This window comes from Pinus tabuliformis, chromosome J (assembly GCF_031772625.1).
Source record: "Pinus tabuliformis cultivar Carrire ecotype Pingquan chromosome J, CPIR1, whole genome shotgun sequence".
In the NCBI taxonomy this organism is placed as follows: Eukaryota; Viridiplantae; Streptophyta; class Pinopsida; order Pinales; family Pinaceae; genus Pinus; species Pinus tabuliformis.
This window is the reverse complement of record NC_142295.1, coordinates 886,243,765-886,315,853: the sequence shown is the minus strand read 5'-3', so window position 1 is coordinate 886,315,853 and position 72,089 is coordinate 886,243,765. Positions and strand designations below refer to the sequence as shown.

General features: G+C 37.0%; 3 pseudogenes; all 3 read left to right on the top strand.

The window, feature by feature from the left end:
- Positions 1-49,568: 49,568 nt before the first annotated feature.
- On the top strand, positions 49,569-50,281 carry LOC149229520 (soluble inorganic pyrophosphatase 6, chloroplastic pseudogene; annotated as a pseudogene).
- Positions 50,282-50,941: 660 nt separating this feature from the next.
- On the top strand, positions 50,942-55,623 carry LOC149229519 (soluble inorganic pyrophosphatase 6, chloroplastic pseudogene; annotated as a pseudogene).
- A 3,003-nt stretch (positions 55,624-58,626) lies between these two features.
- Positions 58,627-59,697, top strand: LOC149229518 (soluble inorganic pyrophosphatase 6, chloroplastic pseudogene; annotated as a pseudogene).
- The last annotated feature ends 12,392 nt before the right edge of the window (positions 59,698-72,089 follow it).

The window sequence follows — 72,089 nt, the reverse complement described above, 5'->3', positions numbered from 1 at the left end:
TGGTGGAGAAAATTAAAAGGTATGGCTGAATGGTTATGTATTCTTTTAGTGGAAACTTATTTGATTATATTTGAAGGAATTTTAGCATGGAAAGAAGACCAATGGGGAACGGAAACAGGAAAGGAAACAAATGCAATGCAGATTTATGAAGTGAAGAGAAGGAAAGCTGACACCGAGAACTTAGCTGAAGAAGGTAAGCCAAGGAAATCTTTGAAAGATCAAAGTCTTATCAGAGAAGAGGAAGAGGCATTATTGTCTTATTTGGACAAACTGAGTATTGGAAGAAGTTGTGTAGAACAGGAAGGTATTCTACAAACTTATGATGAAGTTGCCAAGTATAGTCAAGAAATTGCAGTCCCAGAAGTTTTCTTTGATGAAGAAGAAATCATAAATGTTGAGGAAGAATTTCTCAATAATTTAGTGAACTATCAGAATAGTTCAGAGGAGCATGAGGAGCTGATCATTGAGGCCTCGAATGAAGAGCCTTGCATTTTTGAAACTGACATGTTGTGTATGTTTTCAGGTTTGACAGGTGAGGAACAACGATTGGACAATGTGCTTATGCATGTTGATGAAGAACTGAGATTACTGGAAGAAATGGCTGAAACAGAAAGATATTTTGAACATGTATTTAATAATTTTGAGAATGATGGTATTGACAAGGGAATTGTCATGATTAAAGGAGCTGAAGATAAACAAATGAAGGAGGAGTTATATGCAAATGACATGTTTATTGAATATGAAGAAATTGACATTTTGCTGAAAAAGTTATTAGACAAATCTGAAGACATAGAGGGAAGAATTATCTTTGATGATAATGAAAAAGAGGCTGTAGAGTACAAACAACAGATTGTAAATGGCAAAGGCAAGGAAGATTTGGACAAAAATTTTATAATTTGTATGGAAAAGGAGAATGTACAACAGACAGATGTCAGTGGAGTTCAGTTAAAGACAAATGGTAAGAAGGAATTTGAGAAATTGTGGAAGATGAAATTAGATGAGAACAGGGACAGCAAGAAGGAGAAATTGACCACAGGAATTTGTATCAGCAAGAACAGGGGACAACAGCAAATGAAGATTTGGAAATCTGGAGGAACAGAAGTGACAGTGGTAGAAAAATTAAATCAACAGCATAATGAAAGTGATGACCAGTTACAAAATAAAGTTTGGGATACTGGATGGACAACAGAAGAAACACATGACCAGGAGGTCATGGAAACTTTCAACTTCGGGAGTCTGATGCAGGAGCATCGGAATTAGCCAGCAATGTGGAGGATTGTCCACATGTTGTGGCTAATCACAGTAAAATTCATTGACGGGTTTGCCAAATTCGGGATTACTAGGAAGAATAAACTTCTCAATTAGTTTGTTATTGTAATAAGTGTGAGATTGCCTTATTTTAGAACAGAGATAAGGTTGTTAAACAAATGTGATCGAGAGTGATAAGATAAGAACTTTGTTGTTATGATCTTTCAGCAACGCAGGAGATCCCGTGCGCTATTATTAGAAAATGAGCTCATCATAAAAATGTGGTGAGGCGAGAGCCTAGGGTTTTTTTAAAAAAAAGAGAGAAGGGGAGATAGTTAGGGGGATTTTGTGTGGAGCGGAAGCTCAAATTAGTAGCGAGGTGTGTGTGTAAAACAAAAAAATAGTGATCAGTCTCTGTGTAATTGGGCAAAAGCCGATACTCTGTTCCATTCATTTAATGCAATTGTGGTTTGTATGCTGACAGAGGTCAATTCTTGTGAACAGACCTGAGACGGAGACCCTGTATTGTTATTTTCTATGAATAGAATTTGTGTTGTGTGTGTATCATTTTCTGATGAACGTGAACTTGAGTATCAGTCTTTTTATTGTAAAAAAAAATGAAATGATAGCAGCCTGTGTGTGTTCTTATTTTAAATTGTAAAGAATCTCATTATTAAGTCAAACTTAGCATAGTGGGAATTGCTGAGTTGCAAAAGTCATTTAATATATGATTTGGTGTAGTCATATGTTGGAACCTTTAAACGAAATTAAATTTTATGTCAATCGATTTATCGGGTCTGTGAAATTGGATCCAGAGTAATATCAGAGCATATACAGGAAGAGGGGTTGTTTACCATTAAGATTTGGCAATTTCCGATTAATAGCGTATCGGTGGATCGCCGATTAGATCGGATGAGGAGCGATGTAAATGCCAAATTCCTGTGTCATATTAAGATTGCAAGTTGAGTCAGATCAGCCAAACAGATCTAGGTGGAAATCGACAATGTGTAGTTGCAAATAGCGATTTGCACTTATTGATCAATATTCACACCTCCGCAGACACAACCAATGACTTACCCGTCTCAAACCTGTGGATCTCCAAGCTATGAAAATGAAGCAGTGAGGCATTCCTGGCATCTGATCTTCCTGGTCTTAGCTTGACGGATACTCAGAATGCTCGTGATATTATTGATGTGTTAGTGTAGATGCTAAATGCTTTGGATCCTCACAGTAAGGAGGGCGTAAAGCAGGAAGTGATAATAGATCTTGTAGAACAATGTTGTTCTTACAAGCAGCGGAATTCTGTTTCTGTGCAGAGTCCAGGGTATGACATTGAATGAAGACCATTCCCATTCAAAATGGGGTTTTGCGTGGGCACAAAAGACCTCCTTACAATTTGATAAAGCCTTTGGGTTAAAAGACAAGCGCATCGAGGTTGCTTTGCGAGTTCCAGAACGTTTGGTTCATTTTTCCTTAGTGTCTGGTTCACGATCAAGCCCTGCCATCAGATGCTGTTCACCAGGAAGTATTGATGAAGAATTAAGGCTAGTTGGAAGGATATTTTTTGATGATGGTGATTTTTGATCGATGGGGAGAACAAGCTTGCTTCAGTTAGCAAGATTTTGAATTGGTACAGTGTGGACTTTGGAAAAAAACGAAACAAAGGTCTTGAAATTTGTGGCAAACTATCTGGAGCCCTCCAAGTGAGAACAACTATTGGAATTATTGAATAGTAATCAGCTGAAGATCACATACCAGAATTATGATTGGGCTTTGAATTGCTAAGTCTAATGTTATCTGTCATGCTCTCAATCAATTCAGTTCATAGTCATCTATCAAATGGGAGCTGTATCCTAAGTTTAATGGGTTAGAAACTAAATTAGTATGAAAATTTTAATTTTGCTGATGGTAAGTTTTAGAATCTGGGTTTGGCGGGGTTACCCTGCATCACTCAACATTAGTTTCATGGGTAGCAATGGTTGCTTGGTTGCCCCCCTTCTTATTTTTCTTATTTTTCTTCATCCTGTTATTCTTCTTCTTAGCTTCCTCGTTACTAGAATCAATACTTTCACTAGGTGAGGACGAAGAAATGGATGAAGAAACAATAGGTGAAGAAGGAGAAAGGTAAAATTTAGGATCAACTTAAGGTTTATGTTGCTTAGGTGGAGGAGAAGATGGTTGAGAAGTTGTTTGGACATTCAAAACTATAGGGGTCAAAAACAACTGGACGAGGAAGCTAATGGTAAATTCGGGTAGATACAATGTTGCCATATAAGGACCACCAATATATCCAAAAGAAGGTAAATGACTAGGATTCCTTTTAAAGGGGTTTCCTTGACTGCTGGAATCAGGAACTGTTTCCAGTAGTCTCAGCCTAGAATTTACTAAGGATTTGTCCCACGTCGAGGATGTTTTTTGATGGTCAATTAATTGATTTTATAAGTTAACAAAAATTAAATAAAAAAAGGGATAACTAGGTAGATAAGGATTACCAAGTCACTGTGAACTGCAATATACCACCTTCGTGAACCAAGTATTTACGAACAAGAAGAGAACCTCCTTGAATTTTATTTTCATTCTATCATAGTGTGCAAGGTGATTGACTCGGTTATGTATGGCGGGATAGCCACTTAGTGTGGACTTCTAAAATATAACGAGAGGTACTATTGTGACCACAACCCTCCTATATTTTTTCTCATAAAATCATGGGGAACCTCCCCTTTTCATGTTGGAAAACTCTTTTCTTTCCTGACATTTTGATTACTAATAACATTTCCTTATCTTTACTGTTGGACTTTTTTATTATTCAGGTCTTCATCAAGTTTTGGCCTATCCTCCTTTATGGTTACTGTGATGGTGATTTTTTCTTTTTGGGTTGTTGGAATCTATTTGCGCCCTTTTGCATTCATGATGACATTCACGTAATGGTCATAACAAGACACCTTCATTTCACATCCCCTTACTTTTCACATTGGATCGCATTAGTTATTGGCTAGTCACACCTTCACTGATAAAAGGGTGCATTATTAATTTATTTTTAACTCTATTGTAAATACATTTTTATTCATAAAATGTAGATATAAATATATCTTGTAAATAAAATATTAATGTATATGAATATTGTATACAAATTATATATTATATTTCGATTTACATTTATATAATGTATATTAAAGTGAATAAAAGGTAAAAATAAAACAAAATTTAATGAAATAAAATATATATATCATAGTGTATATATATTATAGCGTAATTACAAACGTGTTATAAACATATTCCAAAAAAATACGTTCCAAAACATTAAATGAGGAGAGCAACTCTTTATCAAAACGAGCATTTTTTTTTGGGTATTCCATGAGGACACGTTGTGTAACTACGGCTTTGGAAAACAAGCGCATTTTATTTTCTGAAAGGAAAACATTATATGTTCTTATGAAATCCAAGGTTATCATTCACAGAAACTTTAGAAACTTTGGATGCTACGAACAACAGGACGATGTCTAAGCTATTTTGGATATTATCTTGTCACATTTTAAGTAGGCGAAGGGGGGAAATCGAAATGCAATCAAAGGTTTTAAAACATGTGATACTTTGCAGCAATGGGGCATGATAAAAAAAGGAAGGCCACAATTTAATTCACATTAAATGCACACATAAGTGATTTCGGCATGAGTTGGTAACAGATTATAGTTATAAAACTGAGTTTGTCACCTAATATGATAAATGCAAGATTTTTCTATCAGCTTAGCTCGATTTGGGATTATGGCCATCCCCTTTCTCAATCGCCAACCAAAGTATTAGGATGAATTCACGCCCTGCTCAATAAATGTCACAATTGATTTTTATTTTCATAGATTCTCCATAACTTAAATTCTCTGGGTGATTGCAGGTATCATACTCGACAAATGTACATCATAGTTCCACTTTCGACTAGTTGAAAGAGCATATGAAGTTACATCATCGTCGTCATGTTGACAGCTGCTCATCACCAGGATTTTAATTAAACACATTCATACCTCATGTTGACAGCTGCTCATCACCAGGATTTTAATTAAGCACATTCATACCTCATGTTGGTATGATCACGGGTGCGATTCCATTATGATGCGAGATTCATCTAAAGCAAAATTCTCAACCAAGGGCATTCCTATTCTACCGCAGATTGACCGAAGATGCACTTCCAATTGGGCCTTAGGATTGTTAACCACGGATCCAAAGATTGGAACTTTTCTGGTAATGTGAATGTGATTTTGGTGTAAGATATGGGATTTTATCTATTGCAAAGAACGCCAGGCTCAAATTTTCAAATTAAAAATTTTCTTGTTGCTAGACTTCCATAAAAAAACTGTTAGGATAAATTTCGATGTTCTTGCGATAAATTTCAAGAGATCCCTAGGAGCGAATCTTGATTAGATAAAAAATCAGATTTGAATTAAAAAGGAGTTACAGCTCACAGGTGAGTACTGCACCTAGAGACTGCACTCAAACAAAGAGAACTCTCTCCGTACACTCTACTTGCATCAAATGAGCAATTACATCATTAAGTACATTACTAGAACTCAGGAAGTTGCAACCAAACTCCTAAACTCTAGGAACAAATCTTAAACTAAGGAGATACGTTACAACTTGTGTAACCATTTCTCAATTAATACAGAATAATATTAATTATTTTCAACTCCCCCCTTTAATGGAGAAAGGATTATCCTGAACTCCTAGCATCCCTCTAAACAATTCAAACTTTACACGCCCAAGAGCCTTAGTAAAAATATCAACCATGTTATCACAAGTTTTACAATATTCAACACATATCTCCTTTGACTGTTGTTTCTCTCGAACAAAATGAACTTGAGTATCGATACGATTGGTATTTTTATAAAAGACTGGATTGTATGCAAGCTTGATGGTACTCTCTGGTTGTCGGTTTTGATAATATTTGATTCTTTCTGCTCTTCTCCTGCATCATTGAGAGTCTTCTCAACCAGATAGCTTCACATGTGGCTGCACACAATGCTTGGTACTCAGCTTCACATGAAGATAGAGCTACAGTGTGCTGCTTTTTGCTGCTCCATGCTATGATCCTGGATCCAATGCTGAATGCGTAACCTGTGATAGATCTTTGATCATCCAAGTTACCTGCCCAATCGGAATCTGAAAAACCTGCCAGAATAACATCAAAAGTGTCAGTGTACAAAATGCCATAATTACTAGTACCACTAAGATACCTCAACACACTTTTTGCTGCAACCCAGTGACTTTCGAGTGGTTTTGACATGAACTGGCTCAACACTCTAACAGAGTATGCCAAATCTGGTCTAGTTGTAGTCAGATATATCAAACTGCCAACTAGCTGTCTGTACATAGTAGCATCCACCTGTTTATCTGCACTGCTCCATTCTGAACCTTTCTAGCAAGCTTCTGACATACTTCCTTTGAGTAAGAAAAGTTTGTCCAGAATCTTTCCATACCTCCAATCCCAAGCAATAATGAAGGTTTCCGAGATCTTTCATCTCAAACACTTGTGACATCTGCTGCTTGATTTCTTTGATCAGATTGTTAGCATTCCCTATTATGATCATATCATCTACATACAAAGAAATCAGAATAATTTGCCTCTGTTTATTAAACTTGGTATACAGATTTGGATCATTCAAGCTCCTATGAAAGCCATGTTGTACAAAGAATGAGTCAATTTTCTCATACCACGACCTAGGTGCCTATTTTAAACCATAAAGTGCCTTTTTCAATTTACACACAAGATGTTCCTGCCCCTTTTTCACAAAACCTTCAGGTTGTACTAAATAAATTTCTTCCTTCAAGTCACCATTCAGAAATGCAGACTTAACATCTAGCTGGTGTAGTTACCATTTGTGTTTTGTTGCTAAGGAAATTAGCATTCTAATGGTGTTTAATTTGGCTACAGGAGCAAAGGTGTCATCGAAATCTATTCCCCCTTTCTGTGAGTAACCCTTTCTACCAGTCTAGCTTTAAGTTTCTCTATACTCCCATCTGCATTTATTTTTGGTTTATACAGCCATTTACATGCTATGGGGGTTTTACCTTCAGGCAGTTCAACCAAATCCCAAGTATGGTTTCTGTTTATTGATTCAATTTCCTCATACATCGCAACCCTCCATGCATCAAATTTACTTGCTTCCTCATAATTTGCAAGTTCTACAAGGTTTAAAATATTTGAAATTAATGCATAGTCTTTCAATTTAGATGATAAGCGAGTCTTCCTACCTGATCTCCTTGGTAGGGGACTTACCTCAATTCTGTCTATTTCAGCGTTTTCTAGGCTTGCATCATCATTGATTACATTATCTGTTACTTCTTCTTCTTGTTTCTGCTCCTGCTCTTCATCTTCCTCACTGTTTTCTTCTATTAGCAATGGAATGTGGCAATCACTATTAGAATCCTCCTTTCTTTCTTCAACCTGTTCATGAAATATGACATCTCTGCTTGCAAAAACCTTGTGAGTCACAGGATTAAATAACTTATATGCCTTGAACTCAGTGCCATATCCAACAAATATACATTTCAGGGCTTTGGGGTCTAACTTCTTCCTATCTGCCTTAGGTATATGAGCATAAGCTTTTGACCCAAATATTCTTAAGTGACTAACTACTGGTTTGAATCAAAACAATGCTTCAAAAGGGGTTTTGAAGCCTAAACATTTAGTAGGAATCCTATTCTTGAAATATATAGCAGTGTTAATAGCTTCTGCCCAAAGACCATTTGATAGACCCTTACCTTGAAGTGTGCTCCTTGCGCACTCCACAAGAGTTCTGTTCTTCCGTTCTACCACTCCATTCTGTTGTGGAGTGTGGGGCACTGTAAACTGTTGCACAATACAATGATGCTTGCAGAAATCCATGAACTCTCCTAACCTGTATTCTCCCCCTTGATCTCAGCGGAGAATTTTTATCCTTTTTCCTGTCTGGTTTTCTACCATGGATTTAAATTCTTTAAAATACTAAAAGGCTTGACTCTTTTTACTCAGAAAATATATCCATGAAAATCTAGTGCAATCATCTGTAAATAAGAGAAAGGAATATGCTCCTCCTAATGACCTGGTTTGCATAGGTCCACAGATGTCTGTATGCACCAGTTCTAAAATATCTCCTTCCTTTCTTTTAATATGCAAAGGGAACTCTTCTCTATGCATTTTCCCTAATGCACATCCATCACAATCTAGCTTAACATTACGGAAAACAGGGAGTCCATCGACCATACCTTTTCTCTGAAGTAGGAGGAGGTCTTGCAGATTAAGATGGCCAAATCTATGGTGCCAGAGATTTTCGGCTGTCGATCCAGCTGCACCCATTGCCTGCTGTGGCATACTCTTCACATCTAGTCTGTACAGGTTCCCCATGTGCACTCCTGTTGCAACTGTTTCCATCTGGCTATCCTTAATGACACAATTAGTCTTAAACAATTTAACTTGCATGTCCTGATCAGTAATCATTGAGACAGAGACCAAATTTTTCTTAATTCCTGGAACATACAATACATTTTTAAGGTGTCTGATGTCACCGGTAGGTAATTTTACATGAATGTCACCATGTCCTTTGATCTCATGTCCACTATCATCTCCTAAATAGATTTTCGACCCACATGAAGTTTCTTCAAGAAATTCAAACCAATCCTTCTTACCAGTCATATGTGAGGATGCGCCCGAGTCAACATACCATATGTCGTCCTCATCTCCTTTTGAAGCTGAAAGGGCACGATCGACTACAAATAGTCAAAGTTCGTGGCTATGATCCTCCTCTTCATTAACGAAGTAACTCTTATGTTTTCTCTGTTTGTTTCTTCCTTCGTATACCTGCTTCTTATAACAATCTCTAATCTCATGTCTAGGTTTCCCACAGTAAAAACATTTCTTGATGGGAAAATTATTAGCAGACATACCTTTAAACGGTCTCTTCTAAAATGTGTTGGCTCCTTTCTACTGCTGCTTCTGTGGTTGCTGATGCTGCTTCCCTTTAAACTATCTCCTTTTTGACATCAGAGCAAAGTCATTGCTCTGTGATTTCAAATTTTGTCGTCGCTCTTCTTCCTATATCAGAATCCCTGTCAGCTCTTCAAATGAAGGGGCTTTCTCCCTTATTGACAGCCCTGTGATGAATGTCTGATAATCATCAGTCATTCCGTTCAACGTGATCGTGACCAGATCTGAATCAGAAATTTTCTCTCCGATATCTCCCAATCTGTGCTTCAGGTCTTTGACTCTAGCAATGAATCAAGCAGCGGATTCATTCTCCTCCATCTTCAATGCAAACAGCTTGCCTTTGAGTGACAAGACACGATTTGTATTCTGCGACTGGTATAGGTTTTTGATCTTCGTCCAAATGTCAGTGGCCAATTTACAGTCTCTAATATGTGGGATAACATTTTCCTTGACGGACATCTTCAATATGACCTTTTCTTTTGTCTTCCTTTTATCCCAATCTTGTTCTTGTGTGGCTGATCCTAATCTCAGCTCACTTCTTGTAACGATCGACCACGCATTTGCACTTTCAAGTAAAGTCTGCATCTTGAATTTCCAGTAGTTGAAATTCGATCCATCGATTTTGCCAGGATCGTGGAGATACGATTCTAAACTGTTATTCATATTAGATTGATAAAATTTTTGATCCTCTGATGAATAAGTCTATTGAACTGAGCACTTTCAGGATACTAAAAAAAAAATCACCACATACCAGATCCGAACTTCTGTTTTGCTGGAATTTTTTTTGTTTTATCTTCAATGAGCCACCACCGAGCAAGTCTGATCTGCTGCCACTGAACAGGTCCGGAACTCCAATGCGCCACCACCAGGCAAATCTGACCTGCTGCCACCAAACAGATCCGGAACTCCAATGCGCCACCACTGGGCAAGTCCGGTATGCTGCCACCGAACAGATTTGGAACTCCAATGCGGCACCACTAGGCAAGTCTGATCTGCTACCACCGAGTAGATCAGGAACTCCAATACACCACCACCGGGCTACTCCACTCTGCTACCATCGAACAGAGCTGGAAATTTAAAGTGCCACCACCGGGCAACTCCGATCTGCAAAATTGTAGATTTTTCAAAGAGAAAGAGGTTGGCACTCCTTTGATAGCAAAATGCCCATGCTAGAAACAAAATTGACGCGTCTTACAAAATTGGCGTGATTAATCCTTGAATTTCCATGCCAATTGTACTTTCTGGCGCGCTGGCATGCTTATCACCCTCAAAACCGCACCAACTGGTGCGTCTGTTCCTAAAAAAATCGCGCCAGCTCTTCCTTCCACACAAAAATGGCATGACTGTTCGCGACAAAACCGTGCCAACACTTTCTTGCTCTCAGAGATGATCAGTCATCTGAGACCTGTCTTCAGGTGTTACTGCAGTCCACCTGATTCTACAAATGCCACCACTATAGTTTTGTAATCAATGATGCATCGTAAAAAAAATAAGGCTATCCCTACTATGTGCTCTAATACCTAGATAAAAAATCATATTTGAATTAAAAAGAAGGCGTTACAGCTCACAGGTGAGTATTGCACCTGGAGACCGCACTCAAACAAAGAGAACTCTCTTCGTACACTCTACTTGTATCAAATGAGCAATTACATCACTAAGTAAATTACTAGAACTCAGGAAGTTGCAACCAAACTCCTAAACTATAGGAACAAATCCTAAACTAAGGAGATACATTACAACTTGTGTAACCATTTCTCCATTAATACAAAATAATATTAATTATTTTCAACTTGATTCACTATGACAACCAGGAATTCAGTCAATCAACATCATGGTTGCAAGATTTAAAAAAAGAAAATGGGATTTATTTAGGATACATTGATTCCCTGTCATTCACATTCCTGACTAGATGAAGTAGTCCAATCATATGCAATAAAGAAGGATACGATGGGAGTGAAGATCGCACGAGATCCCTAATCTCATTCCATTTGGAAATTAATGGAAAATAAAACAGTGTTGGAGCGAAACGTCATTGGACCGAATAAATTAACTGTGACGTGGCAATTAAAGATTCGACCACTACACCTTGGCATAATCGATTTCCCAAACCTGGAAACAATAGTAGCCCTATGATCAAATTGGAAGTTTTGGAAAGAAAAAAAAGGGTATAGGAGGCGACAGAGGATGAGAAGCTATAAAAAAAATACGATATGCCTGAACATGGGGATTTGAATCCATAAGAGAGGAACTATGTAAGTTTTTATTTCTACACTATTGTAAGGGATAATAACTTTGTAGAAAAGGATTGCACATTATGGAAAAGATTTTAGGATAATTTGTATTTATTTTGCACTAATATATTAAGTCCAAATTTCTTTTGATCTTTGTTATGTAATTTTGAATTTTATTTTGCTCTGTTGACAATTGGTATGATAATGGATCTTAGCACTATTGTAATTTTCAATGGTTTATAATAATTCATTTTTATGTAGCTATCTGTGTGAGAAATTGAGAGTTGAGATGAAATTCACTAATAAATCTATTGAAACTTTTCAACAATTTGCTTATAACTATTTATCAGAAATTGTGATTTGGTTTTGTTTCTATTTGTTATTATATTTTGTGAGCTATTTCTTTAGCATAATAGCAAATCTTATGTTGGATTGATTTATGTTGCTGGTATTTCATTAAACTATTTTGGTGGCATATAAGAACATAATGAATTCTATACATTTGTAGTCCTTCCCATTCTTTTAGAAAAATTTCGCTCTTGGGTAGGAGTAAAGCTACCTTTCTTCTATTCAAGATAGGTTTTGTTTTCTTTCTTGCATCTTAGAATAGTTTTGCATTTGAATTTTAGTTTTGTATCAAGCCCTCACTTAAAGAGGAAAACTTATTAAAGTGTGGTTTGATCTGATCTGGAATTGATCCAAGACAATTAATAAGGTATTACAAACTCATGTGCATGGATGTGCCTATGTTATTTTATGCAACACATCGATAAGATTGTGAAATACACAAGCAATGAAGCAGTTAAAGAAAACATAACAGAAAACACATATAAACGCAACAAATTTAATAAGGAGTTCACCCAATACTCCTGGGCTACGTCTCTTGGTCTAGCCTTTAGTGGTGGCCTCTCTATTATGTTTTCAAAGCAGAGTTTTTACAACAGTGAGCTCAATTTGAGTCTCACTCAGCAGATACAAATCAGTAAGACTGTACTTGGATCCCCCAAGTCTCTGGAGTACACAGACTCTCTTTTCTAACTCTCGACCTCTACTGGTCACAGTAGTATGAGCCCAATCTAAGACTCATACATGACAGACATTACAGAGAAGTGCACTTGAACCTCTCAACCCTTCTTTGGAGAAAACAGACTCCCTGACTCTCTCTATCTCTGTCTTGACTCTGCCTCAATGTTGCCTTTGCTTCTGCAGGGCAGCTCGGCTTCTCATCTCTGCTTCTAACTTGCTTCCCATTCTCTCTCTGTCATTTTACGGCTTTAAAGCCAATCTTGTTCATGACTGTTCATTTCCACTTCCCAGCTTTTCGGTTCCCCTGCCTATGTCCATTTGAATCCCTCTATCTTGCGTAATCAGTCACTGTATAATGCCTCACAGGGAGGTGGCCACCTATTTCATAACGGATGAATGTCAGTTCTCTTTGTTATAGACATATTTTGGCACTGCAACCCCAAACTAATATGTACATAAAATAAGGGCTCTTTAACTCCCTCAAAGTGGTGTTTCACACCCTAAAGGATCATGGTCAATAGATTACATCATTTCCTAGAAGTTCCACCCGAAAAACTACTCAGAACTAGCCAAAACTGAACCATACAGACCGCTCCATGGTCAAGGTATGATGCATACTGACTGCCTCACTGTCCAGGTGTGATGCATACTGAAATGCCCTATTGTGGGGTGTGATAAGTGAGAATAGACAAATGGGAGAGACAATTTGCTAAGTCGATGATCATGGAATCTTCCAGAAACTTCTCATATGACACTTGCCTCTCTGAATTCACCCAGGGATGAGTAAGAGATCTAAGAAATATCCAAGTTGAACCAAGAACTATTAGTGGAATGACACTAATCAAAAACCCAGAGCTGACTCACACCCTTGCAAGACATCTATAAATGGATCCCTCATCTGAGAGATCTAGAGGCTGGAATTTTGTATTTTGTTAGGAAGTGTTGGTTTTTTAGTGAGAAGAGACATTGCATTATTAGGTGATTTGCTTGTTCATGAGATGAAGGGTGCTTCTACACTGGGAGGATGATGCTATATTCGACAGTTGGGTTGTAATCCTCTCTTACACTACTATTAATAAAGTTATTTGAGTTTTCCTCCATATAATCATGTGTTTATGAATCTTATTGTTTATGAATGCAATTGTATGGTCAATGTGTTTTTGATTCTGCATTGTTTATGATGTTTTAGATGGATATGCTTTGATGTTTTACTGTTACTTTGACTCTACAGGTACTCTTTGAAGCGGGACATGTAGGATAGGAGTGGCAAATTCTATCAAGGGAAAGGGAAATCAAGCTAGGATCAAAGTGGAAGATCTAGGTTGGTCCTCTTTTCTTCCCTCTAATCTATCACACTTAAAGGAACTCTCGAAAGGATTTCATTGTTTGTTTCTAAGATAGCTACCCATCTTAGTGGGACTATCAGTTCGAATCGACACTACTTTTCCTTGAAACAAAATGGCGACTCCACTGGGGATGAATAGTTTTTTTGTTTGTTTATTGCTTGCTTTATAAACTATAGACGAAGCCTGAAGTTAACCAGCTAGCCTTCGAAACGCCTTTGCTATGCAATTGCGAAGTATATGAATGTTGCTTCAGTCAATCTCTAGGTTGGTTTATGAACTAAACATCTAACTTACAAAGCATTCTAATTTTCCTTGTGGTAGCTCAGAACCTCATAAGATCTTACCCCTATGCTTTTTTTTTTGCTGTCGATCATTACTCAGCTTAAATCATTGAACTTAACCACAAATTTTGAGCAAAAACCAAGCTCAGTTTCACTCCCTGGTCCATCAGACTATTTGTAACTGTGCAACCTAGATGCGTCACACCTCCCGTGTGTTGCAGGTGAGATGCATTGCTGTTTCCCTGTGTTACAAGTGTGATGATTGAGTGATACTGTTTTTCTTCTTTGAAAGTTGGTTTTTCCTCCTTGTTTTCAGCTCTATTCAGTAGTTTTGTTGTTCCTGATCAGTATTTTCTTGTTGAAACCTTCTTCCTTCACATATTTCAGCTTCCATCAGTTAGGAATTGTAAATTTTTTTGTGTATTTGTGAATTGTTTACAATCTTCCTTTGTCGAAAGTAGCTTAATTGAACTGTTGTTTTTGATGCCAGTGTCGTAATTGTCATTTTGAATCGAAAGAAGAGTGCCGTAAAGTCTTCCTCTTCTAGATAGTTGATTGTACTTTTTTCATTATACTTGATTTGAGTTATTAGTATTTGGAGTGTCGAAAACAGTTTTCATTTCGAAATCGAAAAGTGTCGTCTTAGTCTTCCTTTCATTTTGAAAAGAAATTGTTAGAAATGTCGTTTTAATAGAAAATAGTTCAGATCTGTACTTAGCTTTCCTTTTTGCCACTCACACATTAAGGAAGTGGAAAACAAATGCATGCATGTGCATTTGCATTTTGAGTGCATGTGACATTTGATTTAGGAAAGTGCATTTAGTGTGTGCTCTATGCTTTCTGCTGAAAGAAAAATCATAATCTTCTTTCCTTTGTAGCTAGGATTTTCATTGCTAAAAGAAGATAAATGACTGCTTATCATTTTAGATTGAATATTTAGGAATTTTACATCTACATGACGCAGTGAACCTTGAAAGACAAACTTCTAAGCAATATCAACTCTAAAATAAATCTCAATGAACATAAAAACGCTTTGGAACCTAATGCAACACATCTAGAAGTCTAGGCTAGAGACGTGTTCCGGCGTCGTAAAACCTAGTAACTATTGTTTTCATCGAAGGTTGGGTGATTCCTCCTCTTTGATATGATAAGTGCCAATACGGACTTATGCTCCCCATACCACGGAGTATATATTGGGAGACCACAATAGGCTGATATCCTTTATCCTTAGGAAGGCATGTCTACCGCCCTATCGATCGCAATGCACTGAATATAGCATTCAGGAGGATTGACTGTCGTACATAAGTCCTTGGTAATTTCTCTATCATTTATCACCAAGGTGTATTTTGTAGTTTTGCGATCGGTTTGGTAATCCCTCTATCTAGATTTCCAGAGTAGTCACTTTCGCTCCTTTTCAACTCTTTAAAAGAAAAGGTCCAACTGAGAACTTGTCACTTCAGGCTCATTAAAAATCGAAGGCAACTAGAGTCACCTTTAGCTCTTTCTCGACTCTTAAAAATTGAAAAAACAAGTTGCGTCAAAGTGTCTTTAAAATTTATTTAAATCTGAATAACATCCCTATTTCTTCGTTGATCTGAGGTTGAGATAATGGAGTCCACCAATCAAGGAATCTCTCTTGGAGGGAATCCTAGTCCTTTCTCCTCTTGGGGAGATATTGGTTTTCCATATATGGCTACATTGTCCCTTCCATGAATCACAATCGGCCTGCCAGTATGGATTTTCTTGACCTCTGTCATTCAAAACACTTTAATTCCTCAACAATATAATCAGCAACCAGATGATACTAAAGTTACCCCTTCACCTTCTACTTCATTTATTTCTCCTTCCCCCTCTTCATCTTCACTTGGTGAAACTACTGACACTAAAAACCAAGTAGCTGAGAAGAAAAAGAAAGGGAAGGAGAAGAAGAAGAAGCCATCTAAACAAGGGAACAACCATTCATCATCTGGCGAAAACCCACACATTAAACTTTCCAAACCAAAAACTCCATTCACAATTTTCAAGGGAGACCACTACCATCGAGATTGCCCTTGCATTCCACGGATCTTGAGAGAATGGTCTCCTCGTTTGCACCATTCGGTGTCATCAACCTTTAACAATCAGGATGACAGCACACCATCAACTAGTGAAAACAAAGTCAATAGGCACCAAGGAAAAGTGAGATTTCCATGTAGGTTATGTGAAGGTGATCATACTCTTCACCGTTGTCCTTTTCTGGATGAAGCCAAAAGCATTTTGGATAACCGTCCTGCTTCACCGCAGTGACTTCCACCTGGATACAGGAAACTCTTACCAAGTCCTTCACTAGTTGAAAACCCAATTGACATAACTCAATTGTCGATTGAATCGCCTATCATTGAAAGTGAACCTTCTGAGTCCACACCAGACCAAAGTCAACTGGTCGAGATGGCAGTCGACCCAGTCTTGCCTTCAGAAGGCCCACCTTCAGATGATACAGTTTCCAAAGAGAATGAGAATGACACCATTCAAATTCTTTTTATCGATATAGAGTCTAATGAACTTGGGGGCAATCCACCCATTCCTTTACAATAGGAAGAGACCCCCCCATTTCATGAGATTTATTTGGAAATTTATCTGGTACCTCCTCCGTGCAGTCTAATCGTTTTCTTTGATTGGAATCAACTAGCGAAACCCTGCCTTCCATATAATGTACCATTCAGAATCATAGTACAAGTTTACAAAATGATTATGTCTAGCACTATCATAGATGCAGGGGCTTTAGTGAGTATCCTTTCCTCAGCTACTTGGAAAGCGCTTGGTTCACCATCACTTTTTCCTAAAAAACAAAATTTGTCAGGCTTCAACAAAGTAACTAGTCAATTGTTAGGGATCCTTCCAAAGTTACCAATAACTTTGAGAAAGAAAATCGTTCATTTGAACGTGATAGTAGTCCAAGGTCCACTAGATTACAATCTACTCCTTGGACGTGAATACATATATAGCATGGAAGCTATTGTTTCCACATTCTTTCAAGTAATGTGTTTTCCACATGAAGGCAGACTGGTGCAACTTGTCGACCAGCTTTCATTTCCTAGTTCAAACACAGCTATGAATCAACCATCATCCCTAAATGGTCTCTTCGTGTCAACAATGTCTCTTCAACCTTCATTCCACCCACCTAATTACTGCAAGTAGTTCGGTGAGTGTGATGAAGTTTAGGGGGCATGCACCCTAGTCTACTTCAGCAGGAAAACCTAGAGGAAAAGAGAGATTTTCTTGAAAGGTTATAATGCTTGGACTGAAAAACATTCCCGTATAGGTTATGCAATCAGTCAGATACACTTATTTCCTTTGTACAATTGTGATTGGAGGCTCACACCATTCACCTTCGTATGTTATGTGATTGGAAGCTCACACCAGTCACCTTTGCCTATTTTGATGGACAAAGCAAAGGAAGATTTTTTGTCTGCCGACAGAAACAATCCTGCCTAACTGCAAGGACTTCCATTTGGTAACCTAGAAACTCTCCTTTTACTGAAACACCTGGGGGCATGCAAACCATTGCATGCAAGTGAAACTAAACCTTTGATTCTCTTAGTTTGTAGGTTCTCAACCTTTTAACCTCGCAGCTCGGTCATTTCTAGCCTGCATAAAAAGGAAATGAGGACATGTTATAGTAGTGTTCAAGCTCATTAAAAAATAAATCTAGCAAGAGACATTATCAAAAGACTAGTAAGAGCAATGTTCCCGTAAGGTTCAAGCTCATTAAAAAATAAACCTAACACTGAGCATAGTTTCTCCTGATTCAAGCTCATTAAAAAATGAAACCACCTTTGGTAAATAACCTTTGTGATTACTTTGCTATCAGCCCCTTTGAACCTTGGTTGTGTTCTTACCATCACCTCCATTCATTCAGCCAACCATATGCTTCCACTTGATTGTTTACCCTTTTTAGTAACAGTTGTGATGAGTGATTATGATTGCCACCCTCTTCACACTGCCATGTTTTGAGAAGTTCAAACTTACCTAGAATCAGTTGCTACCCGAAAATACCACTTGTTCCTAAAAAACGAGCCCCTTTTAAACTCTTTTTAGACTCATTAAATATAAAAATATGGTCGATCCATTGGCCTTTCCAGCTCATTAAAGTAAAAGGAATGCCATCCCTCTCGTATATTTTAATCTTTTTGGATCTGAGGGATTATTAAACAAAAAGATCGAGCGCTTGTCTTTGTCTGCTCGTTAAAGCTATTGAAAAGTCATCCCTTTCGTATTATTTTATACTTTTTTGGAATTAAGGGATTATGCCACAAAAAAGGACAACTGGAGTCTCCTTTTCATCCCTTTTCAAACTCTCTAAACATGAAAAGGGCCGAGTTATCTTTGTCGTTAAACTTGTTAAAACAATAGTGACAAACTTGTCTGCCCAGATAGGAATGAGTCTCACTGACACTAGGCTCGCTAAACACAAAGTTACAGGTTTGCCCGAAGGGAAAATTAGAGAGCAAGCTTATGTTATCCTCCTCAAGCTTGAAAAAAATAAAGAGGTACTGGTTAGTAATGACTCGAGAAAAATGGGAAGAAAACTTAAAGAACTTTATTAGTAGCAGGTCACTCTTGAACATGACACTTTCACTCCATCACCATGATTGAGTTGGGTTGGGTTTTTCCGTTCACCATCACCATTAGTCCTATGTACCATCCATGGGGTTAATTCTACCAGTCCATATCAGTGTCACCAACATGTTCAAGAGAAGTCATTCAGAGAATTCACCATCCAACAAATGCCTCATCCACTGCAATACCTCCACCCTTCATTTTTCATGGCCGCCATTCCTAAAACTTATATCATCAGATCGTTTCAACCTCCACAAAAATCATTTGCTCTATTTCCCATCGTAGATGTGGGATACGTCAAGGCCCTCCTACAACGGGTCACTTCTTATCAACATCAACTCATTATCCAAGAAGTTGACCTAGAAACAACCCTTTTAGTACTTTGAAGCTTGCTTGTCTCAATGGCAAGTTTCCCACTTCTGAGGATAGGTTTACATCAATGACCTTCGACCGAAAGGTTTGGCGTGGTGTTTGCCATCAGCTCATATATTCACACCACGTGAATTGTGCTGTAGTACCTTGAGGGTCATCATCATTATCAGTGACTCCTCTCGTGTCTGTTAACTACTTACATTATTGGCTGGTATTCAGGCAATGTCTTTCCATGTTCGACTTCAGAACATCTTTTCACATGGATCAACTTGTACATCAAGTGAAGATTGAACGAGTTTTGAAGACCTCGGATCTAGTTTCATCCATCCGGGTTGTGATATATTCAGGAAAATAAAGAAATCAATTGTACACAGAAGTTGCACAGATAGTCATCTAAGCCAGCGAAGATGATTCTTCATGTGAAGAATCACCATTCTGCAACAACAGACGATTGTCTATCCTATGTACATGAAAATGAATTTATAAGGCTGAGCATTGGAATACCTGCCTCAACTAGACCGTGAAAATAATATGATGATGATGTATTGTATTGTATCTTATACAATTCACCTTCTAGTACGAATACATCGGATCCTCATGATAAAGCATTTCACCCGACATCAGAAGATTTATGACCTCATGCTTTAGGGGGCAGCTGTTATAGACATATTTGGGCACTGCAACCCCAAGCTCATATGTCCATAAAATAAGGGCTCCTTAAGTCCCTCAAAGTGTTGTTTCACACCCAAAAGGATCATGCTCAATTGATTACATCATTTCCCAGAAGTTCCACCTCAAAAACTACTCAGAACTAGAAAAAACTGAACCATACAGACTGCTCCATGGTCAAGGTGTGATGCATACTGACTGCCTCACTGGCTAGGTGTGATGCATACTGAAATGGCCTTCTGTGGAGTACAATGAGCGAGAATAGACAAATGGCAGAGGCAGTTTTTTAAGTGGATGATCATGGAATCTTCCAGAAACTTCTCATATGACACTTGCCTCTCTGAAGTCACAGAAGGATGAGTAAGAGACCCAAGAAATCTCCAAGTGGAACCAAGAAATATCAACAGAATGACACTAATCAAAAACCCAGAGCTGACTCACACCCTTGCAAGACATCTGTAACTGGATCCCTCATCCAAGAGATCTAGAGGCTCGAATTTTGTATTTTGTAAGGAAGTGTCATTAGTTTGTTGGTGAGAAGAGACATTACATTGTTGGGTGATTTTCTTGTTCATGAGGTGAAGAGGGCTTCTACACTGGGAGAATGATGCTGGATCAGATAGCTGGGTTGTAATCCTCTCTTACACTACTATGAATAAAGTTCTTTGAGTTTTCCTCCATATAATCATGTGTTTATGAATCTTATTATTTATGAATGCAATTGTATGGTCAATGTGTTTCTGTGTCTGGATTGTTTATAATGTTTTAAATAGATATGCTTTGATGGTTTTTTGTTACTTTGACTCTACAGGTACTCTTTGAAGCGGGACAAGTAGGAGAGGAGTGGCAAATTATATCAAGGGAAAGGGAAATCAAGCTAGGATCAAAGTGGAAGATCTAGGTTGGTCCTCTTTTCTTCCCTCCAATCTATCACACTTAAAGGAACTCTTGAAAGGCTTTCAATTATTTATTTCTAAGATAGCTACCCATCTTAGTGGGACTAGCAGTTCAAATCGACACTAGTTTTCCCTGAAACACTCATGGACATATTCAAAATGACCATTTATTCTATTAAATCCAAGAATACTCGTGAAACATGACCTTTTGCCAACGCATCATCCATATCAGACTTCAAATCCTATACAACTCTGCCTGTTAATCTAGTCAAATCCGGTCATCTATTAGAACACATCTTTGCCATTGATCTGGAGCGTCCAAATCCTACGGTCATCGTCCATATCGGGCAGATAAGTAACATGATGTTTATCCATCCGATGTGAGTTGTTTTCTCTCTCTTCTACCGCATGCGTGGCAACCATTGTATGGCATCAGGTGGGACTTGGTTGTAACCGCTTACTGCTTGAAGCCTTTCTGATATCCTGCTGGTTTTTGTGGGACCCCGCTTCTGATGGAATCTGAATGATATCCATTACATTTTACGATTTTTCGGGTCCGGGGCTTGCGACCCTTCCTTCTTTGAGGGGTTTGCCCTACGATATGCGATTAGGAATGGAAAAAACACTCGTTTCTTGAAATTACTTCTGGTTTTGCTAATTTGTGACAACACATGTTACCATTGGTTGACGGTCTACGCACTTGACCAAAGGTCCTCGTTGCTCCTCGCTGATCACCAATTGCAACTATTATGAGGATACCTTTGATAGCTTGATCTTTATAAGACTTGTAGCCTTTGGCATAATTTTGAAGAGTTCATGAAGACTTAGAAAGTGTTCTAGGATCTAATTTGGATCACGGCCTTCCAACTGAAAAAGCTTTTGGAACACCAAAAGTTGGTTTTTAAGCATCAATCAAGTGAGGATATAGATTCCTCGCTTGCACAATTTCTATCCATCTTGCACTGCTTGGTTTTGAACTTTTGAGTCCAATCTTGAGGTACTCAACATCTCCTTTGCGCGTAGTTCTCACCTTCCTGTCAAGAACTGTATCTTCCTGCAATTCATTGAGATATTCAGGCAACAGATCATTAATAGAAGGAAATTGACTCTGCTCTTCGGGATCTTCAATTAATGAAGGTTCAAACAGTCTAAAGCTTTCTACATTAACTACTGAATAGATATGCATGTAAGTTGGCAAATCAAGGCGAAAAGCATTCTCACCAATTTTCTCAAGTATCTTGAATGGTCCATACCTTATTGACTTTAGCTTCTTACCTTCACCTTGCATTCTATATTTGCTGATATATAGCCAGACTTGATCACCAACTTGGAAACTATGCTCAGTCTGATGCTTATCATGCCTTGCCTTGTACTTGGCTTGGCTCTGTTCCAGCTGTTCCTATACTGCCTGGTGAATGTCTTGGATTTGTTCAATGATCCTGGTTGCCTTGTCCACACCACTGTGTCCATCAACTACTATGTCATTACCAAAGACAAAATCTAAGGGAGACCTTGGTATGAAACCAAAACAGGTCTCAAAAGGAGGTCTCTGTGTAGAAGAATGTTTAGCTCGGTTGTAAGCATGTTGCACATAACACAAATGTTCATCCCAAAGCTTGGGATGCTTGCTGTAATAGCTTGTGAGCAACTGGATCACTGTCCTATTGACCACCTTTCTTTGGCCATCTGTTTGTGGATGAAAGGCTGTGCTTTTCTTCAGTCTAGTGTCCATTAATTCCCATAGACTAGACCAAAATTTCTCAACAAATCGGAAATCTCAATCAGATACAATGGAAGTGGGTAATCGAAAATGAACCCATACAAGCTGAAAGAACAACTTTGATGTTTGTTAAGCTATAATCTATTTGTTACAAGGTATTAAAATACACATTTTGTTGAAGTTATCCACAATAACATATAAATATTCATGAACTTTTCTAGATTTAAGTAGTCCCCCAATAAAGTCCATGGAAATACTTTCCCAAGGATGAGAAGGAACTGGTAGTGGAGTGTACAAGCCTAGTTTTCTATTGATGGGCTTGCTTTTAGCACACATGGTACACCCTCTTATATATCTAGAAACTGTCTCATTCATTTTGGGCCAATAAAAAAATATTTGCAGCTGTGCAACTGTTTTACTTACACCAAAGTGATATGATATTAGAGAAGTGTGTGATTCTCGAATTATATTTACTCTTTCAGTATGAGGATTGCATAACTTTCCCAAATGATACAAGAGATAGTCCTTAACGTGATAATCCAATTCTTCTACTCGTCTTCCATGACTTAAAGTTGCACACACATCTTTAAAATCTATATCTTGAGCATATTGTTCAATGTAGCTTTCATGCAATACTGAATTATGCTTAAGTATAGTAGATGCATTTATGATTGGTCTGGACAACATATCTGCAACTTTATTGTGTATGCCCTTTTCATATCTGATGACAAGATGAAACGGTTGTAGAAAACCCATCCACCTATAGTGTCTTGATTGCTGCAACTTAGTTTGTGGGTGTAAATATTGAAGTGGCAAGAGTTTCTTGTATCCAGGAGGAGGCCGTAATGGTGAAACCGGACGGTCGTCCAAAACTCTTTTAGCTTCATCTAAGAAGGGACAATGGTGTACGGCGTGATCGCCTTCACACAATTTACAAGGAAATTTATATTTTCCTTTTTTCCAGGAGCTTCACTTTCACTAGTTAATGATGTATGCTCAACATGATCGCCAGAGGTTGATGACACTAGATTGTGCAAACGAGGAGACCAGTCCCTTAAGATCCGAGGGACGCAAGGACAATCTCGATGATAGCGGTCTCCTTTGCAATGACACATGGTGATTTAGGCCTGGTTGGTGCAGTGTGTGGATTTTCACTAGACGATGCTTCATTGCCCCTTTTCGCCTTTGGCTCCTTCTTCTTCTTCTCTTTCTTCTTCTTCTCCTTCTTCTTCTCAGTTACTTGATTTTGGGCTTTACCAGCTTCATCAAGTGAAGGGGAAGGAGGAGAGGAAGAATTGGACGAAGTAGAGGGTTGGGGGGTAACTCTAATATCGTTTAATTACTGATTTGATTGTTCAAGAATCACGGTGTTCTAAACGACAGAAGTTGAGAAGAGCCATACGGGCAAGCCGATTGTCAATCCTGGAAGAGACAATGTGGCCATGTGGGGTGCACCAACATCTCCCCAATAGGAGAAGGGACTAGGATTTCCTTTTCTGATACCTTCTTCGAGTGGTTTGATCATCAGGAGATGGTTTTTTCCGAGTATCCATATGCTGGTATGGACTTCCAGGGTGACCCGGATTTGGTACTACCGGCTGGTGAGCAGTGGGGTGCCATTGGTAAATTCTTTGACCATATTTATGTTTATCATTTCTCTTTATAATGTCCTTGTGCTTTATTCTATCAAGACTAATCAGAACTCATGTGCTCATGCAGATGTTGGTCCCGTTCAGCCAGTAGTACGCCTGAGAGTGCCAGCTGTCGCTCCAGCGGGAGAGGCTGTGGGAAGGGCTATCCTTCATGACCTTGATGTGGTCGAGACTCTTTCAGCATTACAAGATTAGCTCGAGGGCCTCACTCTCGATATTCCAGATGTGAGGACTAACAAGTTTCCTCTGAGGTTGTAGTGACATACTACTGGCATGCCAAGTCGATGGACTAGGCTTTTACGCATGATTGCACAGGCGGTGACTTATTATCACCAGCATCATTAGACTACGGTGCCCCCTAGCGTTTTGAGTTTTGGGTCATTTGACCAATTTTGTTTTGGTTACAGAACATTATGTGTAAACCATAAAAAGTATATATATATATATATATATATTTTTGATTTTCGGAGTTTTATTTTGGTTAAGTTACATGATCCGAATGCAAATATTGATGAAATGCTTCTTTTTATAAATGTTGCAAATGTCTATCTAACACATAATTTGCCAATGAGTCACTTAATGTTTTTAAGCTTCTGTAAATATGATGATATTGAATAAAATCAAATTGCCTTTCCAAAATCTTGACCCTTAGGAACATGCGATAGATAGCTGGATTTCGGATGGAGTAGATACCAGTGAGTTGTAGTATGACGAGCTGTGAGTCTAGCCTGACGACAAGTCGGCGTATGCCATGTGTGATGGCATCATAAAGAAGTTCTATCAATGCGCTATATTCAGCGATGTTATTCGTTGATCGACCAATACATACCCCTCTGAAACTTACTAACTTGCCGCTTAGATCAAAAATGGCCCAGGCTGCAGAAGATAGGTTCCGTGAACTACGACTTGCTCCGTCGGCATATCCAACAAAAGATTCCAATAGGTTCGACATCTGCAACAAATGTAAAAAGTGGATTTACTTGACCAAAACGATTACCCTTAGCGAAAACAAAAATGTAACAAAAGCATATAGGTTACCACACTGAATCATGCATAGTAACGCTTAAGGTACAACCCGTTACTGGGTTGCGCCAGTGGAATTCCGTTGTAATCCATTAAATCATAGGCTCCTTTTGCTAATACACGTTTAACAATATAGGGGCCCATCCATAAATACTTGAATTTACCTGCTCCCAATTTATCGGATTGTTGGTCGTAAAGTAAGACCAGGCCACCTTCTGAGAATACACGGGGTTTGACATTCTTGTCGAATTGCACCTTGACTCGTTTCTTATGGGCTTCATTAGCCAAAGCGGCATCACAACAGGTTTCATCCAATTGGATTAGCTCCAAGAAACGAGCCTCCTCTTCTGAAGTTCCGGGGAGAAGGTCGATTGCGAGTTTGAGGGACGAGATTTCACACTGAACTGGTAAGATTGCTTCTAGGTCGTACACCATTTGGAATGGTGTAAACCCGGTTGCATTCCTTACCGATGTTCGATATGCCCACAAGGCCGAGTACAGGATTAGGTGCCAACTCGTTTTGTGGACTCCAATCATCCTCTGCAGCATGCGCTTCAGGACTTTGTTGATTTCTTCAACTTGTGCATTGGCCTGCGGGTAGTATGGAGTAGAGCTGTCGTGAGACAACCCTAATTTGGCAGCTAATTTGACCATCATGTGATTGCAAAAATGCGATCCATGATCTGTGACTATAGCCTGTGGAACGCCGAATCTGGTGACTACATGATTGAAAAAGAAAAGGGCAGTTGTTTCACCAGTGTTATCTAATGTAGGTATCTCCTCGGCCCATTTGGTAAAATAGTCCACTGCAACTATGATATACCCATACCCCCCGGTCGAGGTGGTGTTACATGTCATGAAATCAATGCCCCATTTGGTGAATGGCTCAACAACAACTATTGGCTGCAGAGGTGTGGGTGGTCTTCTGGTTTTGCTATCAAAAATTTGACAGGCATGGAAACTTTTGACTGCGGTTATGCAATCTTTGAACATTGTTGGCCAGAAGTAACCTGCTTGTAAAAATTTTTGCACCGTAGCGTAACCAGATTGATGCCCCCCACACGTGCCTGAATGGCAATCATTCAGGACTTTTTCGGCTTCCTCATGGGTGAGGCACCTCCTGAGAACTGTATCGACGGCACGACGGTAAATTGTATCACCAACGATCATGTAGTCTTTTGATTGGTATCGAATACGTTTTTGTTCGGAGCAGGAGGTATTAGGCCTATATTTTTGGGTTTGGAGATAGATGATTATATCTCCATACCACAGATTGCTTGAAGATATCAGAAACAAAGATTCATCCACGATTGTTTCATCTGATGTTTCATCGTTGGACAACGATGGGAGATCGCATAGTAATTCTGCGAAAACCAGGGCTTTCTTTGATTTGGATTTTCCAAATTCCATATCAAACTCTTGTAGCATTGCTATCCATTTTGAATATTTTCCCCCCAGCAACTATTGCGACAATATATAAGTCATGGGGTTGCAATATGACAGAATGGTAGTTTTTCGAAGGAGGACATAGTGTCGAAATCTCTGTATCGCTTGAACAGCTGCAAGCGCCAGCTTTTCAACATAGGAATATTTGCTTTCTGTATCATTTAAGTTCCTACTTAAATAATATATAGGATGTTCAATTCCGTTGTCTTCTTGAACTAAAACCATTGCGATGGTTGTATCCGCTGCAGCCAGATATAGGTTAAAGTCTTTTTGATAATTAAGAGCGTACATTAATGATGCTTTCATTAGGGATTCTTTTAACGCATCAAAGGAGGCTTGCATGACCTGATCCCAGATGAAGGGAACTTCCCTTTTTAATAGACGTGTATAACCTTTAGCAAGTTCGGCGTAATTCGGAATGAACCTCCTTAGAAAGTTTGCTTTCCCTTGGAGTTTCTGAATCTAAAGCAAATTTGAAGGTGGAGGCAAATTTATGATTGCCTGAACCTTACATGGGTCGAGACAAATCCCGTTCTTTGAGACTACAAAGCCAAGTAAACGACCAGAACTGACACAGAACACACATTTGTGTGGATTGAGTCGTATCCTTTAGTGTCGACAACGTAGAAATATTGCTCTCAAATGCTGCGGATAATCGGTCCGCTTTCGCAAATGAGCCGGAAGGTCATCGATATATGGTTGAACGATGTTTTTGATGTCATGGAAGGCATAATTCATTGCCCTCTGAAATGTTTCCCCTATGTTCTTAAAACCAAAGGGTAATTTACAATATGTGAATGTGCCCCACGGACAAATAAATGCAGTCTTTGACTGGTCGTGTGGGCTTATACCTAGAGAATCCATCCATGAATGAAAATATTTTGCATCCGGTGCGTTCATAAATTATCTGGTAAATAAAGGGTGTAGGGTAGTTGTCTTTTGGACAAGCTTGATTTACATCCCTATAATCGATGCACACTCTAATCGTTCCTTGTTTTTCATAACAGGAACAATGTTCGATACCCAATCGGTTAGAGGAACCGGGTAAATGAAACCAACATGGAGAAGCTTTTCAACCTCTGCCTTGATGGAAAAGGCTTTCTTGGGGTGCATCTATCGTAGCCGTTGTCGTACTGGTTTGACATCTAGATACATCTTGATCTTGTGTTCAACTATACTCGAGTCAATGCCTGGAATTTCATCATATGACCAAGCAAAGACATCTTTGAATTCGCGAAAAAGAGCGTTGTATTTTTCTAGTTCTGAAGGAGAACAACATTTGCCAACATAAATATTCTCTACAACATCTATTTTGGTCGAGATATTTATGGCGATAGTCTCTTCAATGTTGGACAAGTTTTGCTCATAATCCACCGTGTTTACAGTATTTGATAGGAAATCAAAAACTGAAGGATGATGATGGTTATCAGGAGTATCTTCTTTACAATCCGGAAGATGGGAACGATGGTGGTAATCTTCCCATGGCGTCCCTTCAATTACCATTGATTGAACAATTCCTTCGTCGGTGTAATGCACTTGCGACCAAGGATCTCATGGGGTGCCATATTCCTTAGACCTATCTATCCACATGCTTGATGAGTGTTGGTTTGGGTCTGCCTCCCATGCTGAAAACAGTGATTGCTAGAATATTTCTATTGGGCTTCGAGGCAATACCTGCATATGATCCATGTTTATATCGTTTTCTGAGATCTTTTGAATCAAATATATCATGTTGCAGGTTCCTACCGTCGCTACTTCCGCCAGATTGATTGGAGGCGGAAGGGCAAAAGTCCCCATTAATATAGGGTCTTTTAGTAGGCCTACTCCGATATTTTGAAGCGTATGGGGGCTTCCATGGATCATTGGAATGCTTCCCGTAACTTGGTAACTATTCGGGAGAAATGTTTATTGGTCGACGATCATAATTCATCCTTGAAAAGGAAATGCAATCTTTCTAAAGTAGGTCGACACAACTGCAGCCATAACATATATCCATGGTCTTCCCAGTAGGATGTTGTAATCGAGGTTTCCGTCGATTACTTCGACATCTATTTCTACTATTTTCCCTCCTAGTTCAACTTGAAAGTTACTTAGAATACCGTATGGGGTATACGTTTGTCCATCAAATGCTTTTAATGTTGTCGAAGATCGCGACAAGGTTGGCGATCCTAAAGTTTTCCAGCAACTCATCGACATAATACATGTAAATGCCCCCTCATCAATAATTTTTCGATGAACAGTTTTGTTGAGGGCTTTCACTTGAATGAGGAAAGCTAGTTGAGTTGGTAACTGAGGATCGTATCCTTTATGATTAAATGACACTAGATTAGAATCCTTTGGGTCTATCCAACCGATAGCTGATAATAAAGCCTGCTTTTGGGATGGGCAATTTTGCAGTACCTCAAGTGTCGACATAGCAGATGGCGATTGGGCCAAATCTTCCACTATATTATAGTGTTGTTCTCCTCTGGCACGAGGATTAAATGTCGACTTGTGTACTACCCCTTTGGTGGTTTTATTGTTAGCTTTGGAATGATGGGCGGCACAACTTCTGTCGAAGTTGTTGTCGAACTACTAGGTTGATCTTTATCCTTGTTGTTTGACAGCTGTGGATTCCCGTAATCTTTGTTCCTTGTCGATATCAAAGCATCATTTTGCTATTTCGAAACCAACAACATCATTACTTGGGACAGGGAAGCATTTTCACTAGCAACCAGATTTGTTCCTGGATTTGGAAATGGATCAGTCAATACGACCGAGGTTTTTGAATTCTTGAAGAATCTTTTAAGCTCAACCTTATGTGGAAAATCTCTTGTCCAATGATCCTCATCACATATTATACATGGAGTTTTGGGTTTCCTATCTCCAGGAGGGTTTGCAGAAGATTTTTCAGGTAATGATTCCTCCTGTTTCTTCTTCTTCCCTTTGTTTTTCTTCTTGCCTCCCAGTTGCTTGGTTTCTTTGCCTTTATCTGTTGAGACGGCATTTACTTTCGAGGCGAGAAGTTCTTCTTTTGCATTTTTACTGGAAATCTTACGGGCCTTTTTAGATGCAGCCTTTGTCAATTTCGTGTCTGTCGTACTAATCACGCCATCGCCGGCATGAGAGTCATTGTTTGATATAGGAGGAGGGGGGATGGAAAATTCCGGTCTGGGAGCATCAGTGATTTTATCGTAGAGCGTGCCAGACTGAGTATACATCAAGTCTAAATATTGTGCACGAGCAATAACTTGCTCTTCAGTGACGACTCCTCCTTTTGCCACATCTTCTGTAATGGAAGGTAATAAAGACTTAATAAACCATTCAGCTAAAAGATGATTAGGAACATACGTTTTTACCATTCTACGATGATGTCGCCACTCATGAATATGATCAGATATGTCAGTGGCCGTTGTTTGCTTGAAATGGGTAAGAAGTTCTGTTCCCGTTTCGTACCTTATCGGTAACTGAAAATGGGTTAAAAAGGTTGTGGCTAGGGTACTGAAGTTGTCAAACGAAGCTCTAGGTAACTCGATATACCATTTTGCTGCCGAACCAGTTAACGTCCTCTGGAAAAAGCGAAGCCTAATCGAATCATCGTTTAGGTTGTTTGAGGAACACCACAGATGAAATGTAATCACATGATTCGATGGGTCTTTACCCGGATTTCCATTAAATTTAGGAATATCTGATGGAAGTTTATGCGGAATCGCTGGCCACCAAGGGGCGTAAGAAATTAGATCGTTTGTTAACCTATTTAGATCTGGTAACTCCAAAGTTGCCACGAAGGGTAACTGTTGATTTATGTTTGGTGAAGCATACCTAGGATAAGATGGGATTGCCTAAGCAGTTGGTCTCTGCATACCAGCATAATGCATTTGATGCTGGTAACTTTGGTAAGGTTGGTGGGCATAACCATTGTAGAATGGTTGATTTTGACCATTTTGAATATACGGCTACCCACTATTTGCGAAGATTTGTTGCTCAGATCCTTGGTATACTTGTTGGAATTGCGGTTGTTGGTATTGCACCGGCCATGGTTGTGAAGCCATGTGCTGTTGTCCAATACTGACCATTTGACCAAGATGAGGGGTAATTGTACCTGTTTGGGCCTGTGTCATTCCACTAGTTGGTGATTGTGGTTGAGTCGCAGGGACAAGAGGCTGGTACATTACAGCCTGAGAAACCTCAGGTTGGCATACAATAGGCAGCGCTTGTACTTGTGACACCGTCACAATAGCCGACGTAGTTGGTATATTTGATATAGGTAAACATTGTTGCATTGAATACACAACTCTTGGTTGTTGAGGCAGTATCGGCACCCAACCGCTAGATGTAATTCCAGCATAACCTGAACTTTGTTGTGAACTCCCGTATGGTTGTCCTCCTCGAGGAGACAATGAAAGGGTATATTGCCCCCATACGGCGGTAATCCGGTACTTAAAGGAATTGTTTGCCCGTGAGGACGAGACTGCCCAAATTGACAACCTGAAGGATCAATTTGCTGAGACTCAACGTATGAGTTTCCAGATACTATTCCGGATGAACAAATAGGAACGGACCATACTGTCGAAATAGCCCCTGAGTGGGCCCCGTTTAGCGATTGAGAGCTAGTTGGGACAGATGGTATGCCGACAAAAATTGTTGGAGTGACAGCAGGAAGTTCTGCCATCGCTGTGTCGGATGACACAGTCCTAGATGTCGATGGTTGTTCAGACATTTCTAGTCTATCCAAAAGATTGCCTAGCGATTCTACAGGAGCTTCCGATGGCGGTAGACTAATTTCTGACGAAGAAGGATATAGAGTGATCCTGACTCCAAATCGCGATGGAGTACTAGATGGAGGATCCTCCAAAATCTCTTCTATAGCAATCAGACTAGGTGGAAGAGGTAGACCGTCAGGTCCGTAAAATATTTCTGGTGCCGAAGAAGGTGTAGAATCTGCAGCGACAGATGTTTGGGGAATAACGCCTTCCGAATCAGCTGTAGATGGAGCTGGCTCAGTAACACAAGTGTTTACCTTCACACTAGGATCAGTTCTACTATCCTTTTGTGGCTGCTAAACTTCTTCTGTAAAGGCAAGGATACCAGAAATGTTTGGAGTAAGTGGAGTCTCCGATGGTGTTGGAACACTTGTTCTAACTTTACCAGGAGATTTGGAACCGGTTAAACAAGTTCACTTTGTCTGTAACAGTTTCGACTCTAGAGACAAAGACAGTTGACTCGTAAGCCTCCGCGAATGATGGGGTTTCAATTGACTTTCTTCCATGATTGCAGATTACTCAATCAACTAAAAATCAAGGGGAAGTATGTTTCCGAATTAGATGAATTTTAGACGCTTTGACACAGCTTGTTTTTTCAATTTTTAAGAGTCGATAAAAAACAAAAGATGACTCGAGTCGCCTTCGATTTTTAATGAGCCTGAAGTGACAAGTGCTCAGATGGACCTTTTCCGTTAAGGAGTCTGAAAAGGAACGAAAGAGACTGCTTTGGAAATCTAGACAGAGGGATTACCAAACCAATCACAAAACTACAGAATAATTTTTATGGTACGACAGTCAACCTTCCCGAATGCTGTGTTCAGTGCATTGCGATCGATAGGGCAGCAGACACGGCTTCCTATGGATAAAGGATAAAGCCTATTGTAGTCTCCCAAAATATACTCGACGGTACATGGGAGCACAAGTCCATACTGGCACTTATCGTCTCAAAGTGGAGGAATCACCCAACCAACAGTGAAAACAACAGTTACCAGGCTTTACGACGCCGGAATACGTCTCTAGCCTAGTCTTCTAGATGTTGTGCGTTAGGTTCCAAAGCATTTTTAGATTCATTAAATTTATTTTATGGTTGATATTGCTTAAGAAATTTTCCTTTCAGGTTCACCGCATGATGTAGATGTACAATTCCTAAAATGCAATCTAAGATGATAAATAGTCGTTTAATCTTCTTTTTGCAATGAAAATCCTAGCTACTAAGGAAAGAGAGATGGCGTTCTTTCAACAAAGAGCAGAGAGCACACACTATATGCACTGTCCTAAATCAAACCAACAAACAGTTTAAATGCAAATGCACATGCATGTATTTGTTTTCAGCCTTCTTAATGTGTGAATGATAAAAAGAAAGCTAAGCACAAATCTGAATTATTTTCCAAAGCGACAATTACTAACAAGTTTCTTTTCAAAACAAAATGAGGACAATGACGACACTTTGTTATTTGGAATTGAAAACTTGCTTTCGACACTTGAAAAACTACTAACTCAAATCAAATACAAGAGTAACAATGTAATCGACTATCAAGAACAATCAGATTCTCTTCTATGACTGAAAACGACACTTGCGACACTTACAAATCAAGAAACGACGGTACAATTACGCTACTTCTTTGTAAACGAGAACTGAAAATGACTCAAAAATACATAAAAAAATTTACAGTTCTTTGCACAATCGAGGCGGAATAACAACAAGGAAAGGGGTTTCAACAGAGTTGTACTGACTACACGCAGCAAAACTCCTAAATAGAGCTGAAAAGAGTGAACACAGAAACCAAAATTTAGGAACAAGGCCTTGTCTGATCAGTGCACCTGTAACACAGTGAAACTAAAATGCAACGCACCTACTACACTCGGGAAGTGCGATGCATTTGAAGTTCACAGAATAGACAGTGCGCTAGACCAGGGATGAGACTTTGATTGGATTTCGGGTCACAGTTTGTAGTTCAGTTCAGGTATTTAGGCCGAGCAAGTGGTAATCAGTAAATCAATCATAGGGGTAGAGCTAAGGAGGTTACTAGAGCCACCACGAGGGCAATTAGAGAGCCTATAAATCAATCATTTAATTCATAAACAAAACTCAGAGATAGACTGAAGCAGCATTGATCTACCTTGCACTTGCATAGCTAATGCAGTTCGAAGGCTAGCTGGCTTGACTTCAGGCTCCATCTGTAAGTTTATAAAGTAAAAAAATGTAGATGAACAAACAATCTATTCACTCCCCAGCGGAGTCACCATTTTGTTATCGGGAAAACTAGTGTCTATACAGATTTGCTAGTCCCACTAAGGCTGGTAGCTACCTTAGAAACAAACACACTAAAAACTACTTTCGTTTTCCTTTATGAGAAATAGATAAGAGAAGAATAAAGAGACCAACCTATGTCTTGCACTTGGTTCCTTGCTCGATTCCTCTCTCTTCTGGTAGGTCTTTGCCACTCGCTTCTTTGTCTACCCAGCTTCAAAGAGTACCTGTAGAATCAAAGCAGCATGATAATATCCAAGAACATAGATCTATTATCATAAACAATATAGGATCAGATGTACATTGACCACACAAATGCATAAATCATAAATCATACAAGAATGTGGAGGAAAACTTGAATAGCTTTATTGATAATCAAGAAAGAGCAAAGAGGATTACAACCAATTGTTCTGACCTAGCATCATCCTGTCAGGAAGAAAGCCCTTCTTCACCTCATGAAAAGATTATATCACCCAACACTATGATATTGCACCAAGAAACCAACATCACTTCCTTACAAGATACAAAATTCCAGCCTCTGGATCTCTGGGATGAGGGATCCATATATAGATGTCTGCAAGGGAGTTGAGTCAGCTTTTGAGATTTGATTAGTGTCTTCTCTCTGATAGTTCTTGATTCCACTTGGATACTGATGATCTCTTACTCATCCCTGGTCGAATTCAAAGAGGCAAGTGTCACAAGAGAGGTTTCTGGAAGATTCCATGCTCCTCCACCTTGCGGATTGACCCTGCCATTTGTCCCTTCTCGCCCATCGCACCCCATAGAAGGGTTTTTTGACATGCATCGCACCTACTATGTGTATTCAGGTGGGATGCAACACACTTTGCCTATGGAGCAGGTGAAATGGTCCAGTTTTGACCAGTTCTGAGTAGTTTTTCATGGAGAACTTCTGGGAGATGCTGTAATTAGTTGACCTTGTTCTTTTAGGGGTTGGAACAACACGTTTAGGGACTTAGGAGCGCTTGGTTTATGGACATTTATGCTTGGGATTGCAGTGCCCAAAAATGTCTATAACAGTACATCATTCATTACTCTCATGAAAGTAGCAGGAGCATTAGTTAAGCCAAAAGGAATAACCAACCACTCATACAATCCCTGCTTTGTTTTGAAAGTAGTCTTCCATGCATCTTGGTCTGCAACTCTGACCTGATGGTAGCCACTATGCAAGTCCAACTTGGAAAAGTAAACAACTTCTTTCAACTGATCTAATAGATCATTTATGCGAGGAAGGAGATAACGATTTTTTATCGTTATCTTATTTAGTGCTTCGTAATCAATGCACATTCTCCATGAGCCATCTTTCTTTCTCACCAAGACAATTGGAGACCCACATGGTGATGTACTAGGTCTTATGAACTGTTTCTTGAGCAGCTCCTATAACCGCTTCTTGATCTTTGCATTCTCTAAAGTGGAAAACCAGTACATTCCAATGTTAGGCAATGGAGCATCTTGCTGCAAATTAATATCATGTTCTATTTCCTTTTTTGGTGGCAGACCTTTAGGTTCTTGAAATAGTATATCTTATTCTGAAACAACTTTTTCTAAATTAGCTTGTTGTTTAGCATTACAGCCCTCAACTACATTGGTTTTATCAGGTTTCTTTTCCTTTACAACCATCAGCAAAAGTTGTTTGCATGAATTTACAATTCTTTTCATCTCTCCTGAGTTTATGAGAGTATAATTATTCTTGAGTTTATGAGCTCTTACAATTTATTCAATCCCAACTTTAACGAGTTGATACTTGTTTTCAGCTTTATAGAAAATGGATTTTCTATCATACAAGCAAGGACTTCCTAAAAAAATTCCCCATATATCCAAGGGAACAATATCTAACTTGACCTCATCTACAAATGCTGACCCAAAAGAAAACCTAAGTTTACATTGTCTAGTCACTTGTAGCTTTGCTTTATCACATAACCAACCTAATGGATATGGCTTCTTGTGAGGTGTCGCTAGTAATCCCAGTTTCTTTACAATTTCTTGAGAAATTAAGTTTACTTCTGAGCCACTATCAAACAAAGTATCAATATTTTGATGCTTGGAAATAACTCTAATATGAAAAAGCTCATGTCTTTTCCTCTCATTTTCTTCATTATTAGTAGATTGTGTACAATCACTAGTAGATGTTTCACAATTTTTACCTTTTATACCTATGGCTACGATTGTTGTTTCATCCCCTGAGTCTGACCCCAAATCCTTCTGAATTTTTGCAGCAGTATTCTTCTTTTTGTCATCGTACTTCTTGGGTTTTATTTTTGGATGCAGAATCCAGCAATGTTTATCATCATGCCCATCCTTATTGCAGTGAGTGCATGAAGGTTTGGTCTTTTGTACAACATTTGTTTTCCTCTCTTTCCATTTCTGCTTTCTCTTTTCCTTGCTCTTGCTTGCAGTGGGTTTTGATGATCCCCCAACTTCTGGGTTCACATTCTTTCCCCTAGCCTCTAAATGTGGAGACCGAATAGATAACTCATCTATGCTAGTGGGATTAAACATGAGAATGGTATGTCTCAAATAACTATGTAGACCACCTATATAATTCAAGAAAGTTTTAGGTGAGTCTAAAGAAATTCCTAGAATCAAAGCTATTTTTTTAAATTCTTGGGCGTAACTTTGTACACATTGCCCTTTCAATTGGCGAAGAGTTTTCCAACTCATCATAGCTTGCCACATATAAGCTAGTGGATAGAACTGTTTTTTAATTGCAGAAACAAAATCATTCTAGGTAGAAATAATTTTTCCATGCTTCTTCAAATCAGCTTGTGTCCTGCCTTTGCACCATACTAGGGCGGTGCCTCCAAGGCGTAGGCTAGCTAGCTGAATCTTTCTCCTTTCTGAATCGATGTTCTGCACTCTGCAATATACATCAATCTATCTAATCTAGTTATCTAGCTTTTCTGCATTCAATTCTCTGTCATAAACTGGCAAATCAAACTTCACATCTAATTTAATCAAAGAAGGTTTCTTCTTTTTCTTTTCAGGGCTTTCTTTATGTGAAGAAGATGATCACGAACGTGATGATGGGGGAGATGGTGGAGAGGTCTTCTCTTCTTTTCCTTTGCCTTCTACGTGGGCAACTAGAAGAGGTTCTTCTACTCCTTTATCTTGTTTGGAGGTTGATGACTCTTCACCTCTACCTTTCTTAAATTCTCTATACATTTCTTCTACCATGTCTCTCATGGTCATGAAACTATCCATGAACTAGGAGTTTGATTCCAAGGGACTTTCCTCTGACATTTTCCTCTTAGGATATACTCTTCCAATTCCTAGGTTAGCTTCAACCAACTCTCCTTCTCCTAATTTAAGATTTGATCTAGTTATCATTCAACAAAAAGAATCTAGAACAAGCTTATCTAACCTTACAACCTAGAGCTCTCATACCACTTGATCTGGACTTGATCGAAGACAATTAATAAGGTATTACAGACTCATGTGCATTTATGTGCCTATGTTATTTTATGCAGCAGATTGATAAGATTGCGAAATACACAGGCAATGAAGCGGTTAAAGAAAACATAATAGGAAACACATATAAACACAAGTTAAAGAAGGAGTTCACCCAATACTCCTGGGCTACGACTCTTGGTCTCTTCTTCAGTGGTGGCCTCTCTATTATGCTTTCAAAGCAGATTTTTTACAACAGTGAGCTCAATTTGAGTCTCACTTAGCAGATACAAATCAGTAATACTATACTTGGATCCCCCAAGTCTCTAGAGTACACATACTCTCTTTCCTAACTCTCGAGCTCTATTGGTCACAGTAGTATGAGCCCAATATGAGACTCATACATGATAGGAATTATAGACGAATGCCAAAAGGCATAACCATCCATTCATAGAGTCCTTGGATCATTTTGAAAGCAGTGTTCCATCCATCTTGTTCTGCAACTTTGATATGATGGTAGTCACTTCGCAAGTCCAATTTAGAGAAGTAAATTGCATCTTTTAACTTATCTAACAAATCATCAATATGAGGAAGGGGATAATGATTCTTTATTGTGATTTTATTTAATGCTCTAAAATAAATGCACATTCTCCATGAACCATCTTTTTTTTGCATTAACACAATAGGTGATCCGCACGGTGATGTGCTTGGTCGAATAAACCCTTGATCGAGCAACTCCTATACCTGCTTCTTTATCTCTGCATTCTCTAGAGTTGATAACCTATACATTCCAATGTTAGGTAGTGGAGCATCTTGCTACAAATAAATCTCATGTTCTATCTCTCACTTGGGTGGAAGCCCTTTAGGCTCTTGAAACAAAATATCATAATCGAAAACAACTTTAATTGGATTTTATTTATGTTTAGGATTACAACCTTGCAATGCATCAGATTTATCAATATCCTTTGCTTTTACAATCATAAGTGAAAATTGCTTACATGGATTTACAACTATTTTCATCTATCCTGGATTTATGGGAGAGAAATTATCTTTGAGTTTATGAGCCCTTACAATATATTCAATTCCATCCTTAGTGAGTTGATACTTATTTTCAGTTCCATAGAAGATAGCATTTCTATCGTACAAGTCTAGAATTCCTAATACATTTCCACATATGTCTAATGGGGCTATGTCTAACTCAACCTCATCTACAAACTTTGACCTAATAGCAAAACGAAGTTTACATTGTTTCGTAACTTGTAGCTTAGTTTTATCACACATCCAACCTAATGGATATGGCTTTCTATGTGGTTTTGTTTGTAGACCCAACTTCTTTACAATTGCTTCAGAAATCAAATTAACTTGTGACCCACTCTCAAATAAAGTATCAATTTTAGTATGCTTGGAAATGACTTTAAAATGAAATAGGTCATTTCTTTTACTCTCATCATTATCATTATCAACAGAATGCAAAGAAGTACTTGTAGATGCTTTAGAATCCTTACCTTTTATAACTATCGCTATAATCGTTGTCTCATCACCTGACTTTGATCCCAAGTCCTTTTGAATAACACCAACATTATTTTTCTCTTTACTCCCGAACTTCTTAGGCTTCAATTCTAGATACAAAGACTAATGATGTTCCTCATAGTGTCCTTCCTTCTTACAATGAGTGCATGAAGGTTTATCCTTCTTCACAGTGCTTGTTTTCTTCTACTTCCATTTAAGTTTCTTCTTACCTTTACTCTTGCTTTCAATAGGTTTGGATGATTTCCCATCATCTTGGGTTACATTTTTACCTCTAGCTTCTAGATGAGTTGCTTGAACTGATACATCATCTCGGCTAGTTGGATTCAACATAAGTATGGTATGCCTTAAATATCTATGAAGACCACTTATGTATTTCAACAATGTCTCTGGTGAGTCCAATGATATGCCTAATGTTAAAGCTCTCTTATGGAATTCCTGAGTATAACTTTGAACAATTTGACCTTTTAATTGACGTAGTGTTTGCCAATTCATTATTGCTTGTTGCATATAAGCCAAAGCATAAAATTTGTTTTTAATGGCAGAAACAAATTCATTACAAGTTGAAATGATCTTACCATGTTTTTGGAGATCTGCTTGTGTCTTTCCTTCCCACCATACACGTGTGGTTCCTCCAAGTCGAAGACTAGCAAGCTAGATCTTCTTCCTTTCCAAATCAACTTTCTACACCCTGCAATATACGTCAATTTGTCTTATCCAATTATCAAGCTTTTCAGCATTAAGTTCTCCATTATAAATTGGAAAATCAAAATTTACATCTAATTTGATCAAAGAGGATTTCTTCTTTTTATGTTTAGAAGAACCAGTCTTATGAGAAGAAGATGATGATGATGACGATGACGGTGATGATGGAGGAGATGGTGGAGGAAGAATTCCTCCTTTTCCTTTATCTTCTTTATCTGGAGCAATAAAAAGAAAAGGTTCCTCTACTCCTTTGTTTGGTTTAGATGATGAAGTGGCTTCACTTTTACCCTTTTTGAACTCATTATATATCTCTTCGACCATTGCACGTATCAACATGAAACTATCCAAGAATTGGGATTCTGACCCAAGTGCAGTTTCATCTGCCATCCTTCTTTGTGAAAAGACTCTTCCAATCTCTTGATTCACCTTAATAAGTTCACCTTCACGTCATCCGAGCCTCAACCTAGTAAGCATTCAAATCTCCACACAAACTTGTCAAACCTTAAAAACCTTGTGCTCTGAGAGTAGTTGATCTGTTAATGAAAAAGGTATGATAGACTATGTGTGAAGTTGCCTATGTTGCTTAGTGCAATGGATAAAAAAATTGAAAATAAAATAAACACATAAACAACTTGAAAAACACATTCAAACATATCAACACAACCAAATTTAATAAAGGAGTTCACCATAATTCCTAGCTACATCTCCTGGTCCTTTCGCTTCTAGTGCTGACCTCTTTATGATGTCTTCAAATTGTTGTTACAGGTATGAGCTCAAAAACAGAGTCTCAAATATGAAAGTGGAACTCACCACTGTGTTCAACTCGAGTCTTCGAGTCAAAACGAGTATAAAGTCGACTCTATTTGGTCACTATGACCTCAAGACCCCTTGGAATGGTCCAAAAGCACCTTAGTCAACCATTTTGGTGAGATGGTATTGATATACCATGTATAGTTACAAACTGTGGTGAACGTGGAATGATATGATAACATTAAAATCAAAGGATAAACCAAAGGATCAACGAGCGTGGGGTTGACCCCAACCATCCAGCCTTTTCCAAGTGTAGATCCCGATACCAAACAATCCAACGGTTATCGCGTTCCATGTGTGATCCCATGGCTTGGTTGATCTCTGCCGCCAATTCATCCTACTCAATCCTACGATTGTTACGCAATCTCGTGCTCCAACTAACCCAACAGTTAAAACTCCGAAAGCATGTGAGAAAATTTGTTTTGGTGTGCAACGTGTTGACCGCTAAGTGGAATCACATGAATTTTCGAAAAACCGCTTCCCATCTTTAGGGCGTGTGAGAAACTGTTTACCGCTTTCCTGCTAGAACTCAAAGAAGTTTAACTTCTTTTGAATCACCATATCATGTCTGTTTAGCATGTTAACATGTTTTCATGTTTTGACGCGATGTGCCTCAATCTCCTCTGGTCAGATGATCCAACAATTATGGTGTTAACCAATCACACATACACCATTCACCTTCTTTGCTGACATCAACAAGAACTTGTGACTCATTCCCAGATTTCCACGTGTCTTGCTGACGTAGGCATTGACTGTTTGATTGAAATCTTTGATTGGCTCTAACTTTTTCATCTGGATTCAGATTTACAACCCGTTTTCACCATTGGATTCATATAGATGAGCACTTTGACTTGATCCCATTTACATATGTGTTTTGAAGACTTTGGTATGGAGGCAGGACTGAATCCATTTTGGATCATCCTACATTCATGCTCAGAATATGGAACGGGAGAGATTTGGTTCAGCCATGTCTATGGTTGGGTGGTATGTGGAAGTCCTAGACCTGGTCAGATTTACCTATGATTAATAAATGCTTAGCTCTCTTAATTTTGTTCTTGCTTATATGTGGATTTAATGGTTGTCATATCTCATATATTTATATGGTTAATGTTGGTTATAAGCATGGTTATGTGACTCGTTCATGTCAAGGTTATTACATATATTTACTTGTAATTGTTAAATGGATGGTTGAAAGATCTAATGGATGAGATAATAGTCCTGTGGAGAAGGAGGTGGTGCTTCTGGTTATGTTTCATAAGTTTGTTTAGTCATTTATTCTCTGCCTTGTATTCTATACCTATAGGTTGCATTGATGGCAAGCGTTTGACAGAATTTCAGTCCCAGTTGGGGATTCTTAGGCCTAGTATTGCGGCTGATTTTGATTTATCAACATTATTATCATGTATTTGATATATTCTGAAGGTTCTAGCAAGTTCTCGATAGAGGACAAGATTCTAGGCTAGAAAAGTGGCTCAAATTGTAAGGTCACTAACATAGGTTTGTTGAGAAAAATCCACAGTCATTGGAAGAGAGGCCTATGAGGGGGACTTTGAGTTTTTGGTTGCTGTCATGCCTATAGCATGAGAGTGACTTTGGGTTAATAGGATTAAAACATTAGTGGGACCTAGGGAGAGGATGTCTGAGTGGTTGACATGTCTCCTAGGGGTGTAATTGATGATGTAGATGGGTTTGTTTGAGGATTTCTATCGATTCCATTTCCTTAAAGGCACCAAAATGCCTTGAAACATGAGAAGAATGTGCTTCCCTCATAACATGCACTCTTTGTCCCTATGGTATGCACAACTTGCCAAGATGGTATAATAACATGTCATGAACATGATAATTCATTTCTTCCACCTGAGAACAATAAGTTAGTGATTCATAAAAATATTTGAAATTAATATCTTCAACATATTGTTTAATGTAACTTTCATGTGCTAAAGAACTATTTTGAAGTACAATTGAAGCATTCAAAGATGGTCTTGACAACATATCAACTACTTTATCAGTGGTACCCTTCTTATATTTGATTACTAATTGGAATTGCTGCAAAAAACCCATCCATATATAATGTCGATATTGTTGCAACTTAGTTTGAGATTGAAGGCACTGAAGTGGCTGATGGTCTATATGAATCACTGTTTCTTTGCCCATTAAATAATGTTTCCATTTTTTAACACTTTCCACTAATGCATATAATTCATTATCATAGTTTGGATAGTTAGCAACTAATTTAGAAAATGTTTTTTAATTAAATTAAATAGGCTTTCCTTTCTTCAATAACACTGCACCCATTGCATACCCACTAGCACCAATTTCTATTTCAAATGGCCGTTGAAGGTCTAGTAATGCTAATATTAGAGGTGTCACAATTCTCTACTTTAATGTATGAAATGCATTTTTGTTTTTTTCCTCCCCAATGGAAAGAAACTTTAGAACTTGTTAAAGAATGAAGCGGTGATGCAATAAAATAGAAATGATAAAAGAATTTTCTCCAATAATGAACTGCACCCAAACAATTTCTAACTTTCATCACATTCTGTGGTCTTGGCAACTTAACAATCACATCAATTTTAGCTGGATCTATTTTAAGATGACCACCTCCAACTATGTAACCAATATAAACTAAGGAAGTTTTTCCAAATTCACATTTAGAAAGTTTGAGATATAGTTTCTCCATTTGCAACACATCAAAAACCTGTTTCACATGTTTAACATGTTCTTCCGAACTTGAACTGAAAATAAGAATATCATCTAGATAGACTTTGAAAAAATTATCAGTAAAAGGATAAAACATATCATTCATCACTCTCAAAAAGATAGTTGGAGCATTTCATAAACCAAACAATATAATTGACCATTCATAAAGCCCCTGGCTAGTCTTAAATGTGGTTTTCCATATATCATTATCAGCAAAAAGAATCTTGTGATAACCACTTCTTAAATCTAGTTTTGTAAAGTAAACAAAATTCTTTAACTGATCAAGAAAATCATGTATTCTTGAAAGAGGATACTTTTTATTTATGGTGATTTTATTTAAAGCTATGAAATCAGCAAACATTCTCCAAGTTCTATCTTTCTTAGGTACTAAAATGATTGCTGATCCACATGGAGATGAACTAGGTCAAATGAAGCCTTTATCAACCAATTCCTGAATTTGTTTCTTAATTTATTCATTTTCTATGATTGACATACAATAGATGCCAATATTCGGAAGAGGGGCATTAGATTGTAATTGAATCTCACGTTGTATTTCTCATTTTGCAGGTATACCTTTTGGTTCTTTAAGGAATTATTTATAAGAATCTACTATTTCAACCAACTTATCCTTAAACTTAGAATCACACCCTTGAAAAGCATCATTCTTATATTTAGGTTATTCCTTAACAAACATGAGAGCATACTTTTAACTTGAACTTATGAGACTTTTCATTTGACTTACATTGATTAAATCCATGCTTGTTTTGATATTATGTGCCTTGACAACATATTCAATTTCATCCTTAACAAGAGGATATTTATTCTCCTTTCTATGAAATATGGCATCTCAGTCATAAAGATAAGGACTACCCAACACAAATCCATATATGTCTAAAGCAATCACATCTAAATCAACTTCATCAACAAAATTAGCTTTGATCACAACTCTTAACTGGCACTGTTTTGTGATATGCATTTGAGTGTTTTCCTTTAACCATCATAAAGGGTAAGGTTTTGGATGATTCTCAGTTTCGAATCCCAATTTCCTTAATAGTTGCTCAGATATTAGAAACAATTCAACTCTCTTCTTTTCTTCAATCACATCATTATATTTTGAAGACGATGTAGAACAAGTAGAAATAGAGCAAGATTCAGAAGGATTACTTGTCAGACCCGTAGTGGTTATCTTCCATTCATCACCAGAGCTAAATCCCAAGTCTTTTTGGATCGCAACATTAGATTTCTTCCCGCCCTTCTTATTAAGGAACTTATTTGCCATAAGTTATGGATGAAGTTTCCAACACTTGGACTCATCATGTCAAACCCTGTGACAATCAGTACAAGTAGGCCTTTCTCCTTATTTCTTAACTGTTGCTGATTTCTTCCCCTTTTATTTTATCTTCCCTTTTATATATTTAGAGTCTTTGTTTTCTGAATGCTTGAATGATTTCTTTGAAAAGTTGAACTGAAACGGCTTGCCACCTTATTCAATATGAATGGCTTGTACACACAATTCATCAGAGTCAATTGGATTAAACATAGCAAATGTGTGTTGAAAATAAGAATGAAAACTTCCAATATACTTTAAAAACGTTTCTCATGCATTTACTGGAACATCAAGTGCTAATGTTGTTTCCCTGAATTCCTATGTAAATTGTTGCACAATCTGTCCTTTACCTTGCCTAAAATGCTGCTAATTTATTACATCCTGTTGCATATATCCTAAAGGATAGAACTGCTTTCTAAGAAATTTAATAAAATTAGACCATGAAGATATAATTTTACCTTTATTGGTTGAGTTTTAATTTCCCTCCAAATCAAAGTTGTTCCCCCCATTCTAATTGTAGCTAACAAATTTTTTGCAGAAGCATCAACAATATTCATAATTCTACAATAGAATTCAAGTTGTTTAATCCAGTTATCTAACTTTGTAGGATTCATTTCACCATCATATAGGGGAAGTTCAAACTTCACATCAAGCTTCAGAAAATGATATTTATTATGTTTCTTTGATTCATAATCTGAATATAAACTTGAATGATTAGAGATAGAGAAGTAGAATATGAAGATGGAGGAGGAGGAGGTTCATTACCATTAATTTTCTCCTTGCCATTTTTCTCCTTCTTGCCTTTAGAAGACGAAGCTGCATCTAGAGTATTTTTGTCTTCATAGAGCTCTACAATCATCTGTTGCATATTAAGGAACATATGCTCAAATTTCACTTTAGTCTTGGGCTCAGGATTTTCTCCTTCAGTTTCACCTGCCATCTTTCGAGAACCTTTCCTCTTTCTAATCTCCAGATTGAATTATTTAAGTTTCCCTTCTCCACACCATGACCTGGATCTAGTCAACATTCACATTGGGAGATATCTTGCTTAAACATGATCAACCTTACTCTGATATCAAAATATGATATGAAATCTACAAGATTGATTATTTATGCAATTTCACAAACATTAACTAAGGTACATATGTTTGAATGAAAGAGGGAAATTAAGTTGTTAATGTGCCTTAAACATCAAACTAAAATAAAGAATAAACAACAGAAATAAAAGGCTCAAACACAACAAACATTGTTGACAGAGTTCGCCCTCCTGGACAACGTCTCTGAGTCCGCTTCCAATAGGCGTTCATTATATTATGAATGCTCCAAAAGAGTTATTTACGTGGAATTTCACCAAGTGAACCATGCATTCAAGCACTGTCGGTTATTGTAAAAAAGAAGCCCTCTGTCTCAACTTTCCAATCCCTATCCCCATTCTCAAAATGGCTCAAGGATGGCCAAGATATTCTTACATGAAGAAAAACAGCCACATACAACACCATGTTCTAAAACTCACTATTCACTCCTCCCCCACTAATGGAATGGAAATAATTTCATAAGCCTAGAGAAGGTTCGAGTGTCGAACCTCTCGGGCTCTTGTTGGCATTTGGTTCAATTTGTTAAGCAACATTAAATTGTGGCATAATGGCATATCTCGGTGCTATTGCATATAGTATATAGTTTAAAAAAAAACTATATTACAAAACTTTTTATTGGGTCGTGCTAACTGAAATCTATTGTACACTTAATATATATTAACCAAAGCTTTTAATACGAATGGACAGACTGTTATAACATAAATATTTATTGAAAATGTTAATACATATAATAGTCTATGACATGGTTATATCGATTGGATTGACATTGGATTATGCATCGAACTTCGCTCCGATCTTCACATATGTTTCAAACTTCATACTTTCTTAAAATTTAGCTGCGTTGCAACATATTTATAAAACTACCACCGTTTGATAGAAAAACAAAGGGTTTAATGAGGTCGTTGGATCTGGTGGGCTCCACTAACCCTTTTCCCCTAAATCGTAATCAATCAACATTAAATATAACTCATGCTCTAATGGTTTATAAAGATGAAGTTTGGTGTATAGGTAATAGATTCGTGATAGGAATGGGAGGTCGCGGGTTTGAGCCCTGAATTTGCTGATCCACCTCCATCGATGTCTTTGACCACTTGCCATGTGTCGAACTGTGGAGCTGCCACTTGGCCTGCAAAGGAACAAATTTTTACATGTTTCCTAAAAACTTCAACAGACGTTTTCTTGCTCATATGGAGGCCATTAGTGAAATTGAATATATCACTAGAATCAGCACGGTGAGCACTACGACTTTGTACTAGTTTCGGGACCATCTGAGACTATAAAATTCTGAGCATTTTGAGAATCATCCTAGATCAGTTATTGATTCCTACATAAATCCAAGGAATACTCTACCGAACATCTCCATTTGTTTGTGCCTCATGAGCATTGTAAATCTGAGGGCTGCTTTCCTGGTGCAATGGGAACCCACTCCCATGATTCACTCTTCCACAAGTCCAACACCTCAAAGGCTTCCTACCATTATCCTTATTCTACTCCTTAGGATAAAATCCATGTCCTCTCTCAACTACATTGAACTTCATGTATGATACTCCATTTTCCTTGTCACCTGCATCCTAAAGTCTTCCTCACTTCTTATCCCACTTTCCTTTAGTCTTCTCATTACCTTTCCAGTCCTGCTTAAGCTCAAAATTACACTTAGACTTCTCATAACAATGACTCAACTTCTCGATGACTTCCTTTAATGATCGAGGCTCATCATACTCAATTAGATCTTTATATTATAAAGGAAGTCCACTGGTTAACCATTATACCTTTGTATTCTCATCCTTAAGGTAGGCAACATACGTCAACGACTCTAGAAACTTGGTCATGTACTCTTAATCTTTCACGTAAACCATCTTCAACTCATATAACTCCTTTTCCTTTTCTTCATAGCATCTCTCTGACAAGTACTTCTTCTTGAAGAGTCATTTAAACTCATGTCAACTTATCTCCTCTATTTTATACCTTTAGCACTTTTCACATCTTGCCACCAGATCTCCACGTTTCCCTTAAGACTCAATATAACTACCTTTTCTTTCATATTCTCTGAATAATCATACAATAGAAAGAAATTCTTCATCCCAAGCATCCATGCTTCTGAATCTTCTAATTGGTTCACATCCCCATCAAAATTAGGAGGCTTCCATTTCTTGAACTCCTCTAGAAAATACTACTTCTAACTCCTTTAAGGGTGCTAACAATAATGATTATGATGCCTCTCAGAACTAAAGTTGGAATAAAATCAATGAGTGTTTTCTTATCTGTTAGTTCTATCCAAAGATCAGCCACCCTTGACTATGTCATCCTTGTCCAACCTGTGTCGTTTATGAGACCTGCAACCATATGCCCCATTAGTCTTTTCCTTGTTAACGTGATTGATCCTTAGTTGTCACTTCTTCTGAACATATGAAATACTCTAAATCATGACTTAATTAACATCTATTTCCTTTTCTTAAGATTTGGAAATGCTTTCTTGTGCCTCAATTAACTTTCGATTATCTACCTTACAACTTTCGGTTCATGCCTTGAAACTTCTAAGTGTATATTCTATATCAAGAGAGTACTCTTCTCCTTGTTGCTCAACTAACTTATCCCATTCCATTGAATTCACTTCATGACCGTAAGGGGAGTCATGTGAACTATATTCCACAATTATTCTCTTCATCTATGATCTTCTATCTCCTACAAACATGTCATGTTCGTGAAACCAAATAGAGACATAATCAAAATCATACCCTAGTGTATTTAGGGAAGGCTATTTCTTCTGCACAATCAATCTAGATAAGCATGATGTAACTTCAAAAGCATATCAAGTCATACATAAATAATGTAATCATGACTAAATAACTAGCTAGCATGACTAAATAATAAATGATAAACAAATGACATGCATGCACAAAAATCACATCTACCATGAGGTATGATGCTACAACATTACTTTGATACCAATTTGTAAACTACACCTCCCACATTTACCTAGTTTTAAAAACTCTCCAAGTTAAACATGAGTTGATTGTCACTATGATATGACCTGACCTCCAAGTTCTAGTTATGGAAGTGGGACCTACAAACTGGAAGTAAGCTAACATCCCTGAGAGACTACAGATCACTCAGGATTCTACCAACCACCCCAGGTGATCAATCACTAAGATGGAACTCCTTTTGACGATATTTACTCCCCAACAACACCCATAAGACTTCACGCATGTGGTTGGGAGGCTATACCCGGACCCATATGCTTATATCCATATGGTTATGACCTAAAATCCTCAATTTAGAGCATGTAATCATGAGATCTATGCCATTCTTTTAGGCTAGCATCCAGACCACTACCTAGAACTGCCTGAATCTTTCGAGAATCATTACAATGATTATAACAATGTTAAATAGTCAAAGCTTGAGTAAGATCTTGACCAATAAATTCCTAATGAAAGATAGACATTTTATCAAACAAATGACAAGCATATAAGCTACAAATGAAAAACATATATAACAACACTTGATTCTTTTCCATGTAAATAAAATAAGACAAAGATCATGAGACACATATTTCAAGATGAATGGTGGGTAAACACTATAGTTGGAATAACCTATCGATTAATAATGGCTATAGAAATTGGTAAAGGAAAGAGGCAATACATAGCATTTAATTATGAAAATAAAGGAAAATAGGAGAAAAGGAGGGTGAAGAGATAGAAATTTGCATGCAAAGGAAATTAGAGGAAAAATGAAGGGAAATGAATAAAAGTGAGACATCAATAGTCAAAAGGCATCAAATAATTAGTTCACATCTTTTGCACAACTTTTGGTTCAAATTTTGTCAATTTAGAATTTGGCTGACTTACACTCTTACACACTGAGTGTATTCTTGGAGCAGTGTAGCATTCACTTGGAATGGGAAAAAAAAGCCAAGCGAAAGCAAGGAAGCATAAGGAGACAGTTGGATCAACAACTACAATACACTTAAGTTGCAAGTAACATGTACCATGTGTGATCTCCTTTCTGGTTTTTGGATGCTTGTTATATGTATGTTGTTCCTTGGTTATGTGCTATCATTGGAATAGAGATTTTCCTATATTGATAGTGGTTTAAGCCTTGCATTGCCATTTCCTACATAGTCATGGTGTAGTGGATTTCCCATTTGGGTTTTCTGATTATTTCTCAAGTTTCCTATGGTTGTGGGTTGGAAAATATTCTTTACAGCCTTGAGGCAACTTAGATTCGCTAGAGATTGTGGGTTGAGTTACTAATCTCTGGAGTTTACGGTTTGGGACAAATTCTCTAGATCCCTAAAGAGGCTTGGGTTCCGTGGATGCTCTGGGTTGAGTTACTAGTTCCTGGAGCCCTTGACAACTTGGGTAGAGACCAATCTAGTTGATTTTAATTATTTCTAAACCATATAGGTGAAATCACTATGGTTAAGGGTTTAGGTGGTATGGCCTCTGTTACAGTCGGTGTTGTCAGTCCTTCGTCAGAGATCAAAACTATTTTTGCATTTCATCTTTAGGGGTCTCACTCAATTCATTCAGTTGCATCCCTTTAGGGGCATGCCATTGACCGACGGAAGGGCTTGGTGTCCTCGTTTCCCTCATGCTTTGTACCTGCTGGCTCAGGTCTGTTCATTTAAATAAAGTCTTAAAGCCACTTACAGTCCTATTTCTGTCTCTTGATCAGCAAGTAATTTTAGTCACCAGGTCTAGGGTAGTTGATTCTTTTGAGAAAATTGGTTAGAAGATATCACATTGGCATGATGTTGCAATTAGGAGATGGGGTCATCAATTTTTTGGTTAAAATACCAAAGGAAACAGGTGCAAAAATAGAAGTTGCAACTGAAGATACATTTTACTGCAAAAATGGCAAACTTCCAATGAAGCAAAACACTAAGAAGGGCAAACATCGATATTACCCATATAACATGAAATTGGAAATATGTATTGTTTCCACGAACATGGGAAGATTCATCTCTTGCAAATCCAAAAGTTAAAGGAGCATTTGATGACAATGATCCAGTTAATGTAGCAAAAGATTGGGGAAAGGTAGGCTAAAATTGGAAGAGTACCCAAAGTGAAGCCATTAGCTGCTTTAGCAATGTTTGATGAAGGTGTAGTGGATTGGAGAATTGTTTTTATTTCGGTTGATGATCCAAGGGCACCACTTGTCAATGATGTCAACAATGTTGAGAAGCACTTTTCGGGCACATTAAACTGCAATTCGAAATTGGTTTAGATATTACAACAGATGGAAAGCCAAGACTCTTTAAAAGTTTGCGTGGTGCATAGAACAGGCGGCGCGGCACATACGCTGAGCGCGGCGCACTGGGCCTCATAACCCAGTGTAAATTAACAAAGGCGCAGCGCATTGGGTGCCCGCGCGGCACACACAGCCAGAAAGCCTAAAAATTGGTCAAAACTTGTTCCAAACTCTCAGAACTTGCATGGATTCGACAGTCATGAAAAGTGATAAATATACAGAGGTTGTAGACACACTAGAGAATGCCAAAATCATCTTCATCAACACATGTGCGATTCGAGAAAATGCCGAAAAGAAGGTGTGGCAGAGGCTCAACTATTTCTGGTTTTTTAAAGAGAGAATGGAAAAAGATTTTAAAAGGGAACGATGCTTGATGGAGTGCCTGAATGAAGGCAAAACATTGAAGTATGAAGAAGTATTGGTTCAAGTTTCATATACACCTGGAAATACCCAATTCCATGATGCTGGGCTTTCTGCATCTACACAAAATCCCCAGGATCCTAAAACTAGCATAGTCCAAGGAAACGTAGTCGTGGCCAAAAATCCATGCTTTCACGCAGGCGATGTACAAGTTTTGTGTGTGGTGAACACTCCCAAGCTTCATCATATGGTCCATTCGACAATTATCCCCCAAACAAGGTGAAAGGCGCAATCTAGATGCGTGTTCGAAATGCGCGCGGCGCATTGGGAACAGGCGGGAGGCATAGGCGCGACACGGCGCACAGAGCCAGGCAGCCCGAAAATCTCCAGAACTCGCCCAAATCGCACAAAAACGCACAGATTTGCTGTAGATTGGCTCATATGCACACGGAAAAACATTAAAGCCAAAGAAAAATGGAAATATTATGAAGGGTTCCAAAAGTTATTCAAATGGCCAATGTAAAGGAAAGCGAATGGTCAAAGACTGAATGCTCAAATTTAAAATGTATGACATCAAAACGTGGCAGAGAAATAAGACACGGGGCCCATTTTTGTCTTCATGTGCGATTCAAAGGGATTTAGACCGGCAGATTTCACCTCTTCTTCGGTCATTCCGCAAATTCGAGTAGAAAATGTACGCTGCTTATCTTCAGAAACAGATGATTAGCTCTTCACCTTCAGTTGCTAATGATGATTAAATGACTCTCTATCCTCATCAATTTGTTTTCCCACGGATTGAGTTTATTTATTGTATGAAAAATCTTTGTGAAGGGGTTGGAGCTTCTGGGAGACGGTGTGGAGAAAAAACTCAGTGTTTCATTGTACAGCTTGGCCAGGAATTTAATAAATGATGTAGCTTTGATTCATGAGATTCATGTGGTATGAAGTTTAGAAGACGTTTCCTCTTTCAGTTTCATATGTGCCTTTTTATGTTTTACATTTCATTCAGAATCATTTCCAATTGAATGCTCTTAAGTAGGAAAGGTAGAATCCATTTTTATGCTCTGCCTTGTAAAGAATTCATACTTTGTGTGTTTTCCTCTGTCTGAGAAGGATTCATGTATATGCCCTTTTCAGCTTTTCTCAACTGTCTTTCCACTACATATTATTTCAGTTTAACTGCTAAACCTCCTACCTATCTTTCCTGACGAAATACTCTGCGTATTTGATTTAATTTCCCATCTCAAGCTGTCCTTTGTCCCATACAGCCTAGAAAGTTCGGTCATTCAATAAATTATCTTTTCATATCTTTTTACTAGCCTAAAATCAGTATTCATTTTTGAGTAATCTCAGACCCTATTGCTTTATTTTACTGAGTGTAACCCGGAGAGAGCCCTCTCCTATTCTGGTAGGGCTAGCTACCAAACTAAGCGTGGTTTTTGGTTACCCTGAATTTTGCCTTCCATCAGCCTAAGGCGGATTTAGGCCCTAACATAATGGCGACTCCACTGGGGACAGAAAATGGTTTGCTTGAAGATTGTCTTGCCCCAGTACATCTATCAAGTTCAGATCTGATGGTTGATGGTGGACAACGATCAGACATAAGAAGTCTGAAATCATTCACCTGGCGACTCCATTCACTGAAGAATCCAGCAATCGATGCTTCATGGTGACTCCACTGCAGGGAGATCAGTAGCGTAGAGATTTTCAAAATGGAGTGGGTTGCAAGAAGATACGCTCCCATGAGCCGAGATCACATCCCAGGTTTTCCGAATAAAATGCCCAAGGTGGATTGGCTTCAGAATTTGCCTATGTTCAGAAATGTGGAAGGTAATGACACTGCTCTTCATCTGGTGAAATTTCACATTCATGTGCATAAACTAAACATCAATTTTCCTGAAGACTGTTTGATGAAAATGTTTATGGTTACTCTGGAAGACGAAGCCCGATCTTGGTATGAAATTTTGCCACCTGCTTCTATTCATTGTTTAAAAGATTTTCATACAATATTCTTTGAAAGGTATAAAGAATCGTATCCATCCTTGGCTATAGTTCAGGACTATTGTAACCATGTTCATATAGTTTTATTGAAGATCTTGAGAATTTTTATGGGCGTGATGACTTAATGGATGGAGAAATCATGGAAGCATTGTATGAAAAACCACTTCAACAACATAAAGACGATCATGAAAATTTGCAGCAGAATCAAGATTTTAGTACGGTGGAAGATGAAGGAATTTTGCATATTAACAATCAATGGGAATTACATGAAATGAATGAGCAATATGAAGAATATTTGTATACTCCTTCACCTGAAATTAGTGAAGACAATCAATGTTTGAGCAGAAGAAAACAAAAAATATTATCTCCTCTATCTGAAGGCGAGATATACCAACTTTTGAATGGTCATGTTCCAGCTCAAGTTAACGCATATATGCAGTGTACACATGGTCAAGAAGGTGATGGTGGAAGTTCTTCTTCTTCTGAAAAGGATGACAGTCCTGTAAGCAGCTTTATAGATCAGCAGGTTGAAGATTTCCATATGGCTAAAAGTGATGAAAGAGAAAGTGTCGTTTCAGATCTGTCCATAAAAGAAGACAGCATGCAGAGAAGTCGAGTTTCAAATTCAGAATGTGATAATGTTAAGACAACCATTTCAGATGTAGATTCAGATTGTGATGACCAAGAAAACCTTGTACTAAGTCCCATGAAAGAGAACACTGCTACTGAAATCATCTGGGATGAAGAAGACAGAGTTTTGGATCCAAATGTTCTCATGTCATCAAAACACAGTCTTCACGAAGAGGTAATCCAGTCAGCTCATGAACAGAAAGATGAGATCTTTGCTCAAGCAAGTGAAAAATTTCCTCTGGATGAATTTATGGTAGATGATAGAAATGTTAGTGTTATGTTTCAAGAAACATCTGAAGTTGCTTTTCTCATTATTGATGAATGTGATGAATGTAATGAGAATCTGGCTGTCATATCGTATGAAGAGGACCTACCATATATTCAGACTTCAAAAGATCATACCATTCAGGATTCCCTTTTGGATTCCTCTTCATATGTCTCATGTTTTGAAATTTTTTTGAAGAGGAAATCTGCTCATCTATTTGTTCAGAATTTTTTGAAGACCAGGAACATACTCTTATTTATGAAGAAAGACCAGAATCAAGAGGAAAAGATACCTTGTTTTTCCAGCTAGAGGTCAATCTTCATGTTTTTCAAGATCCAATGGCATATTTGTTGCAGTCAGCAGTGAAGGTGATTATTGCAGTATTCAGCGATGAAAGAGATCATGGTCAATAATGTTTTTGGATGCCCAGTTACCAGCATTTGTTGTTGACCAGAAGATCTGATCAGGAGAATCAATCAAGGAGGCGTCTACTTGAATGGTTACATTGGAAGACACATTACACATGATTGTACATATTGCATTAGTACGCAGGTGGCTGTCATCATGATTTGAAACCCTTGAATCTTGATGGACTTCTACCATTGAACAAGTTTTGTAAGTTTTTGTTTTAGTTAAGTCAGTAATGAGTCATTTCCTTTTCCATTGAGTCAGTTTTTTCAGTCATGTTGGTTCCATAATTAAGTCGGTCTGAGTCATGTTTCAGTCAATAAATTGAGTCATGTGGATTTGTCAAGTCATCGATTCCATAGCCCAATGGACGAAAGGCACTATCTGCTCACCCACAGATCTGCAGTTCTTGGCACCTCCAAGGATCTACAATCCCCCATTGGAGCCAATGTTAGAGTCGGTCTTGTCAGTCCTCCATGAGAGATCAAAATGCTTTTTTCATTTCATCTTTACAAGTCTCACTCGATTCATTCAGTTGCATCCAGTTAGGGGCATGCCATTGACTGATGGAAGGGCTTGGTGTTCTCATTTCCCTCATGATTTGTACCTGCTAGCTCAGGTCTATTCATTTAAATCAATTCTTAAAGCCACTTAGAGTCTTGTTTCCGTCTCTTGATCAGCAAGTAATTTTAGTCACCAGGTCTAGGGTAGTTGATTTAGTCCTCAAAACGGCCAATAATGCCAGCAGGCCGAAGGGAGGTTCAATAAGTTTCATCTCCAGATTTTCATCATCAGTAATGCTCAAGGTTGATTCCTCTTCAAAAACTCTGTTTTGAAGAGGAAATCATCAAATTAATGTTTGTAATTAATATGTAAAGTCTTCTGTCATGAAGAATTTCAATCTAGGCCTTGGTCACCTTGTTATCTTCAGCAACTCTATACCCTGTAAGACAGAAAGAAATCCATCGTTCAGTTAATCAGAAACACTATGATATAAATGCCCAAAACAGAGTTGAGAGAATAAGCCATAAACTCTGGATTACAGAGTTTTCTTCTTTTGAGAAAACTGGTTAGAAGATATCACCTTGCCATGATGTTGCAATTAGGAGATAGGGTCATCAATTGTGTGGTTAAAATACCAAAGGAAACAGGTGCAAAAATAGATGTTGCAACTGAAGATACATTTTACTACAAAAAGGGAAAACTTCCAATCAAGTAAAACACTAAGAAGGGCAAACTTCGATATTACCCATATAACATGAAATTGGAAATATGGATTGTTTCCATGAACATGGAAAGATTCATCTCTTGCAAATGCAAAAGTTAAAGGAGCATTTGATGGCAATGATCCAGTTAATGTAGCGAAAGATTGGGGAAAGGCAGGCTAAAATTGGAAGAGTACCCAATGTGAAGCCATTAGCTGCTTTAGCAATGTTTGACGAAGGTGTAGTGGATTGGAAAATTTTTGCTATTTCGGTTGATGATCCAACGGCGCCACTTGTCAATGATGTAAACAACGTTGAGAAGCACTTTCCGGGCACATTAAACTGCAATTCGAAATTGGTTTAGAGATTACAACAGATGGAAAGCCAAGACTCTGTTTACAAGTCTGCGCTGCACATAGAACATGTGGCGCGACGCATACACTGAGCGCGGCGCATTGGGCCTCAGAACCCAGTGTAAATTAACAAAGGCGCGGCGCAATCAGTGTTTCATTGTACAGCTTGGCCAGGAATTTAATAAATGATACAACTCTGTTTCATGAGATTCATGTGGTATGAAGTTTAGCAGATGTTTCCTCTTTCAGTTTGATATGTGCCTTTTTATGTTTTACATTTCATTCAGAATCATTTCCAGTTGAATGCTCTTAAGTAGGAAAGGTAGAATCCATTTTTATGCTCTTGCTTGTAAAGCATTCATACTTTGTGTGTTTTCCTCTATCTGAGAAGGATTCATGTATATGCCCTTTTTGACTTTTCTCAACTGTCTTTCCACTACATATTATTTCAGTTTAACTGCTAAACGTCTTGCCTATCTTGCTTCACGAAATACTCTGCGTCTTTGATTTAATTTCCCATCTCAAGCTGTCCTTTGTCCCATACAACCCAGAAAGTTCAGTCATTCAATAAATTATCTTCTCATATCTTTTTACTAGCCTAAAATCAGTATTCATTTTTGAGTCATCTCAGACCCTATTGCTTTATTTTACTGAGTGTGACCCAGAGAGAGCCCTCTCTTATTCTAGTAGGGCTAGCTACCAGACTGAGCGTGGTTTGTGGTTACCCTGAATTTTGCCTTCCATCAGCCTAAGGCAGATTTAGGCCCTAACATAATGGCGACTCCACTGGGGAGAGAAAAGGGTCTGCTTGAAGATTGTCTTGCCCCAGTACATCTATCAAGTTCAAATCTGATGGTTGATGGTGGATAACGATCAGACATAAGAACGCTGAAATCATTCACCTGGTGACTCCATTCACTGAAGAATCTAGCAATCGATGCTTCATGGTGACTCCACTGCAGAGAGATCAGTAGCTTTGATATTTTCAAAATGGAGTGGGTTGCAAGAAGATACGCTCCCATGAGCCGAGATCACATCCCAAGTTTTCTGAATAAAATGCCCAAGGTGGATTGGCTTCAGAATTTGCCTATGTTCAGAAATGTGGAAGGTAATGACGCTGCTCTTCATCTGGTGAAATTTCACATTCATGTGCATAGACTAAAGATCAATTTTCCTGAAGACTGTTTGATGAAAATGTTTATGGCTACTCTTGAAGACAAAGCTCGATCTTGGTATGAAATTTTGCTACCTGCTTCTATTCATTGTTTAAAAGATTTTCATACAATATTCTTTGAAAGGTATAAAGAATTGTATCCATCCTTGGCTTTAGTTCAGGATTGTTGTAACCATGTTCATATTTTTATTAAAGATCTTGAGAATTTTTATGGGAATGATGACTTAATGGACGGAGAAATCATGGAAGCATTGTATGAAAAACCACTTCAGCAGCATAAAGATGATCATGAAAATTTGCAGCAGAATCAAGATTTTAGTACGGTGGAAGATGAAGGAATTTTGCATCTTAACAGTCAACGGGAATTGCATGAAATGGATTAGCAGTATGAGGAAAATTTGTATACTCCTTTACTTGAAATTAATGAAGACAATCAATGTTTGAGCAGAATAAAACAAAAAATATTATCTCCTCTATCTGAAGGCGAGATAGATCAACTCTTGAACGGTCATGTTCCAGCTCAAGTTAACGCAGATATGTAGTGTGCACATGGTCAAGAAGGTGATGGTGGAACTTCTTCCTCTTCTGAAAAGGATGACAGTCCTGTAAGCAACTTTATAGATCAGCAGGTTGAAGATTTCCATATGGCTAAAAGTGATGAAAGAGAAAGTGTCGTTTCAGATCTATCCATAAAAGAACAGAGCATGCAGAGAAGTGAAGTTTCAAATTCAGAATCTGATAATGTTAAGACAACCATTTCAGATGTAGATTCAGATTGTGATGACCAAGAAAACCTTGTACTAAGTCCCATGAAAGAGAACTTTGCCGCTGAAATCATCTGGGATGGAGAAGACAGATTTTTGGATCCAAATGTTAACATGTCATCAGAACACAGTCTTTATGAAGAGGTAATCCAGTCAGCTCATGAACAGCAAGATGAGATCTTTGCTCAAACAAGTGAAAAAGTTCACAGGATGAATTTATGGTAGATGATAGAAATGTTAGTGTTAGGTTTGAAGAAACATCTGAAGTTGCGTTTCTCATGATTGATGATTGTGATGAATGTAATGAGAATCTGGCTATCATATCGTATGAAGATGACCTACCATATATTCATACTTCAAAAGATCAGACCATTCAGGATTCCCTTTCAGACTCCTCTTCATATGTCGCATGTTTTGAAATGTTTTTTGAAGAGGAAATCTGCTCATCTATTTGTTCAGAATTTTTTGAAGACCAAGAACATACTCTTATTTATGAAGAAAGACTAGAATCAAGAGAAAAAGATACCTTGTTTTTCCACCAAGAGGTCAATATTCATGTTTTTCAAGATCCAATGGCAGATTTGTTACAGTCAGCAGTGAAGGTGATTATTGCAGTATTCAGTGATGAAAGAGATCATGGTAAATTATGTTTTTGGATGCACAGTTACCAGTGTCTGTTGTTGACCAGAAGATCTGATCAGGAGAATCAATCAAGCAGGCATCTACTTGATTGGTTACATTGGAAGACACATTACACATGATTGTACATATTGCATTAGTACGCAGGTGGCTGTCATCATGATTTGAAACCCTTGAATCTTGATGGACCACTACCATTGAACAAGTTTTGTAAGTTTTTGTTTTAGTTAAGTCAGTCATGAGTCATTTCCTTTTGCATTGAGTCAGTTTTTTCAGTCATGTTGGTTCCATAATTAAGTCGGTCTGAGTCAGGTTTCAGTCAATAAATTGAGTCATGTGGATTTGTCAAGTCATCGATTCCATAGCCCAATGGATGAAAGGCACTGTCTACTCACCCAAAGATCTACAGTTCTTGGCACCTCCAAGGAGCTACAATCCCCCATTGGAGCAAATGTTAGAGTCGGTCTTGTCAGTCCTCCGTCAGAGACCAAAACTCTTTTTGCATTTCATCTTTAGGGGTCTCACTCGATTCATTCAGTTGCATCCTGTTAGGGGCATGCCATTGACTGATGGAAGGGCTTGGTGTTCTCATTTCCCTCATGATTTATACCTGCTAGCTCAGGTCTGTTCATTTAAATCAAGTCTTAAAGCCACTTACAGTCCTGTTTCTGTCTCTTGATCAACAAGTAATTTTAGTCACCAGGTCTAGGGTAGTTGATTTAGTCCTCAAAACGCCCAATAATGCCAGCAGGCCGGAGGGAGGTTCAATAAGTTTCATCTCCAGATTTTCATCATCAGTAATGCTCAAGGTTGATTCCTCTTCAAAACTCTGTTTTGAAGAGGAAATCATCAAATTAATGTTTGTAATTAATATGTAAAGTCTTCTGTCATGAAGAATTTCAAATGCAGGCCTTGGTCACCTTGTTATCTTCAGCAGCTCTATACCCTGTAAGACAAACATAAATCCATCATTCAGTTAATCAGAAACACGATGATATAAATGCCCAAAACAGAGTTGAGAGAATAAGCCATAAACTCTGGATTACAGATTTTTCTTCTTTTGAGAAAACTAGTTAGAATATATCACCTTGCCATGATGTTGCAATTAGGAGATGGGGTCATCAATTTTGTGGTTAAAATACCAAAGGAAAGAGGTGAAAAAATAGAAGTTGCAACTGAAGATACATTTTACTGCAAAAAGGGCAAGCTTCCAATCAAGCAAAACACTAAGAAGGGAAAACTTCGATATTACCCATATAACATGAAATTGGAAATATGGATTGCTTCCATGAACATGGGAAGATTCGTCTCTTGCAATTGCAAAATTTAAAGGAGCATTTGATGACAATGATCCAGTTAATGTAGCGAAAGATTGGGGAAAGGCAGGCTAAAATTGGAAGAGTACCCAAAGTGAAGCCATTAGCTGCTTTAGCAATGTTTGATGAAGGTGTAGTGGATTCGAAAATTGTTTCTATTTCGGTTGATGATCCAAGGGTGCCACTTGTCAATGACGTCAACAACGTTGAGAAGCACTTTCCGAGCACATTAAACTGCAATTCGAAACTGGTTTAGAGATTACAACAGATGGAAAGCTAAGACTCCGTTTACAAGTCTGTGTGGTGCATAGAACAGGTGGCGCGGCGCATACGCTGAGGGTGGCACACTAGGCCTCAGAACCCAGTGTAAATTAACAAAGGCGCGGCGCACACATGGCACACACAACCAGAAAGCCTAAAAATTGGTCAAAACTCGTTCCAAACGCTCAGAACTTGCACGGATTTGACATTCATGAAGAGTGCTAAATATACAGAGGTTGTAGACACACTAGAGAATGCCAAAACCATCTTCATCAACACATGTGCGATTCGAGAAAATGCCGAAACAAAGGTGTGGCAGTGGCTCAACTATTTCTGGTTTATAAAAGAGAGAATGGAAAAAGATGTTAAAAGGGAACGATGCTTGATGGAGTGCCTGAATGAAGGAAAAACATTGAAGTCTGAAGAAGTATTGGTTCAAGTTGCATATACACCAAGAAATACCCAATTCCATGATGCTGGGCTTTCTGCAGCTACACAAAATCCCCAGGATCCTATGACTAGCATAGTCCAAGGAAAAGTAGTCGTGGCCAAAAATCCATGCTTTCATGCAGGCGATGTACAATTTTTGTGTGTGGTGAACACTCCAAAGCTTCATCATATGGTCGATTCACAGTTATCCCCCAAGCAAGGTGAAAGGCCCCATCCAGATGCCTGTTCGGAATGCGTGCGACACATTGGGAACAGGCGCGGTGCATAGGCGCGACACGGCACACAGAGCCAGGCGGCCTGAAAATCTCCAAAACTCACCTAAATCACACGAAAACGCACGGATTTGCTATAGATTGGCTCATATGCACACGGAAAAACATTAAAGCCAAAGAAAAATGGAAATATTATGAATGGTTCCAAATTTATTCAAATGGCCAATGTAAAGGAAAGTGAATGGTCAAGGATGGAACACTCAAATTTAAAACATATGACATCAAAACGTGGTAGAGAAATAAGCCATGGGGCCCATTTTTGTCTTCATGTGCAATTCAAAGGGATTTACACTGGCATATTTCACCTCTTCTTCGGTCATTCCGCAAATTCGAGTAGAAAATGTATGCCGCTTATCTTCAGAAATGGATGATTTTATCTTCACCTTCAGTTGCTAATGATGATTAAATGATTCTCTATCTTCATTGATTTGTTTTCCCACAGATTGAGTTTATTTATTGTATGAAAAATCTTTGTGAAGGGGTTGGAGTTTTTGGGAAACGTTGTGGAGAAAAAACTCAGTGTTTCATTGTACAGCTTGGCCAGGAATTTAATAAATGATGCAGCTTTGATTCATGAGATTCATGTGGTATGAAGTTTAGTAGTTGTTTCCTCTTTCAGTTTCATATGTGCCTTGTTATGTTTTACATTTCATTCAGAATCATTTCCAGTTGAATGCTCTTAAGTAGGATAGGTAGAATCCATTTTTATGCTCTGCCTTGTAAAGCATTCATACTTTGTGTGTTTTCCTCTGTTTGAGAAGGATTCATGTATATGCCCTTTTCGGCTTTTCTCAACTGTCTTTGCACTACATATTATTTCAGTTTAACTCCTAAACCTCTTCCCTATCTTGCCTCACGAAATACTCTGTGTCTTTGATTTAATTTTCCATCTCAAGCTGTCCTTTGTCCCATACAGCCCAGAAAGTTCAGTCATTCAATAAATTATCTTTTCATATCTTTTTACTAGCCTAAAATCAATATTAATTTTTGAGTCATCTCAGACCCTATTGCTTTATTTTACTGAGTGTGACCCGGAGAGAGCCCTCTCCTATTCTGGTAGGGCTAGCTACCAGACTGAGCGTGGTTTGTGGTTACCCTGAATTTTTCCTTCCATGAGCCTATGGCAGATTTAGGCCCTAACAACCTCTAGAAGCCCTGCTTGGTTTATTCTTGTTCAACACTTATGATCCCACATTCATACTTTGAATATGGCATGGGGGTGATTGGCTGAAAGAGATATTTGGTTTAGCCAAATCTATGGTCGAGTTATATGTCGAAGTCCCTCACTTGGTTGGCATTTTCATATGTTAATATGAGCTATTTTACTATTGTGAGCTCTGAGTAGTTATATTGGTTGTTATGGTGATATTATGGTTTATTTGTCATGGTTTCTATTGTGGTTATATGTTGGTTATATGCATGTTTCTATTATTTCCTCTAGCTATGGCCATTGTTCATGATCTAATAATTTTTTGTATTGTTGTTGAATGGATGGACTAACAAGTGTTGGTGCAACTAGCTTGAGAGGGCATTGAGCCTTCTAGTTGATTTTCATATGAATTTCAAAAGTTTATGATCATATATGCATTCATGAATTGTATCTTATATGTTTCTCCTGTGTTTGAAGAAATGTCTATCTTTCAGTAGGAATGTATTGGTCAAGGTCTTACTCAATATTTTATTATTTAGCATTGTCATGATTCTAGAAAGTTACAGGCAGTTTTGGGTAGTGGTTTGGAGGCTAGCCTGAAAAAGTGGCATAGTTGTGACCGCATGCTATGAAATAAGTAATTTAGGTCATAACTACATGGAGACATGGCTACGGGTGCGATTATGACCTCCCAACTCCATGCATGAAGGGTTATGGGTGCAGTTGGGGAGTAAATATTGTGGAAAGGAGTTCAAACATAGGGATTGATCACCTAGGGTTTTTTGTAGGCTCCTATGTGATTTGTAATCTCTGAGGAATGTTAGTTTACTTCTAGTTTGTAGGCCCCACATCCATAACTAGAAATTGGTGGTCGATTCATATCATAGTGACACTCATCTCATGTTTATCCTAGAGAGTGTAAAAGTGGGTAAATGTGGAAGGGGTAGTTTAAAATTTAATACACCCTTTAAGACACCTGTCACCCATACAACATACACACATGGGAATCCATATTATTTTTATTTGACAAACCTGTTTTGAATTCTCGTATGCCTGATGAATCAAATGGTGGGGAAAGAGATTATGGTGATTGTACCTTCAATGCGTACATGGTGTATGAGTTTTGAATTTAAGTGGGAATAGATTCTTTCGAAAAATGAGGTGACAACATCGTGTTTGAATTAGAATATGAATTTTGAATTTAAGTGAGAGTAGATGCCAATAGCTTGGTTGGAGAAGACACATTTTCTAATTCAATGTTGTGGATGTGAATTGTTATTATTTGCAAGCCGATAGTCCATTTGAGAGAAAGGGCTTCATGAGACTGTTAAAAATATGAAGAGAGAGCAGAGAGATTGATTAAACACACAACACCAAACACAATATATTTTATTGATCTCAAGGGTTACATATTTATAGTATCTAGATCACTAACAACGACACATCTAGATATCTATTACAACTCACACATAGCAAAATGACTACTTCTAGATTGACACTTAGGGACTCACAATGACAACTCACACATTACATGGAAGAATTACTTCCAACACCCTCCCTTAATGCTTACATGTAAAAAAATATAAAACCCACATTACAACAATAAACAAATCTTTTTCCAGATTTGTCTGATATGGTCATCATCAATACCCACATCCACTATAGAATCTCACAAATTTTTCTCTTTCACCACCACACCTTTGAGTTGTCACTTGACTTCCATTTAAAACGTAATTGTCTCTAACCATCGTTGATGAACTTTGAAAAATTAACGCATCTCAACCTCCAGGAGCACAACGGGTGAGTCTCGATAATGAACCATCTTATGGAACTGCCACCATTTGTGAATCCACGGACCTCCCCAGCCATCATCAGTTATCTAGGATAGCATTCTGGATACAGAATGTCTTCAACAGACAATTCTACAACTTGACCTTATAAAATAACCTGTACTGACACTCCCGGAGCATGACTGGTCACACCAGATTGACCTTATTAAGAACTAATTGTGACTAATGCTCCTAGAGCATGATGGGTCACATTAGGCTATTCAATAATTGGCCTGCTCTTTGTGGTTTTGTATATGATTTTTTTTTTTCAAATTACTATTGAAACCAATTATTTTTTATTGTCCTAGCATTCACACAACCTGATTGGAAAAGAAAATCCATAAACAAGTTTGTGACCAACATTTTCATTTATTTTAACATCTCCCTTTGTGCCTATCTTTCTTGACGATGTACATGATAATGAACAAATGCAACAGCTAGAGCTACTCTAGAAATTTGATTTTACTAAATATTTTATAGAATGACAACATGATATATTCTCTAAACCCCGTGATGCACTGACCGAGAAAAAACTTGAGCACTTATGATGAGAAGAAACTTGAGCACATATGAACATTCTTTGCCGCGACTTCTGCAACTCTAAAAAATGTCATTAAAAATCATGGAATTCCTCTAATATAGGACACTACCTATTAGAAGAAATCTTATTTCTCTAATAAAGAGGGACTGCAAATAGTTTTGGAGGGCTCGTATTTTTCTCCTCCGACTAAGAAGCAATCACCACTTAAATCCCGGAGTCTAATGCTATCGATGATGCTGTCGATGATGAGCTAGATATTAATGATATTTTTTTATCATGCTTGCTCATCTCTGATTCCTGCATTGCAGAGATAGTGAGATACTTTGAATTCCATTTTGACCACAAATAATCCAAACTGTGATTAAGATGAAGTACATATTGATTCTAATCCCTCTCAATTTGGTCGAGGTCATGGGAAAATTTTCACCATCAATGCACATGGACTCCAGAAAAACACAGATCTTAGAACATAGAGTGGAATTCATATTTCTCCACTACCTTACTTCCAATGTGGCTTTGTGGAACTCCTTACGCAAAATTTTTTGTGCCCATAAATCAACTTGTCAGCATATTTTAATAGTAATGAAGAAAATCACAACACACTACTTCAATTACTGTATTCCTTTGAAAATGATTTCACACTTTGGTTCCACAGTCACTCCCAACAAGCAAAGAAATCAATTTGACACTTTCGATCCACAATCACACCCAACAATCTTGCTTGGATTCAAGATCTACACACAAATAAATATATACACAAGAAATAAATCTACTCACAAACATGGAAATTAAACACTAACTAATCTATATATAGGGGATTATCTCTCATACCTCTCACATCTTTTCTGGCCAGCCCATAAGGGAATCAAGCCAGAACACGCTCTGGTACCATGTTAAAAATATGAAGAGAGATCAAGGAGATCGATTATACACATAACACCAAACACAATATATTGTATTGACCTGAAGGGTTACATATTTATAGTGTCTAGATCACTTACAATGACACATCTAGATATCTATTATAACTCACACATAGGAAACTGACTACTTCTAGATTAACACCTACGAACTCACAATGACAAATCACACATTACATGGAAGGATTACTTCCAACAAAGAGAAGTCAAAACGGTGAATTTTATATGCACCAATCTCGATTCTACACCTATATTATGAACCCTAGATCAAAAGATCTTCCAAGGTCACATTTCCTTGCTTAGATTGTGCCATTTATGTATGCAAACATTTTCTTATTTATGAAAATGTTTCCATCGCATCCCCTCTGCATTTTGTGTGAAACTTTGTTGTATGCTCCACTTACACCTATAAACGCAATTTTGGTGGCTCTCACCTCTTTTTATAGTTCATATACTCTCCCACTACTCCTCCACTTGTTGTGCCAGTTGACCTGACCTTACACATGGATTCCTCCTTCTTGAAATCATTAGCTATAATATAAACATTACATACAATCATGTTTTTACTTGTGTGGGGGATGGATCCAAGCAATAGAGTGAATAGTGGGAATTTCTATGAGGACTTTGACTCCATTGCTTCACTTCATGAAGAACCCATCAACAACGTAAAGACAGGTTCCTAATCCTTTACCTTTACCATTTTTATCAACACCTCATATTGAAAAGATTAAGACAAAAGTTTCCTTTTGTAAAAAAAAATTGTCTTGAAAGCCCCGTCCATGTAGTAGTGTCGAATGAAACAAAAGACAAGTTGTCTCTAATCATATCAATAGAGATTGAAGGGGCATAAGATGAACTGATGTCTAAGAAATCTTGTCAAGAAACATTGTTTCATTTTTCAGAGTTGACTACCCACACAAAACGAAGATCCCAACAAATCATTGTCTTTATATTAGATAACATGAATGGTAAGTGAAATAGAAACCTCGGTATATGTGCGAGACAGTAGTAGCATGCAAGTTGGCGGACTTAGGGTGCACTCTCATAGTCAATTTTGCAGTTGTTAGTTTATATTGTCTTAAATTGATATGTTTTTGCCTTAATTGTTAATTGTCTTAAATGAATTTCGTCTTAAGTAGCCATTGTCTTAAATATAAATTTTTGTCTTAAAATATTTTTGTCTCAAACTAGTTTTGTCTTAAATATAAAGGTTTGTCTTAAAATAATTTTATCTCAAATTGTTTTTGTCTTAAAATATTTATGTCTAAAATTTCTTTTGTCTTAAATATAAAGATTGTCTTAAAATATTTTTGTCTTAAATATAAAGTTGTCTTAAAATATTTTTGTCTCAAACTATTTTTGTCTTAGATTTAAAGTTTTGTCTTAAAATATTTTTGTCTTAAATATAAAGTTTTGTCTTAATATATTTGTCTCAAACTTCTTTTTTCTTAAATTTTATATTTAAGACAACTCAACTGATATTAAATTTTAATGTAAAATACCTAAAATAAAAAGTGACTTTTCAGGACAAAAGATTTCTTTTGTCTTAAAAAAATGTCTGAAAAGTGCCCTTGGCATAGTAGTGTGTGTATGAGAGGCAAAGCTTTTAGTATTACAACTCTTGCTTTTAGCAGCAGACTTTATACTTTGGAGGGTATTGTAGGAGATCAAATTTTAAGAACAGAGCAGGGGAATAGGTTAAAATGAATTTGTATTAGAAATACTATTTTTTTAATATGGATTACATTCTTGATGGCATAATTATGTTAATTGGATTTATATTGTGCACTACTGTTGATATGAATACATGTCTTACATATTAGCTATCTAATCTATTTGTCTCATGAATTTGTTGCCAATTGTATCTTTTGCTCTCATATATTAAAACCAAATTTCTGAGTAACTATTCACTAAGAAATTTGTTATCTAATTCTGATTTAATTTCCATTGAATTATGTGAACTATTTCCTAATGTTATTGGTTCATCATTCATTGTTAATAGATCTCAGAACAACATGTTTGTTAATTATAATATTAGTTAATTGAACTACTCCATTAGCTACATATTCATCTTTAGCTAGACATGTTAAATCCGAATTATGTTAATATCTTTCTCTTGGTAGAAAGAAGGACTAATCCTTCTTTCCATCAAGATAGGCTTAGCATAGTTTTCCTTTTTCTTGCATTATAGAGTAAATATGAATTTAGATTAAATCTTTCATTCTATAAGTCCTCTTCTAAAATAGGCAAAACCGTAGTTGTTGTTTTGCTGAGGCTTAAATCAGCTTAAGGATTTGGTTCCTTGCCCGTACACATCAAAAATGCTAATCTGGTTTTTCTTTGTTGGTTTGCGAGTTAAATACATACTTTAAGCCAATAGATATAGAGAGAATGTAACTTGACCTAGTTTAACCAATTGAAATCACCATTCCAAATGGAAAAGAATTTACTTTAAGTTTCCAATCAAGTGGTCTCCCTTATAATATTGAATGGTCATTTTAGTCTATCAACAAATTGATACATCTCCCTTAATATTTGCATGAAGTGACAACATCCCTATGTCCAAATTAAATTTGTGACTATGTAATAATGATGTTAAATTCATATAATTTCAATATATATTATTTATCGCTTATATATTCATCCATAATATAATATAATGAATAAATAATATCCATATATTTATAGTTTTTAACATTTTAAAGTATATTTTTAATACATTCAAAATATGATATTATTATTTTAAAAAATAAGAACAGCGTTAATAATCGACTTGGTTATTGAGTTCATAATTAAATTATTATTAACATTAAAAAAATATAAATAATTAATATGATAAATCCAATTATATTAAAAAATATACCATTAACATAATAACAATACAAATATAAAATATATTTTTATTTAATCAAAATTTCCTTGGGAATTTATTCAAATTTAAATATTATGTAGTAGTTAATCAATTTAAATTGCTAATAAAAAAATTTTATTGAAAAAAATGATATTTAAAATTCATCATGACACATAAATAATAAATATTTATAAATATATTTTTGTATAAATAATTTTTATTCATATATCAAATACAATTTTTTCCAATTTTAGAAATATGATATTATAGACATTTTAATGGAATAATAAATTATATTTTTGAAATTTAAATAATCTCTTTTATATTTTATAAAAGAAATTTATATTTATTTATGTTTTTCCGAGAATATAGTTACTATCAATGGAAAGTTTCAACCATTTTCTTCTCACCTGCTCAGCTAAAATATAAATATTCGTATAGGTGTGATTGCATTTTGAATTAAAAAGATTATAACCAAAAATATAATAATTGATATTATGGGTAAAAAGATATCAATAAACAAATTTTTTTATAATATTTATAAAAATTGGTTTATAGTTATTTTTTTTTTAAATAATTAAATTAAACAATAATTTTTTATTTTTTTTAATTATAGTTAAACTAACATTAAACATTAAATTAATGTATGAAACAATAAACAATAAATAAATATATTTATATTTTTTATGTTACACTGATATATAAAAATATATAAATTAAAACATTTAAATTAAGTATACTCTTGAAACCTTATTAAAACCTTCATAAGTGTCCATATCTATCCTAAAAATAAACCATAGTGAAACTATATTTACTTTATCCATACGCATCTCACAAGGAAATCCAATAATTGCAACCTAATCTTTACTTATTTTACTCCACTTTAATGCTAACACATCACCCAAAGCTAATTATACATTCTTTGGCAGTTGTCAAGCTTGAAATTAGATTATGTAAAATGTTTTTTCATTAGTTCAACACCTCAAGTGTGATAGGAATCTACCGCATCGCCCAAAGCTAACTATCCCTTCTTTGGTAGTTGTCAAGCTTGAAATTTTACAATATGTAAATGTTTTTTCATCGGTTCAACGGTTCAAATGTGATAGGCATAAAAACGATCAAACCATTGCACTCCAAATGTGATAGTATAAAAATGATCGAACCATTAATGTCTAAATATTTAAAGAGATTGGCATAAATTTTTATAGGTGTTTTAACTGGTATGGAAAACCCATTTATACTGTAATAAATTGATCATTCTAACTAAATAATGCCCGAAGCTATACTGAAACGTTTTCTTTGGGTTTTTCGTACTCATTTTGGAGTGTGTACGTTAAATCTAATTTGATTACTAGATAGTTAATGGACTACGTGAAATTGAAGTGCAGACAAGAAATTCAATGGGGTTGGTAGTGGTTAATGGCGTTGTTGACATATTTATTATACTATCATAAATTGATCATTCTAATTAAATAATGGCTGAAGCTATACTGAACCTTTTTCTTTGGGTTTTTCGTACTCATTTTGGAGTGCGTACGTTAGATCTAATTTGAATAATAGATAGTTAACGGACTATGTGAAATTGAAGTGCGGACAAGAAATTCAATGGTGTTTGTAGTGGTTAATGGAATTATTGACCTATTTAGATTCAACCGCAAGAAATATATCGTAAATTATAGAGACTTTTATTAATATTCTTACTACTATGATTGAATAGAATTTATAATTATCAATCTAGATGTAAATCCACTCCATGGAAAAGTTTTTAATTTCATTTCAAGAGTAATAATAAGGGAATTTGACATCTTTTTTTAGAAACCTTCCTTATTATACATGCCATAAATTCCTTCAAAAAATTTAGTCAATCTAGTTCTTAAGTGAACAGTTTTGGACTCTTTTCCATATCAATTAGATATTTTATAAAATCTATTACCTTTTCTCGTTGATTTTCTTACTCTTATCTAATATAACAATTTCGCCTCATTGATTCAATAAATATCTATGATGGAGAGGGACAACATGATTTACCAATGATGTGGACGACCCAAATGAATCACACCTCCCTCTCTTCCCAACCTTTTAGGCAATGACGAGAGGTCAAGAGCTTGCCTTCAAAGTTTAAATGAAGTGTTTGGTATACGTAGGTCCAACTGAGGAAAGTAAGGTAGAGAGGGTTTTGAGGAAAGAATGAAGGTAAGGTAGTGTGTAACGTATTATTATAAACATATCCTCATATATTAATGTGATGGAGATCGAGTACAATTCTAAAGGTAATATTGGCCACTTGACTAAATCTCACATACCTCTACTAAGATCATCCTAACCACACTTGAGAAAACATGTTTTTCGACTCTCATACATTTTGTCAAATAATTTACATGTAAACCTTTCTTCAAATACCTTTTATAAAGCCAACTAAGTGATCATTTTCTTATATACATTTCAATAATAAATTATATTATTGAAATTTAAATAATTTATTTTATAGTTAAAACTTATATTTAACTTTATTATTATTATTTATTATTATTATATATTCTATTTGATATAATCTATATGGTATTATATTGCATATGATATTATAGGCATTCTAATGTAATAATAAATATAGCTCTAGAATATAGAGAATATAACTACTATCAATTGGAAGTTTCAACTTTTCTTCTTCTCACTTATTGATTGCTTAGCTAAAAGATATGTATAACTATTGGTGTGATTTCCTTTCCTTTTCTTTTCTTTTGGAAAATATATATACATATATATATATATATATATGAAATAATAATTCATAATAATGGAGAAAATTATCAATAAATAAAGTTTATTATATTATGTATAATAAAGAGTTAGTTTATAGTTTATATTTTTTCAAGGTCGTAGTCAAGTTAGACATTAACACTAGTATAAAATGAGAAATTAGTGACTAAGTGACTAAAAATGTTAGTCACCACCACTTTTCCAAGTGAAATACTACAAAAAATGAGAAATATTAGGCGACCCAACTAAAAACGACTAACATAAGTGACTAATTTAGTCCTCGATTGAAATATACGACTAACTAATAAGTAATAAAACTAAAAAGGACTAACGTGAATGACTAATTTGGTCTAGAAAAAAAATACGACTACCTAACAAGTACTACAATAATATGAATCAATCATCTATATTAGTGATTTCTATACGAATTGATACACTTATTTTACTTCGATTGAAATTGTTAAAGAATGCATAAGGTATTAAAAGTCAAACTATTTTAACCACTATCCTAAGATGCCTTCCCTTATTTCTCTGAGACCTTACCTCTATAACGAGGAGCCTACTTTCTATGTGACCTTTCATAATTTAATGCCGGTGCAATTTGTGCCTTTCACTAAAAACTTTCCAAGGTTCTCTCTCTCTCTTGATTTATATATATATATATATATATATATATATATATATATATATATATATATATATATATATAGATATATATATCTTAGGAATTCTTGGGCTATCCAGATAGTGACGTAAGTAACTTTGGGGCATTTTTTGGAGTTGAAGTTTATGTTGGATTTTGCAAAATTCACTAATATGTATGGCCAAAAATATTGACACCGTTATACAGTGACAGTTCGGCCATACTGTCAGATTTTTTCTTGCATTTTTTTTAAGCCCTAACTTTTATCAGATATCCTACAAACACAATTATCATCAGATATTGAATGATAAATTAGTCATATATAGTACACTAATTATGTTCATCGAATATTCGATGATAATTGAATATTTTCCACATGTCCAACAAACATTCACATTTTATTAAAGATATGACATTTGTTCAGATCAATTATCAAAAGACATTAAATTAACAAACTCAATACATATAACACTGTATAGATCAATATTATTTTAAACTTAAATTCAATTCATTTACATTAACGCCCTAGCCATTTATTTTTTCTTGATCATCTTGTAATTTGTGAGCTTAATGATCTCATATTTGAAGTCGTGACAGAACCCCAACAATCAGAGAACAAGCATATAGTCATGGGAATTACCGGGCTGAGAATGGAAAAGGCATTGGGAGATCAATTTCAATAGGGTGAATGCTACCTTGCCCTCTAAAATTCCTGCAACATCTACTGCTGCACAAGCTTCCTTCAGGTATGTGTGAAGTCAAAGGTTTTCAGATTGAAGGCTTCAATTTATTGAACATCGGGAAGCCTAGTTGATGATTCTTATCTTATTGACTGCAACTTTTTTGTTCATTATTACTTTCATTGCAACAGCTCTAATAGACATTAATGGTGTTCATGAGCCTATTTTTAGTTCTCTTCTTTACGGAAATAATGTTATCTCCGACGCCATTATTCCTACCTTTGAAACTATAAGTTTTTACTTCTATCCCATGGGGGAAGTAGGTTTCTTCAATGAATTTCTACACAAC